This window comes from Triticum urartu, chromosome 4A, assembly GCF_056163025.1.
Source record: "Triticum urartu cultivar PI428250 chromosome 4A, HENAU_Tu73, whole genome shotgun sequence".
Taxonomy (NCBI): domain Eukaryota; kingdom Viridiplantae; phylum Streptophyta; class Magnoliopsida; order Poales; family Poaceae; genus Triticum; species Triticum urartu.
Window position 1 is genome coordinate 230,482,089 of NC_141876.1, and position 72,089 is coordinate 230,554,177.

Genomic DNA, 72,089 nt, shown 5'->3' on the forward strand with positions numbered 1-72,089 from the left:
TCAACGACGGGCCTCCCCAGGCGAGTGTTGGCTGCGCCCAAGGCTAAAGAAGAGATTCGAAGGCGGCGCCTCCCCCTGCTTTAACCCTGCAACATTTACCGTGCCTCATGGAGGCGTGAGAACTTCTTCTTTAAATTTGAGAGACAATATGTTTTGTAATAATTTGCTTGGGTTCCATGATTTCCTTTCCGTTTGCTTTAATGTTCTGCGTCAGCAGGGCCCGGCCCCGCGCATACCTCAACCGCCATTGGGTCATCCGGATCACCAGGACGAGACCAAGGGGTGAGGATCTACGTGACCAATGAGACTCCTGAGTCACGATTCTCAAGAGTCCCCCTTGACGTACGAACAGCCCTCGGGAAGGAGATGCGGGTGTAGGTTTTAGCGTTTTGCGTCGGCAGGGCCTGGCCCCGCGCATACCTCAGCCATCATTGGGGCATCTGGATCACCAGGATGAGACCAAGGGGTGAGGGGCTACGTGACCAGTTAGGCTCCTGGGTCGCGATGCCTAGGAGTCCCCCTTGACGGATGAACAACCCTCCATACCTTTCCTCGACGAGCTCTCGCTCGGGAGGAGCGCGCGAAGACCAGGTCCAAGGGACTTGGCGAGGTAGCGTATGCCAGGCATGACCTAAGAGTAGCCCCCGTGCCTAGCCCCCTCGCGCGACTCTCTCGAGGGGAAAGCGGTGCGCTGAGGCTAAGCAGCGAGCCTAGTGGTTCTCCTGAGGTTAATGCAGCCGTTAGGCTGCCCTCAGTTGTTTATTCACCAGCGCGGAGCATGGTGCTACCGCTCTTGCACGGGCGTAGCCGCTCCTCGACAGTGTCGTCCACCAGCGTGGAGCATGGAGCTTCCACTGGTACGTGGGTGGGAGCTCCCTCTGAGGGGAGACTCTAGGGCATGTAAAGCCTAGTCCTGACACGTGGCTTGCATGACAGGACTAGAGGAGGTGTGTATGGGCACCCATTAGCCAGCGTGAGACTCATGAGGCCCTACCTCAAGGCGGGTTGCGCCTGAATTTGATTCAGAACACTTGTGATGGTCCTGCGAGATGGTTATGTAGCCTACGCCGAGTGAATCTCCTGAGGTTATCGCATGAGAAGGCCAAACACCAACAACCCCAGGATGTGACGTGAACGGGGCCGGCCCACCAGACAGAGCTCACCCATTGGGTTTGTCTACATTGTAGGGACGGAGACGAGCACAGACGCCGTGCCTAGTCTTCTCATGCGGAGATCCTGAAGAAATACAACCGGCGCGGCACCCGCGGCGGCGAGGCACCGGGTCGCGCACCCTAACTCACCCACCCCCGATTAGCTCATGCGAGAACAAGGCACCAAGGACCATGGGAGGTGACGTGCATGGGAGCTGGCCCGTGAGCCAGAGCTCGGCCACTTGGGTTTAGCGACGCTACAGGGACGGACCCGAGCACAGACGCCATGCCAGTCCTTAATCATGACTTCATGAGGCGGTCGTGGGCGGGTTTGCAAGGGTGTACGACATTCATGGCGATGAAGCGTCGGACAAGCAGGTGATAATCATAAAGCAACTCATGGAAAGGGTAAAACTAGTTCTGATAGATGCAAAGAACGATAAATGCTGTAGGGACAGACCCACATGTCCTGGCGATAATGCAGCCCGAGGGGTGCCCCCAACTAAACAAACCAAAAAGTGTCACCTGCATCGTTGCTGAAGAGGTGTTGGAGTACTTGAAGACGTGTGTTGCAGAAGTTGCTCCGCACGAGTCACCCAGGTCCCGAACCTCGCGAGGCTCTGGAGGCCCAGGGGGCTCGCGGGGATCCATCGCCATCTCCGATAGGACCGCCTGGTGCCTGGCCTCGTGAGCCGCTAGGATGCCCCGCATGTGGCGCTGCTGCGTGGAAGCCCTGCTCAGCAAACAGAAAGGCATGTGAACGTAGTTGTGACGGGGGCCCTCGCACCGGCCAACGTGGGATGGCCAGAAAAGCTCCTAAGACGCGGCTCTTTTGAGCCCTGGGATGTTGACGTAGGCGCACATCTAGCTGCCCTCACCAGGGGAGGGATCCACGTCGGGTGGTGCGGGACAACGCTCGCACCGCATAGCTCTGGCCTATAGAAGTTCCTTGGTAGCCTTGGTGATGAACTACTGAGCGCTTGGCGCCTCCCGCCATGCGCTCTCCTCATGGAAGTGCATGTTGAAGCACGCCTCCACATGGTGCCCGAACACCTCCCTCGTGACGCTGGCCAAGTCAGGGGCCCTCAAGAAGAGAGCCCCTGAGCCCAGCCTGAGAGGGGTGCCGGGCGCGCCTTCCTATGGGAGAAAGGAAGGCGCCCAATCAGTGGGCGCTGGGCCTGAAGCATGGCCGTCGGGTGCCCATCCTCCTGAGGTCGTAGGCGCGGTAGCTGCTTCTTTTTCTTGGGGACGGCCTCAGGAGGGTAGGCAGCGCCCAGGTCATTTGAGTTCTCGACTGCCGCAGCCTGGTAGGCACGCTCGAGGGAGCACACCACGTCCTTCTCATCGCAGGCGACCGTGATGATGCCACAGCTTCCTGGCATCTTGAGGACATTGTAGCCATGATGAGTTGCCACCATGAACTTGGCCAGGGACGGATACCCAAGGATGGCGTTGTACGGGAGGTGAATGTGGGCGACATCGAAGTCGATGAGCTCAGTGCGGTAGTTGTCGCGCTTGCCGAAGGTGACAGGGAGGCGGATCTGCCCTATCGGGTGGTGGAGCCATCGGTCACTCCTGAGAAAGGTCTAGTAGGATGAAGTTGGTCGTACGGCACCTGGAGCCTGTCATATGTCTCGACGACCGCCATCAATGAGTGTCTTGGTGATGAGAACGTTGCTGATAGTAGGCAAGCAGAGCATTGGGAGGGCGCCGGCAGTGGTCGCACACATGAGCTGGTCAGTAGAGTCGAAGGTGATGACGTACTTGGACCACCAGTACGGACGCATCGCCTCGATCTTGGGGAGGGCCGCGTTCACCTCGCGAGGGAACTGCTTGAAGATGCGATGGATGAGGACGAGAGGGAGAGGAGGGGTGATCGAGCGGAAGGGAAGACGAGGTGGGAGGCGGCGCTGGATGAGGACGAGAGGGAGAGGGAGTCGGCTCCCTGGTGTCTAGGGTTGGGTTAGGTTAGGTGGGCTTAGGGAATTGATGGGGAAAGACTGGGCCTTGGCCTTGGACCGAATTGGCCGGCCTAGCTACAGGTTGTGGCTGGCGCAGCAGGGGAGGCCCAGCTAGCTCCCTTCTCTCTCCTCTTTCTTTTAAAAAAACAGAGAAGTAGAAGAAAGGGAAAAAAGAGAGAAGAGAAGGTTGGAAGAGGAATTTGGACATGCGGTTAATTTTTCTTGGACTCTCAAAAATAAGTTTGACCCAAGAAAATTAGAAACGGCAAGATTGAAAGATATAAATTCAAACTCATTTGAATTTAATTCAAATGGGTTTGTACTGGGACTTGGTAAAAGGAAGGTCCAAAAATGTTCAAATTTTTGGAGGAGCTCCGATAAAAGGGAAAAGAATTATTGGGCAAGGTTTGAGGACCAAACTTGAAGCGGGAAAAAGGCATGTGATTATTTGCAAGTGTGTGATGGTGAATTTCAAATTAAAGAAATATTTATAATATAGCTCCCTAATAATAGTAGGAGACTTTTATATGTTATAAAGAGAATTTCACCATGTGAATTCCGTCGGTTTAAATGGATCAAAGATCCAAGCCATTTATTTAGTTGAGTTGCCAAAGATTAATGACATGATGGCATGATGACATGATGCAATGCACATGATGCAAAGATGGATGCAACAGACAAAACAAATCACCCGACGAAAACTCGGAAAACATGGAAGGCATGTGAAGCTCCGGTCTTGGGGCGTTGCAGGTGATTTCCTTTGCCAGGTACCCGGCCGCCTGGAGCTCAGTAATGTCCTCCTCCTTGACGGAGGAGACCATCCACTTGCCTTGACCTCCGGATCTGGACATGGTTGAGTGCTTGCACGAGATGGAGAAGATGAGAACTTGGGCGCTAGAGCTCAAGAGTGGAAGGGCAGAGGAAGAGAGAGGGCATGGATGAAGAAAAGGGATTCTTATCTCCTTATAAAGGCAGTAAATATCAAACGCCTCCCCACTCGCCTTAAATTCGCCTACTCCCAAGGGCTATGTAAACGGCATGGTTGGGTTACCCACGCCCGTATTGATGAGAAGCCCACAATAAGGGGACACGATCTCTGCTTTGACAAGACGTGCCAATGGAAATCGCATCTCAAAACACGGGATGGCAGACAAAACGGTTTGATATAGTGACCGGGCAGACGTGATGTCATGTTGTAAAAAAGTTGTCAGCAGATTGGACTCGTGGAATATTATATTCTCCCTACGGTTGTGTGTGTGGTGTGTGTTACAGGTCTGGACATGTTCAATACATCCGAAGACTATTTTGGAGTTCGGAAGGAGGAACCCGCCTTGCAATGCCGAAGACAGATCTATGCGCCGGATATGTTGTCATTGAAGCCAGGTTTAGGGGCTACTGAGGGGGTCCTGGACTAAGGGGTCCTCGGGTGTCTGGCCTATTAGCCATGGACAGACTGATGGGATGTGAAGATACGAAGACCGAAGATTGCACCCGTGTCCGGATGGGACTCTCCATGGCGTGGAAGGCAAGCTTGGCGACCAAATATGTAGATTCCTTTCTTTGTAACCGACCTTGTGTAAACCTAGATCCTCCCGGTGCCTATATAAACTGGAGGATTTAGTCTGGAAGGGAGAGATTGATTATCATAGCCATATAAGCTAGACCTCTAGGGTTTAGCCATTATGATCTCGAGGTAGATCAACTCTTATAATACTCGTATTCATCAATATCAATCAAGCATGACGTAGGGTATTACCTCCATAGAGAGGGCCCGAACCTGGGTAAACATCGTGTTCCCTGTCTCCTGTTACCATCGACTTAGACGCACAGTTCGGGACCCCCTACCTGAGATCCGCTTGTTTTGACACTGACACCCCCAACCCCATCATCTTGGTGGTGGTCTTCATTCTTTCTTGGTGGCGGTGGCAGCGGAGGAAGTCCAGCATTGCCCTAAGGCCGGTCCTCACGAGGCTGATCCCTCCAGGGACCCTCGTGAGGTTGGCCCTGCAATGGTCCTCACAGGGCTGTTCACGCCAGTCCTGGCGGGGGGCGCGGTTGTCCCAGCGTCCTCCGCCTCGGCCTCCTCCACGGCCATAGCCTCGGTCCTTGCGCTCGGGGCGATGACCAAGGCATCTGTCGCGGATGGCCCTGAGCTCTAGGCTGTCATTGGTGTTGTGGCGGTGCACGTTCTAGAAGATGTGGAACGGGCGGCTGCCCTTGGATGACTCTGGGTGGTCGCAGTCGCGCTTCATATCGGGTTCGGCCGCGAGCACAGCTCGTCCCTTGCGCTTCACGTCCTTGGCCTTGGCCTTCTTGTCTTCTGGGTCGGCCTCCAGGAACTCGAGGAGGGAAAGGCATCCTTCCTCAGCTCTTGCGCACTTGGTTGCCACGTTGAACATCTCCAGAGCCAAGCATAGGTCCTCGTATATGGCGAGCTCTTCCTTCATCTTGACATCATGGACGCCGTCAGTAAACGCTGAAATGATGGCTTCGTCCAACACCTTGGGAATCTTGACGTGGACGTTGGTGAAACGTTGGATGTATTTGTGCAAGGTCTCCCCTTGCTGTTGCTTGATGCGCGTAGGTCACCCATGGTGGGTGTGCAGTCTCGGGTACCCTGGAAGTTGCAGATGAAGCGCTCCACATCTCATCCCAGGATGAGATTGATCCCATGGGGAGGTTCAAGAGCCACGAGCGTGCGCCATCCTTGAGGGACATGGGAAACCAATTAGCCATGAACTTCTCATCGCCGTTGGCCGCATCGATGCTCAACTCGTAGAATTGCAGGAACTCGACAGGGTCGGGGGTGCCGTCTTAGCATGGGGGCAGGTCTGGCTTGAACTTCTCTGGCCAGACGACGCGGCGCAGCTCTCCGGGGTGAATGCTCAACAGCCTGCCGCACTCACCGTGGCCCGTCGTGGAGGTGGAGCCCGATCTTGGCGCTCGCGCACCACCGCTTTGCAAGGCACGTGGTCTTCATACGACGGTGCTGGGAGCGCACGCGCCTCTCCTTGGGGCCGCTGCACCGCCTGGCAGCTTTCCTCGTCGCGCGCTGACGCTCTGCGCGGCGGGTCGCACCGTGGAGCCTCACGCCTTGGCTCGGGGGCGACATCTTGCCTGGGGGGTGGAGGAGGCACACCGTGGGCCACGTCGCCCGCAAGAGGCGGGCGGGGAGGCAGCGAGCGGGATGGTGCAGGAGCCTCTCCCGCGGCGCTGACGAGCTCGGCAATGCGGTCCAGCCAATCTTCGTAGAGATCATCGGTCGGGCAATAGCTGATACGTCCATTTTGCATCATGTTTTCTTACTGTTATTATAATGTTTTTATCCATAATAATGCTTTTTGGAGTAATTCTAATGCCTTTTCTCTCATAATATACAAGGTGGCAGCACAAGCACAAGCACTGCTGGACCAGGAGGAGGAGGAAGATATCCTTAAGCCCTACCTTACTCACCTTACTCCTGCTGAGATTGAAGCTTTCGCATCATTGAAATAGTTAGCATACAAAAATATGTATCTCACTCGCGAAAATATTTTGCATCAAGAGCATATCATCCATCTCCGGAGCGCCATCCGACGATTGGAGAATCTCTTGATCCTTAAAGACATGATTTCTTCATCACCATTATCATCTTCTTCACCACCAAAGGAGAATTGAGTATCGGGTATGGGCACTCCCCTTGGCTTCCGCCAAACTTGGGGGAGGTGCCCCGGTACCATATCATCACACTATCTTTTTACCTTTACTTATTTTAGTTCGATCTTTTGCTTCGAAGAATAAAAGTTTAGTTCGATCGTTTCTTCTTTGAGAGTTTGCTTAGTGATCTATCCTTGTAATCGTGTGAAAGTTATATAACAAATTTTAGTTTGAGTTTTTGCTTTCTTTACTTTCAAGTTGCAAATAAAAGAAAGGAAATAAGAAAGAAAAAGAGAAAGGAAATAAATAAAAAAAGGAAATAAATAATGAAAAAGATCATATACTAATCCTATGGTAGGTGATGACACCATATAAGGAAAAGTACAAGTAGAAAATTTCATTAGAGATTGACAAACATAGCATTAGTCAATGATGCAACAAACGAAATAATTAATAAGGGAAGAGAAGATTCACATATAAATATTCTATCCTAGAAATCTTTTGTGATTGTGAGCCCTCATCAAAATATTATTATGCAAAAATTGTTGACGTTGGACAAGGAAGACAACTTAATGGTTTATGTTTGTTTATATTCACATAGAAGTCATATTGTCATAGATCCTTTAACATGTGGTGCTTGCCCCTATCTTTGCTAGCCAAAAATTCTGCACTAAGTAGAGATACTAGTTGTGCATCCAAAAACCCTTAAACCCAAATCTTATTTTCAAGTGTCCACCATACCTACCTAGGGATTGAGCAAGATCCCTCAAGTAAGTTGTCATCGATGCAAAAAGTCCATAAAAATTGCTTCTAAATGTGTGAGATCATTTAGTGTAGGAGAAAATTGAGCGTTGCACGAACTTGTGATGGTGACGAATAAAAGCGATAGACTACATAATAAAGGTCGATATCACAAGGGGCAATTTAATGTGGCATTCTTTTTCACTAAGGGGTTGAGCATATAAACAAATAAGCGCATGGAAACCTCAGCTTCCCTCTGCAAAGGGCCTATCTTTTACTTTTATGTATTTACTTTTATACAAAAGTCAAAGTTTTCCTTCTATTCCTTTTTATTTTTCTCCTTTGGCAAGCATCATGTGGTGAGGAAAGATCTAGGCACATATGTCCAGCTGAATATAGATAGCATGAGTTATTATCATTGACATCACCCTTGAGGTGAGTACATTGGGAGGCAAAACTATAAGCCCCTATCTTCCTATGTGTCCGGTTGAAACGTTTTGCTCATATGTACGCGGTGAGTGTTAGCAATCATAGAAGACTATATGATGGTTGAGTATGTGGACTTGCCTAAAGGCTTCAATACGTGACCCTTCCTCAAAAGATGATGAATTGTAGTTGCAAAGTTGACTAAGAACATAGTTTGTTAGTTTTTAATAGAGTTTTTGTTTATACTTTGATTGTGTGATGAATTATTACTTATTCATGAGAAGTATATGATAAAAGTTCTATGATAAAAGTCTTATGTTCAATTTTGTTGTTGTTATAATAATCAACATGATGCTTCTATGCCCGTATTTTGTTTTTATCAACACCTCTCTCTCAAATCATGTGGACATGTTTTTCGATTTCGGTTTTTGCTTGAGGACAAGTTAGGTCTAAGCTTGGGGGGGTTGATACGTCCATTTTGCATCTTGTTTTCTTACTATTATTTATAATGCTTTTATCCATAATAATGCTTTTTGGAGTAATTCTAATGCATTTTCTCTCATAATATGCAAGGTATACACAAAGAGGGAGAATTCCGGCAGCTGGAAATCTGGACCTAAAAAAGCTATGTCAGGCTACCTATTCTGCACAACTCTAAATAAGCTGAAACTTCACGAGGATTGTTTATGGAATATTTGAGAATTATTGGAGCAAATAACTACCAGAGGGAGCCCACCGGGTGGGCACAACCCACCTGGGCACGCCAGGGAGCCCAGGTGCGCCCTGGTGGGTTGAGCTCACCCAGGCCCACCTCCGGTGCCCATCTTCTGGTATATAGGTCATTTTGACCTATAAAAATAAGGAGAGGACTTTCAGGATGAAGCGTCGCTGCCTCGAGGCGGAACTTGGGCAGGAGCACTTTTGCCCTCCGGCAGAGCGATTCTGCTGGGGCAACTTCCCTCCCGGAGGGGGAAATCATCGTCATCATCATCACCAACAACTCTCCCATCTTGGGGAGGGAAATCTCCACCAACATCTTCAACAACACCATCTCATCTCAAACCCTAGTTCATCTCTTGTGTTCAATCTTGTTACTAGAACCATAGATTGGTGCTTGTGGGTGACTAGTACTGTCGATTACATCTTGTAGTTGATTACTATATGGTTTATTTGGTGGAATTATATGTTCAGATCCAATATGCTATTGAATACTCCTCTGATCATGAGCATGTTTATCAATTGTGAGTAGTTACTTTGTTCTTGAGGTCATGGGAGAAATCATGTTGCAAGTAATCATGTGAACTTGATATGTGTTTGATATTTTGATAGTATGGATGTTGTGATTCCCTTAGTGGTGTCATGTGAACGTCAACTACATGACACTTCACCATATTTGGGCCTAAGGGAATGCATTGTAAAGTAGCACTTAGATGATGGGTTGCGAGAGTGACAGAAGCTTAAACCCCAGTTTATGTGCTATTCCATAAGGGACCGAATGGATCCAAAAGTTTAATGCTATGGTTAGAATTTATTCTTAATACTTTTCTCGTAGTTGCGGATGCTTGCGGGGGGGGTTAATCATAAGTAGGAGGATTGTTCAAGTAAGAACATCACCTAAGCACCGGTCCACCCACATATCAAATTATCAAAGTACCGAACATGAATTAAACCAACATGATGAAAGTGACTAGATGAAATTCCCGTGTACCCTGAAGAACACTTTGCTTATCATAAGAGACCATTTTGGCCTGTCCTTTGCCTCAAAAGGATTAGTATACCTTGCTGCACTTTTGCTACTACTATCGTTACTTGCTCGTTACAAATTATCTTGCTATCAAACTACTCCGCTACTTACAATTTCAGCACTTGCAGTCATTACCTTGCTTGAAAACCACTTGCCATTTCCTTCTGCTCCCCATTGGGTTTGACACTCTTACTTATCAAAAAGAGCTACAATTGGTCCCCTATACTTGTGGGTCATCAAGGCTATTTTTTAGCGTGTTTTCCGGGGATTGAAGCGCGTTTGGTAAGTGGAATTTGGTATTTGGTAAGGAAACATTTATATAGTGTGCTGAAAATTTATTGTCACTTGTTACTATGGAAAACAATCCTTTGACGGGTTTGTTCAGGGTATCTTCACCTCATCCAGATCCACAATTAGTTACACCTCAACCTACTGCACCTACTAAAAATATTGAATATGAAATTCCTTCGAGTATGATAGAACAACTGCTAGCTAATCCTTATGCAGGAGATGCAACCGAACATCCTGGTATGCACTTGATATATGTAGAACAAATTTGTGGATTGTTTAAGCTTGCAGGTTTACCCAGGGATGAAGTTATGAAAAAGGTTTTCCCTTTATCTTTGAAGGGGAAAGCATTGGCATGGTATAGGTTATGCGATGATATTGGATCTTGGAATTGGAATCGTTTGAAATTGGAGTTTCACCAAAAAAAATTCCTATGCATCTAGTTCATCGTGATCGGAATTATATATATAATTTTTGTCCTAGTGAAGGAGAAAGTATTTATCTAGCTTGGGAGAGGCTTAAGTCAATGTTATATTCATGCCACAATCATGAGCTCTCAAGAGAAATTATTATCCAGAATTTTTATGCTCGGCTTTCTCGTAATGATCAAACCATGCTTGATACTTCTTGTGTTGGTTCTTTTATGAAGATGACTATTGAATTCCGGTGGGAGCTTTTGGAAAGAATTAAACGCAACTCTGAAGATTGGAAACTCGACAAAGGTAAAGAGTCAAGTATTAAACTTGAGTTTGATTGTGTTAAATCTTTTATGGGTACCGATGCTTTTCAAAAGTTTAGCACTAAATATGGACTTGAGTCTGAGATAGTAGCCTCCTTTTATGAATCATTTGCTACTCATGTTGAACTCCCTAAAGAGAAGTGGTTCAAATATCACCCACCTAATAAAGAAGAAACTAAAGAAACGGTGCCGATTAAATAAGAAACTATACTTTATAATGTTGATCCAGTTGCTCCTTCTGCTTATATAGAGAAACCACCTTTCCCTGTTAGGATAAAGGAACATGCTAAAGTTTCAATTGTGGTTAACAAAAGCTATATTACAACACCTAAACCTGATGAACAAATTAAAGTAGAACCTAGTATTGCTATGGTTAAAGATCTCTTGGAAGAAGATATGGATGGTCATGTTATTTACTTCTAAGAAGAAGCTGCTAGAATTGCCAAACCTGATTTAAAATATAAACAGACATGTGTCGGATTTCGGGTTCCGGCAGACCCTTAAGGTTCAAACTCTGGGGTGCGCACAGAGATCTTTCCTCTACCGACTCGCGCTTCTATGGCTCGCAAGAAATCTAGGCTGGAAAGAAGAACACTCAAGGGACACGAGGTTTATACTGGTTCGGGCCACCGATGTGGTGTAGTACCCTACTCTAGTGTGTGGTGTGGTGGATTGCCTCAAGGACTGATGATGAACAATACAGGGGAAGAACGGCCTCGCGAGAGGTGTTCTTGAGCTGGTGCGGTGTGTTCTACTCGGTCTGGATCTCCCTCTATCTTTCTCTTCTCTCTTTTTCCCTCTTCTCCTCTTCTCTTTCTGGTACGTCCTATTTATAGAGGCCCTGGCCCTCTTCACAAATAATGAGCGGGAAGGGCGCCAACAATTGGAGATTTTGAAGGAGAACATCTAGTACAAGTTATCCTGACCAAAGGTGGTCTTCGGCTGCCAAAAGCACTGGTGATGACGCCGTCTTGGGCTCCATGGTGACCTCCGTCCTACCGCTCTGCTGGTCTTGGTCTCGTTGCACCGGAATGGTAACCTTTGCCCGATGCCTTGGCCTGCGCTTGCTCCCTTTGCACCGAAGGGGAAACAAGGACACTGCGTAGGCCGGCGCCCGCCCGGCGCCCGCCTAATCTCGATCGTCATGGCTTGCGTCATGGGCTCCTCGCGAGGCACCCCTGCCTTGATATCTCCGCCTCCTCGCGAGCCTGCCTGATGAGGTTGCTCCTGAGGAAGCCTCCTGTCATTCGCCCCGCAAGGCTTGGCCCCTTGCGAGGGTCTTGAGCTTGAGTTGATGAAGCTGGGCCGCACTGGGCCCCCACTCGAGCCACGCCGCAGGCCGCAGGCAGGCAAGTCTGGGGACCCCCATTCCCAGAACGCCGACATTAGCCCCCGGGCCCAAGGCGCGCCCGGGCTTGACTTAGCAGAGAAGTGAAGGGGCAAGCGCAAAGCGCGAAGCGCCGCGAGCCCCAATAGCCTGCGGCCTTCAACGCCGCGTGGTGATTGATTGGACATGGGCGTCTGCGCTTCTCCATGACGCCTCGGCAATCGCTCGACTTGACAAGTCCCTGAATGCAGAGAAATGGGTCATGATTACCTGTGATCGTGGTGGCCGTCGGTTGGCCTTCTCCGGCTATAAGTACGGGGCTGCGTGAACCTTGTTAGCTTATCCCTTCCTGCTACTCCTTTCCTTCTTCTTCCTCGTCCTTGCTTCTCCTGACGCCAATGGCACCAATCCGCCGGTTTTCTGCAGAAGAGAAGGGAAAGGCCCCCCGAGAAGGTCCTGACCCTCTTCCGCCAAAGAAACAGCTAGTCCCTGCCGCCGAGATGAGGGTGCTTGGCAGGAGGCATCGAGGCCCTGGTACGAGCGGCCGCCGCCTGGGTTTCCACTGCCCTTGTACGCCCGAATCAAGGGCCTTGGGGAAGAGGGCGTCGAGCGACACCGACGGTGCCGCCGCCGACGCCGGCGAGTCACGGTGGTGCGCGTCGTTCCTCCTAGAGTCCACGCCGAAGGCTCCTCCTGTGAGCTTGTGCTTCACGCCGCCATGCCCCCATGCTCTTGGATCCGCCTTCCTCCCTCCTTCGCCTTTGAGATGCCGTCGAGCGGGTCTCTGGAGCTCTGGCTGCAGCATGCCAACTACAGCACCCTCGCGACCGAAGCGGAGGTCGCGGTCGTCGCTCCGGGCAAGGTCTACATGACCCGGGGCTAGGGTGAGATCGCCCAGGTCTGCCGGATGGAGGGTGCCCTCGTAATTCATCTAGAATACGACGGCGCCTCACTGATGTTCTTCAAGGTCTTCGATACTGAAGGACGCCGGTTGGAGTGCTGCCCCAAGGGAAGCGGCAGGGGCATCAGACTGGCGAGGACCTGGCCTGCCCATCGGCCCTCCAACAGCTCTTTAGGCGGCAGCGGAGGAGTTGGGGAATCCAGCGGCTGCCCCGAGCTTCTCGTGACTCCGGAGACGAGCGACGACAGCTACGAGCCTCCGAGTTCGCGCCGTGCTCGGAGTAGGGCAACTGCATCGGGCCGCCGACGCCACTGATCTGGGTGGGGTTGGCGCCGGCGCCGGGCAGTCCACTGTTGATGATGGCGTCGCTTGCGGAGGCGCTAGCAATTAGTGTTCCTTAGGATTAGCACCTTTTGTTCCCTGTGAGGAATCGAAACAACACCCCGCGGGGGTATGTAAGGCGCCTGCCATGTCTTTTGCGAACATTATATCCCTAATATGAATCGATACGAGATGCTTGTCCTGTCCCGGCTCGGCTCCCCCTTTCTATCCTCGCGAGGACTTAGCGCTCTACGCTGACAGGTCCCAGTCCCCAGGCAGGCTTCAACCGTCACTGGTATGCCAGGTCACGATGCCGAGGTCAAGACCAGGAGGTGAGCGGCCCGAGGTCCGGTAAGAGCCCCCGAGTCGCGATGCTCGGGAGGTCCCCTTTAGCGCTCGAGCAGCCCTCGCTGGGCGAGAAAGGAAGGCAATGTCGTCATGACAGAGCTGCACTAGGCGAGGGTTTGGTGTTGTGTTGGTCCAGCTCTGTAAGGGCATGACTTATCTTTTCAGTTTGGAGTAGCTCTTCGATGGGGCGCCCGGCCCAAGTGGCGGTAGCTGAGGTGCTGCTGGGTTAGGTCCTCGTGAGCTTCTTCCCACTTCCCCACACTTTCCTTAATGCTCTACGTCCTCAGGTCCCGGCCCTCGAGCGAGCACAGCCGCCGCTGGTATGACAGGTCGCGATGTCGTGGGTCAAGGCCAGGGGGTGAGGGCTGGAGAGCCAGTAGGATCCCATGAGTCGCGATGCTCAGGCACCCCCATTTTAACATGCAAGCGGTCCGTGACGGAGAGAGGGAGAGATAGCCCGCGATGTCCCCAACGTTGCTCCTGGAGTGGGTCCTGCATACCAATCATAAGGAGAGACAAGATCTGTCACTACAGTTGCCAGCCAACCATTGGTCGCTCCGAGGGAGTGATTGGGGCACTGAGGGCCTGGTGAGGTGGCGCCTTGCGAGGCTGTCGCGGCCAGAGCTCGACCACTCAAATTTATCGGCGTTGCAGGGACGGACCCGTATGCAGACGTCGTGCCAAGGCGAGCGGCTCCATGGGTAGATGTCAATCGAGCAGGCGATTAGGTCAGGTATGTTAAGTACGAAGGAGCAAATCCGTTTCAGGTAGATGCGGGACAAGTAGGCGCCGCTGGGCCAGGTCCGAGCAGCTTGGGGATGATGCAGCCCGAGGGGCGCCCCCAGCAAGGTAGGTAAAGAGCGTAAGCAAAATGGATACATGCCGAAGGGACGGACCCACGCGACCTGGGAACGACGCGGCCCTATGGGCTCTCCCACCAAAAAATGGAACTTGAAAGATGTCACCTAATGCCGTTGAAGATGAAGTGATGCCGAAGAAGTGGGCGACGCGCGGTGAAGACGTCGACCCTCACGAGCCCCCAGGCCTAGGAGCCTCGGGAGGCTCCGGGGGCACGGGTAGGTCTCCGAGGGCCATCTCCACCTCCACCAGGACCGCACAATGCCCGACGTCCTGAGCCTCCAGAATGCTCCTCAGCAGGCACTGATGAGCGGCGACCGTGTTCGGCAGGCCGAAAGGCATGCGGATGTAGCTATGAGGTGGACCCTCGCAACGCCCCACGCGTGAAGGCCAAAGGCGCTCCTGAGACGCGGCTCGGTTGAGCCCTGGCACGTCGATGCAGACGCGTAGCCCACCATCCTCGCCTGGATGTGGGGCCACGGCGGGCAAGCGGCGGCTGTCGCGCATGACTCTCGACTCCTGTAGCTCCTGGGTGTTTCCTGCGATGAACTCCTAAGGGTTTGGTCTTCCTTGCCTCGTACCTTCCTGAGGGAAACGTGCCTGGAAGCACCCCTCCAAGTGGTGCCCGAGTGCCTCCCTCGTGACCTTGGCAAAGTCAGTGGTTCTCCAAGAAAGAGCCCCCGAGCCCTGCCTGAGGAGAGCGACGGGCGCGCTTTCCTATGCGACAGAGGGTAGCGCTCCCTGAACGGGCGCAAATCCTGACGCAACGCCTCCGGAGGCGCCTGCCTCCTTATGGCTTGGGCCAGGCGAAGCCTTCTTCTTCTTAAGGGTTGCCTCGGGAAGTCTTTCGCTCCTGTGATCTGGGTCTTCGATTGCTGCGGCTTGGAACGCACGCTCAAGTGAACACACCGCGTCCCTTTCCTCACAGGGTATGGTGATGACTCCACCACTTCCTGGCATCTTGAGGACATTGTAGCCATGGTGAGTCACTGCCATGAACTTGGCTAGGGCTGGGTACCCGAGGATGGCGTTGTATGACAGGCGAATGTGGGCGACGTCGAAGTCGATGAGCTCGATGCGGTACTTGTTACGCTGCCCGAAGGTGACTGGTGGGCGAACTTGCCCTATCGGAACAGTGCAACCATCAGTGACTCCTGAGAAAGGCTTGGTCGGCTGGAGCTGATCATACGGCACTTGGAGATTGTCGAACGTCTCGACGGACAGGACATTGAGTCCTGCTCCGCCATCAACGAGGGTCTTGGTGACCTGCACATTGTTGATGACTGGGGAGCAAAGCATCAGGAGGACTTTGGCCATCTCTGCACACTTGAGCTGATCCGCTGAGCTGAACGTGATGGCGCACGCAGACCACCTGAGAGGGCGCGTGGCCTCAAGCTTGGGGAGGACTGCATTCACCTCGTGAGCAAACTGCTTGAAGATGCGCTGTGATGCTGGGGCCTGGGAGCCACCTAAGATGCAAGCGGTTGCGCGCGGCTCCTGGAAGCCCCCAGCCCCCTCGTCTTGATGTTGGTCTTCGTTCCTTCTTGGTGGTGGCGGTAGAGGAGGGAGGCCTGCGATGCCGTGCAGGTGATCCTCACGAGGATGATCCCTCCAACCTCCCTCGCGAGGCTGGTCCTACCAGCGATCCTCGCGAGGTCGGTCACGCCACCTTGGCGAGGGCCACGGTCTTCCCATCGTCCTCCACCTCTTCTTCCTCCTCGGCCATAGCCCCTGTCGTTGCGCTCGGGGCGTCGGCCGATATGCCCATCTCGCACGGCCCTGAGCTCTTGGCATTCGTTGGTGTTGTGGGTGTGGAGGTCGTGGTACACGCAGTATCGGCTGCCCTTGGATGACTCAGGCTGATCCCTGCCTCGCTTGGTGTCTGGTTCCGCTGCGAGCATGGCAGCTCCCTTACGCTTCATGTCCTTGGCCTTGGGCTTTTTCTCTTCTGGGTCGGCAGCCAGGAGTTCGAGGAGGGAGAGGCATCCTTCCTCAGCCATGGCGCACTTGGTCGCCAAGTAGAACAGCTCCAGGGATGTGCACAGGTCTTAATGGATTGCCAGCTCCTCCTTCATCTTGATGTCACGCACGCCATTGGAGAAGGCTGAGATAATGGCTTCCTCAGTCACCCTGGGGATCTTGAGGCGAGCGTTGTTGAAGCACTGGATGTATTTCTGCAGGGTTTCCCATGGCTGTTGCTTGATGCGGCGCAGGTCACTTATGGTCGGGGGTCGGTCGCGAGTGCCCTGGAAGTTGGTGATGAAGCAAGTGCGCATCTCGTCCCAGGAGGAGATCGTGCTGGGAGCCAGGTTCAGGAGCCAGGTGCGGGCGCCATCCTTGAGTGCCATGGGAAACCAGTTTGCCATGACATTTTCGTCTCCGTTGGCGGCTTCGATGCCCAGCTCATAGAGCTGTAGGAATTCCGCGGGGTCCGTCGTGCCATCGTAGCGAGGGGCAGATCAGGCTTGAACTTGCCTGGCCATGTGACGCCGCCTAGCTCGAGGGTGAAGGCACGGCAGCCTGCTGTGGCCACCGGCGCCCTTTGCTGGTGCTAGGCCTGCTCCTGGTGATTACCACGCGCCGCCGCTTGGAGAAGCGCGGGGTCTCGGCATGGAGGCGCAGGGACGCGATCTTGGCGCGCCGCTGCTGGAAGCGTGCGAGCACCTTCTTGGGGACGAGGGATCTCTTGGCAGCTCCCTTCTTGCCGCGCAGGCGCCGGACGTGGAGGGTCTCGCCCTTGGGCTGCGCGTCTTGGATCCAGGGCGCCTTCCTGGGGAGGAGGTGGCGGAGGCGCCTCCTGATCCTCGCCCCCTGCGTGGAATGGAGGGCGAGGCAGCAAGAAGGATGGCAAAGGAGAGCCCCCTGCGGCACTGACAAGCTCGGTGATGCGGGCGAGCCAGTCCTAGTACTGGTCGTCGACGGGGCGGTAGTGCAGGAGCTCTCTTGCCAGGAGCAGCGCGGCGTGCGCGTCCATGGGGGCGCGACGGGCGTGGGACGACGAACCGCCTGGAGTCAGTGACGGGGTTGCGGTGCGGTCCTCCCGCCGCACCGAAGGATGCTAGGACGAGGCCTGCTGCTCGTTCCCTGTCGGGCCGGTGGCGACGTTGGCGGCAGGCGACGGGGAACGATGAGGCGTCCGCCGACGGGCGCCGTCTGGGCGACGCGGGTGGCGAGAGCAGCCCGGCGCTCGGCGCGAGCCCAACGAGCGTCAGCCATGGACACGACAGAAGATCACACGCGAACAGTAGAAGAAGGATTCTGGCGCACCCCTACCTAGCACGCTAAATTTCGGATTTCGGGTTCCGGCAGACCCTTAAGGTTCAAACTCTGGGGTGCACACGGAGATCTTTCCCCTACCGACTCGCGCTTCTATGGCTGGCAAGAAATCTAGGCTGGAAAGAAGAACACTCAAGGGACACGAGGTTTATACTGGTTCGGGCCACCGATGTGGTGTAATACCCTACTCTAGTGTGTGGTGTGGTGGATTGCCTCAGGGGCTGATGATGAACAATACAGGGGAAGAACGGCCTCGCGAGAGGTGTTCTTGAGCTGGTGCGGTGTGTTCTACTCGGTCTGGATCTCCCTCTCTCTTTTTCCCTCTTCTCCTCTTCTCTTTCTGGTGGTTAGTCCTATTTATAGAGGCCCTGGCCCTCTACCCAAATAATGAGCGGGAAGGGCGCCAACAATTGGCCATTTTGAAGGGGAACATCTAGTACAAGTTATCCTGACCAAAGGTGGTCTTCGGCTGCCAAAAGCACTGGTGATGACGCCGTCTTGGGCTCCATGGTGACCTTCGTCCTGCCGCTCTGCTAGTCTTGGTCTCGCTGCACCAGAATGGTAACCTTTGCCCGGTGCCTTGGCTTGCGCTTGCTCCCTTTGCACCGAAGGGGAAACAAGGACACTGTGCAGGCCGGCGCCCACCTAATCTCAATCGTCATGGCTTGCGTCACGGGCTCCTCGCGAGGCACCCCTACCTTGATCTCTCCGCCTCCTCGCGAGCCTGCCTGATGAGGCTGCTCCTGGGGAAGCCTCCTGTCATCCGCCCCGCAAGGCTTGGCCCCTTGCGAGGGTCTTGAGCTTGAGCTGATGAAGCTGGGCCGCACTGGGCCCCCACTCGAGCCACGCCACAAGCCACAGGCAGGCAAGTCTGGGACCCCCGTTCCCAGAACGCCGAGAACATGTTGTCGGCATGCCTGTCATCTTAGTTAAAATAGGAGATCACTATTATCTTGGTTTATGTGACATAGGTGCTAGTGTGAGTGCTATTCCCTACACCTTATATCAGGAAATTATGACTGACATAAAACCCGCAGAAATAGAAGACATAGATGTTACTATTAAACTTGCTAATAGAGACACAATATCACTGATTGGGATTGTTAGAGATGTTGAAGTCTTGTGTGGGAAAATTAAATACCCTACTGATTTTCTTGTTCTTGGTTCCCCACAAGATGACTTTTGTCCCATTATCTTTGGTGGACCTTTCTTGAACACCGTTAATGCTAGAATAGATTGTGAGAAGCAAACTGTGTCGGTATTAGTTTTGGTGATGAGTCTCATGAATTTAATTTTTCCAAGTTTAGTAGAAAGCTTCATGAAAAAGAATTGCCTAGTAAGGATGAATTAATTAGTCTTGCTTCTATTGTTGTACCACCTACTGATCCTTTACAACAATATTTGCTAGACCATGAAAATGATTTACATATGCATGAAAGAAATGAAATAGATAAAAAAAATCTTTGAACAACGTCCTCTTTTTAAACACAATTTTCCTACTGAAACTCTAGGAGGTCCTCCTCCACCTAAAGGTGATCCTGTGTTTGAATTAAAACAATTGCCAGACACTTTGAAATATGCTTATCTTGATGAAAAGAAGATATATCCTGTTATTATTAGTGCTAACCTTTTAGAACATGAAGAAGAAAGATTATTAAAAGTTCTAAGGAAGCATCAAGCTGCTATTGGATATACTCTTGATGATTTAAAGGGCATTAGTCCCACTCTATGTCAGCACAAAATTAATATGGAACTTGATGCTAAACCCGTTGTTGATCACCAACATCGGTTAAACCCGAAGATGAAAGAAGTGGTAAGAACGGAAATATTAGAACTTCTGGAAGTAGGTATAATCTATCCTATAGTTGATAGTTGATGGGTAAGTCCTGTTCATTGTGTCCCTAAGAAAGGAGGTATTATTGTTGTTCCTAATGATAAGAATGAACTTATTCCACAAAGAATTGTTACATGCTATAGAATGGTAATTGATTTTAGAAAATTAAACAAAGCAACTAGAAAAGATCATTACCCTCTGCCTTTTATTGATCAAATGCTTGAAAGATTATCTAAGCACACACATTTTTGCTTCCTTGATGGATATTTTGGTTTTTCACAAATACCTGTTTCTCAACCTGATCAAGAAAAGACCACTTTTACTTGTCCCTTTGGAACTTATGCCTATAGACATATGCCTTTTGCTTTATGTAATGCACCTGCTACCTTTCAAAGATGTATGACTGCTATATTCTCTGACTTTTGTGAAAATATTGTTGAGGTTTTCATGGATGACTTTTCTGTTTATGGGAAGTCTTTTGATGATTGTTTAAGCAATCTTCATCGAGTTTTGTAGAGATGTGAACAAACAAATCTTGTCTTGAATTGGGAGAAGTGCCACTTTATGGTTAATGAGGGCATTGTCTTGGGTCATAAAATTTCTGAAAGAGGTATTGAAGTGGACAAAGCTAAGGTTGATGCAATTAAGAAAATGCCATGTCCAAAAAATATAAAAGTTATTCATAGTTTCTTAGGTCATGCTGGTTTCTATAGGAGATTTATCAAAGACTTTTCAAAAATTTCTAGGCATCTTACTAGTCTATTGCAAAAGGATATTCCTTTTGTCTTTTGTGATGATTGTCTAGATGCCTTTGAAACACTCAAGAAAGCCTTAATTTCTACACCTATTGTTCAACCACCTGATTGGAACTTGCCTTTTGAAATTATGTGTGATGCTAGTGATTATGTTGTTGGTGCTGTTCCAGGACAGAGATTTGATAAGAAACTTAATGTAATTCATTATGCTAGTAAAACTCTAGACAGTGCTCAAATAAATTATGTTACTACTAAAAAAGAATTCTTAGCAGTTGTGTTTGCTTGTGATAAATTTAGACCTTATATTGTTGATTCCAAAGTAACTGTTCACAAAGACCATGCGGCTATTAAATATCTTATGGAAAAGAAAGATGCTAAACCTAGACTTATTCAATAGGTTCTCTTGTTACAAGAATTTGATTTACATATCATTGATAGAAAAGGAGCTAAGAACCCAGTAGCTGATAATTTATCTAGGATTCAAAATTTTCTTGATGACCCACTACCTATTGATGATAGTTTTCCTGATGAGCAGTTATCTGCAATAAATGTTGCTCATAGTACTCCTTGGTATGCTGATTATGCTAATTACATTGTTGCTAAATATTTATGACCTAGCTTTACATACCAACAAAAGAAAAAATTCTTCTATGATTTAAGACATTACTTTTGGGGTGACCACCTGATTGGGACTTGACTTTTGAAATTATGTGTGATGCTAATGATTATGATGTTGGTGCTGTTCTCGGACAAAGAGTTGATAAGAAACTGAATGTTATTCATTATGCTAGTAAAACTCTAGACAGTGCTGAACGAAACTATGCTACTAATGAAAAAGAATTCTTAGCAGTGGTATTTTCTTGTGATAAATTTAGATCTTATATTGTTGATTCAAAAGTAATTGTTCACACCGATCATGCTGCTATTAAATATCTTATGGAAAAGGAAGATGCTAAACCTAGACTTATTCGACGGGTTCTCTTCCTACAAGAATTTGATTTACATATCACTGATAGAAAAGGAGTTGAGAACCCCATAGCTGATAACTTGTCTAGGCTTGAAAATGTGCTTGATGACCCACTAGCTATTGATGATAGTTTTCCTGATGAGCAGTTAGCTGCAATCAATGTTGCTCATAACACTCCTGTATGGTGGCTATGCTAATTACATTGTTGCTAAATATCTACCACCTAGATTTACAAACCAATAAAAGAAAAAATTCTTTTATGATTTAAGACATTACTTTTGGGATGACCCACATCTTTATCAAGGAGTAGATGGTATTATTAGACGTTGTGTGCCTGAGCATGAACAGGGATAAATCCTACAGAAATGTCACTCCAAAGCTTATGGAGGGCATCATGCTGGAGATAGAACTTCTCACAAGGTATTGCAATCTGGATTTTATTGGCCTACTCTCTTCAAGGATGCCCATAAGTTCGTCTTATCTTGTGATGAATGTCAAAGGATAGGTAATATCGGTAAGCGTCAAGAAATGCCTATGCATTATTCATTCACTATTGAACCATTTGATGTTTGGGGATTTCATTACATGGGACCTTTTCTTTACTCTAACGGGTATACACATATTTTGGTTGTTGTTGATTATGTTACTAAATGGGTAGAAGCTATTCCAACCAGTAGTGCTGATCACAACACCTCTATTAAAATGCTTAAGGAAGTTATTTTCCCAAGGTTTGGAGTCCCTCGATATTTAATGACTGATGGTGGTTCACACTTTATTCATGGTGCTTTTCATAAAATGCTTGCCAAGTATGATGTTAACCATATAATTGCATCACCTTATCATGCTCAGTCTAGTGGTCAAGTTGAACTTAGCAATAGATAAATAAAATTTGTTTTGCAAAAGATTTTCAATAGGTCCAGGAAGAATTGGTCTAAGAAATTAGATGATGCACTTTGGGCTTATAGAACAGCATATAAAAATCCAATGGGTATGTCTCCTTATGAAATGGTTTATGGCACAGCTTGTCATTTGCCTCTTGAGTTAGAACATAAAGCATATTGGGCAATCAAAGAATTCAGTTATGATTTCAAAATTCTCGGTGAAAAGAGGTTATTTGATATTAGCTCATTAGATGAATGCAGAACACAAGCTTATGAAAATGCAAAAATATTCAAAGAAAAGGTTAAAAGATGGCTGACAAAAGAATCCAAAAGCGTGAGTTTAAAGTCGGAGAATATGTTCTTTTGTACAACTCTCGTTTCAGATTCTTTGCAGGAAAACTCCTCTCAAAATGGGAAGGCCCATATGTCATTGAGGAGGTTTATCGGTCTGGAGCCATCAAAATAAATAATTCTAAAGGTACTAACCCGAAGGTTGTCAATGGGCAACGAATAAAACATTATATCTCAAGTAGGCCCATTAATGTTGAAAGTAATATTATTCGAACTTTGACACTGGAAGAACACATAAAAGAGTCCTTCCGGAACACTCTAGAATCGTGAAAATGAGGTGGTAGATGATACGGTAAGTAAACGGACTCCGAAAAATCCGCAAAAATATTTTTTATCAGTTTTGGAATATTTAAAAATTTAGGAAATAAAGAAACTTCCAGGAAGCGTACCCTGGTGGGCTGAAAACATATCTCTTGTTGGACTAACATTTCTATCTAGCATGTTTCAGATAAGTTCAACAATGGAGTGGCATGGACTAAAGGTTGTGGGAACTCCTTCAAGATGCTAAGGACAAAGGATTGGCTAAAGCTTAAAGCTCAAGACTCTTCATTTTACATTTTAGTGATCCAAGATCACATTGAGTCCATAGGAAAAGCCAATACTATCAAGGAGGGATGAGGTGTTGCTTAATGAGCCTCTTGCTTCATGTGCTTAATGATATGCTCCAAAAATCCTCAGCTACTTTCCCACTTCCACATATGACATAAACCCTAAGCCAAACTCGGTCCTACCGATTCTTCCTATCCGGCGCCACCGAGTTTCACTTGTCATAAGCCACTGCCAAACCCTAATCAGTTCGGTCTCACCGATGGGATCTCGATCTCACCGAGATGGGCTTGCAAACTCTCTGTTACCCATTGCAATATTCTCGGTTCCACCGAGATATGCAATCGGTCCCAACGAGTTTGCTTGGCCAAATCTCAGTTTCACTTATTACCCAAATCGGTCCCACCGAGTTTAAGTAATCGGTCAAACCGAGTTTTGGATTTACCCTAACACTAGAACATCGGTCCCACCGAGTTGATACAGTCGGTCCCACCGAAATCTCTAACAGTCACTAGGTTTACATTTTCGATCCGGCCGAGTTTGTTGATTCGGTCCCACCGAGATTGGAAAACTGTGTGTAACGGTTGGATTTTGTGTGGAGGCTATATATACCCCTCCACCTCCTCTTCATTAGAAGAGAGAGCCATCAGAACTGTAAGTGCATCTAGTGCCACCCCTAGTTGGTTTTGGAGTATTGACGACAAACCTAGTTGAGGGACTAATGTGTTTGTGAGAATTGCAGGAAAACACAGGTAGAAGTCCCTCATTGATTCGGTTTTACTACCAGAGATGACCCCTAAAAATGTATGAAGATATTGAAGACAAAGGTGGTATATGAAGATATTCACATTGAAGACTATGACAAAAGAAGACACGTTCTGAAGCCTATGGAGCTCGAAGACTTAGATCTTTCGTAGTTCTTTTTCTTTTGTGTTGAGTCATAGGAACCACCGTACTGTTAAGTGGGGTCCAGGAGAACCAGTCAGAATGACTGAAGTGATGCCTAAATCAAAAACCTATGTCTTCGAGCGAAGACAATGAGAGCGAATCTTGTCCAGAGCTAGACAAGTCAGCTTTGCTTGTAGCCCAAGTAAAGTTGCCATGAGAGTTTGAAATCTGACTGTTGAGACACGTGTCAGTTCCTTAGTGACCCAGGGTCATTTCGGACCAAGTGGCTATAAATAGCCCACCCCCACAACCATAAACGGTTGGCTGCTCAGATTTCAGTGCACGGCTTTTGTTGTTTGAGAGCAACCCACCTCGAAGCCATTGAGAGAAAATTCCGAGTGACGAGAAAAGACCTAACCACCCAGAGCCAGAGTAAATTGGGCATCACTTAAGTCTTCTTGTCTGTGTGATCTGAAGACTTATTACACTTGAGGACTGTGAATCCTCCAGACGGTTAGGCGTCGCGTTCAGAGCATCCAAGAGACATTGTGGATTGCCAGTGAACGAAGTTTGTGAAGGTTTGGGAGTCTACCTTGAAGACTTACCAGAGTGATTGGGCGAGGACTAAGTAACCTTAGCTCAAGGAGAATACGGTGAGGACTTGGTGTCCTGAACTGTGTGTTCAGGACTGGGTGTCCGGGACTGTGTGTCCTATGGTTTAAATACCTAGCCGCTCCAACCAGACGTACAGTTGTCACAGCAACTGGAACTGGTCCAACATATCATTGTCTTCAACGTGTCACTGGTTTCATCTTCACTTCCTTTTCTTACTGTTACACATTGTGAAGCCATTGCATGCTTGCTATATCTTTTGTCTTCACAACGTGAATGTATGATTTGTTTGGCTTCACAACTTCTTCCTACCTGATCCTTATTACACTACAACTGTTTGTCTTCGTGCTTTCACTCTATTGAATACTTGACCATGGCTTGCCTAGTGTAATATAACTTCCACTGCATAGTAATAGGCATAATCTTTGCTGTTTGTGTTCATAACTCCCACGTTTTGAAGACTTTCATAAAAATCGCCTATTCACCCCCCTCTAGTCGATATAACGCACTTTCAATTGGTATCAGAGCAAGGTGCTCCCTTGTTCTGTGTGATTCGGTTTAACCACCTGGAGTTTTAGCTATGTCGACTGCAGGGATAATCAAAGTCTCTGCTGCTTGCCCCGTCTTTGATGGAACTGAATATCCCTACTGGAAGAATAAGATGTGCAAGCATCTTGAAGCCATTGACGTCGACCTATGGTATGTCGTCGAGAACGGCGTTCCCAAGGCTGGAGAAGGTGTCACTGCTGCTGATGTCAAGAAGTTCACTCAACTGGACTCTACTGCCAAAAATATCATCTGTGGCCATCTGACAAAAGGACAGTATGGCCGTGTGAGTGCCTTGAAGACATCCAAGCTGGTCTGGGACTGGCTCTCCAAGGTCAATGAAGGCGTCTCAACCCAAAGAGATCAAAGAATCAGTGTTCTTCACAACCTCTTCAACCGCTTCAAGCGAAATGAAAATGAGAATGTCCAGCACACATTTGATCGGCTCACTGACATCACAAATGAGCTTCAAGCCCTCGGCGCCACTGAGATCACCAAACATGAAATCGTCAAGACGCTGCTGAGATCACTTTATAGTTCGTTTGACAACCTAGCCCTGATGATTCAAGAACGTCCTGATTTCAAGACACTCGATCCGTCTGACATACTTGAGAGGCTCAACACACATGAGTTTCAGCTTTCTGAGAAAAGAGATATCTACGGTCCAAACTATGGGCGAACTCGTGCCTTGAAGGCAAAAGTTGTTTCCTCATCTGAAGAAGAATCTGACAGCTGTTCTGATGATCCTGAAGACATTGGAAGAGAACTTGCAATGCTAGTGAAGAAGTTCCAAACATTCACCAAGAAGAAAGGCTTTAGAAAATCTTCACGATCAAGCGCAAGGAATGATGAAGCTTCTGCTCATGACTACAAGAAGAAAACATGTCACAAGTGCAAGAAAACTGGACACTTCACCTCTGAGTGTCCACAATGGGACAATGAGAACAAAAGGAAGAAGAAGAGCAAGGAATATGATTCTGACGACAAGAAGAAGAAGAAATACTCAAAGTCTTCTTCCAAGTCTTCCTCAAAGTCTTCATCACACAAGAAGAGCTCATCTGGCAAGGCACGTGCGTTTGTTGGCAAGGAAATGGATTCAGAGGAGGAGTCTACTTCTGAGGAGGCAGAGGTGGAGTCTGAGGAGGAGTCTGATTCTGGCATTGCGAGTCTGGCAACAGCATACGTCGCCAAGTCCATCTTCAACACTGAAGACAATGACTGCATCATCGACACCGACGCAAATGACAAGAATGACTCCACTCCTACCTACTGCTTCATGGCACGCGGTGCCAAGGTAAACACACGCACTACTCGCTATCAAACATCTAGTGACAATGACTCTGACTGTGATTCAAAACCCAGCTACAAAACACTTGCTAAAATTGCAACTGAACAACAGAAAGCTATGGAACATATTCAAAAACTGTTAGACAGAAGCGATGATCTGTTGGGTGCTGAAATGACTCGATCTGAATCCTTAATTGAAGACATAAAAAATCTTCACGTTAAGTATCAGGAACTTGAAGATCGTCTTGATACTCTCTCAACAACTCATGAAAAGCTTTCCTATGATTATCTTCAAAGGAAGCAAGAACTTGAGAAATTGAGAGCGGCTCATGAAGATCTTCAAAAGGAAAACGAGTCACTTCGCGCCGAACAGATCAGTCCCGCTCAGGAAGGATTTGAACCACCATGTCTTAAATGCATTGAGCATGATAATGCTACTTCTGTTGCTGAATGTTCCACTGCTACTTCTGTTGCAATATCTTCAACTGTTGATGTGGTAACTAACCCCTCTGCTGAGGATACCACTGCTATTGCTGATGAGAATGCTAGGTTGAAGACATTGCTTGAAACAGGGATGTACATAAGTCTTAAAGGACATCAGACATTATGTGATGTCCTCAAGAAGCAGATTCTGAACCGAAACCCTAGGAAAGAGGGTGTTGGGTTCGTGAGGAAAATAAATGCAGACGACTCTTACTGGAAACCTGAGCAGTACCCCAAAACCACATGGGTTGCTGCAAAGGAACTTTCAGCAGATCCATCCAATTTATCTGGCTTCACTTGTGCTAACCCCATTATCATTGATGAATCCTTTGATGCAAACTATAAACTGTTTAAGAATCAGAATGGTGAAGTGTTTGCCAGGTACATTGGTGCTAACTGCAGGAGTGGACCGCCTATGTGTGGAGGCTATATATACCCCTCCACCTCCTCTTCATTCGAAGAGAGAGCCATCAGAACACATACACCATTCCAACTCACATGTTCTGAGAGAGAACCACCTACTCATGTGTTGAGACCAAGATATTCCATTCCTACCATATGAATCTTGATCTCTAGCCTTTCCAAGTTGCTTTCAACTCAAATATTCTTTCCACAAAATCCAAATCCTATGAGAGAGAGTTGAGTGTTGGGGAGACTATCATTTGAAGCACAAGAGCAAGGAGTTCATTACCTAAACACCATTTGTTACTTCTTGGAGAGTGGTGTCTCCTAGATTGGCTAGGTGTCACTTGGGAGCCTCCGACAAGATTGCGGAGTTGAACCAAGGAGTTTGTAAGGGCAAGGAGATCACCTACTTCGTGAAGATCTACCGCTAGTGAGGCAAGTCCTGTGTGGGCGATGGCCATGGTGGGATAGACAAGGTTGCTTCTTCGTGGACCCTTTGTGGGTGGTTTCTTCTTCGTGGACCCTTCGTGGGTGGAGCCCTGTGTGGACTCGCGCAACCGTTACCCTTTGTGGGTGGAGCCCTGTGTGGACTCGCGCAACCGTTACCCTTTGTGGGTTGAAGTCTCCATCAACATGGATGTAGGATAGCACCACCTATCCGAACCACGGGAAAAACATTCCTGTCTCCAATTGCGTTTGAATTCTCCAAACCCTTCCCTTTACATTCTTGCAAGTTGCATGCTTTACATTCCGCTGCTCATATACTCTTTGCATGCTTGCTTGATATGTAGTGTGTATGTTGAAATTGTGCCTAAACTCCACTTAAACCGAAAAAGCTTAAAAAATTGCAACTTAAGCATGAAGTGTCTAATCACCCCCCTCTAGACACATCTACTTCTAGATCCTACAAGTGGTATCAGAGCTTTGGTCTCCATTGCCTTGGTTTAATCACCATTGGAGGAAGATGGATGTGTCTACATTACGGAGTCTTAGACATAGAGTGCCTATTCTTGATGGAGAGTATTTTCATGAGTGGAAAAATGAGATGCTTGTAATCTTCAATCAATATCATTTGAACAAGTATATTGCTAGCCCTTGTGCACCTCATATTGATCCTTTGCATCCTACCCTAGATGAAGATATTGACATGATTCGCAATCTTAGAACTATTGAGCTCATCATTAGAGGATTGCCCAAAAATTTGATTGCTAGTTTGCCTACTCTAAATTGTGCCTATACTATATGGAAATTTCTTGAGGAACGATTTCCCGATCATTCCTTGAAAACTTTGGATGAAATTCTCCATAAATCTATTACCTTGAGTAAGATGAACTCTAGTGATCCTAGTTTTGGTAATTGTCTATTTGAACTTACCAATCTTAAGCATGCTAAAGGAGATGTTGGAATCATTAATGATATCATATTCAAAGCTATAAGAATTCATAAAAGTGACCACTTTGATGATCATGTATCTAATGAATTACCCTCTCTAGGAAATGATGAGTCACAAGATCATGATGAACATGGATGCTATGATGATGATGATAGTGACTTCGATCTTGATGATGCAATGAGACATTTTGGTCTTATGGAAAATCTTCGGGGATATGAATCAGGAGGAAAGGAATGGGTTCTTGATAGTGGATGTACTGATCATATGACCGGAGATGAAGAGATGTTTCATGAGCTTGCTGAAAATGACGGCCCTCAAAAATATGTCACCTTTGGTGATAATTCAAAGGGTAAAGTGGTTGGCCTTGGTAAGGTGGCCATCTCACATGATAGTCCCATTCAAAATGTCATGCTCGTTGAATCTCTCGGCTACAACTTACTTTCAGTATCTAGACTTGCTGATTTCGGTTTGAATGTCCTATTTACTGAAGTAGATTGCCAAGTATTTCGTCGAGACAATCATAAAATGGTATTTACCGGTATGCGTAGAGGTGATCTTTACATTGTCGATTTCTCTAAAAAGGCACAACCTAAAACTTGCTTTGTTGCTAAATCCTCAAAAGGTTGGTTGTGGTATAGACGACTAGGTCACGTTGGCATGAGAAACCTTGACAAGATTATTAAAGGAAATCATATCCTTGGAGTTAACGATGTCATATTTGATAAGGATAGACTTTGCAGTGCTTGTCAAGCAGGTAAACAGGTTGGAGGAAGACATCCCGTGAAGAACATCATGACCACAAGGAGGCCACTCGAGCTACTTCACATGGATCTTTTTGGTCCCAACGCCTACAAGAGTCTCCCTGGAAATTCTTTTGGTCTAGTTATAGTTGATGATTTTTCAAGATTTACGTGGGTGTTCTTTCTTAATGACAAGTCGCAGGTCCAGAAGATCTTCAGAAACTTCGCTAGGAAGGCCCAAAATCAGTTTGATGTGAAGATCAAGAAGGTTCGAAGTGACAACGGAACGGAGTTCAAGAACGCAAATGTGGACACCTTTCTTGATGAATAAGGGATTTCACACGAGTTCTCGGCTACGTACACACCTCAACAAAATGGAGTTGTTGAGAGGAAGAACCGGACGCTCATCGAAATGGCAAGAACGATGCTTGATGAATACAAGACGCCAAAGCACTTTTGGGCAGAAGCGGTTGAGACAGCTTGTCACGCAACAAATCGCTCATATCTTCACAAGCTACTCGGCAAGACGGCATACGAGCTTCTCACCGGTAACAAACCCCAAGTTGGATACTTTCGAGTATTCGGCTCAAAGTGCTACATTCTTGATAAGCATCATCGTTCAAAGTTTTCTCCTAAATCTCATGAAGGTTTTCTACTTGGTTATGGCTCAAACTCTCACACTTACCGTGTCTACAACAATTTCACCCGAAAGGTTGAAGAGACGGTAGATGTGAAGTTTGATGAATCTAATGGCTCGCAAGTAGAGCAATTGCCAATTGATGTAGGAGACAAAGACCCTTCAGAAGCAATTCAAGACTTGTCCATTGGCAAAATTCGTCCAACGGAGGTGAAGGAGAGTACTTCATCCGTCCAAGTGGAAGCTTCTACTTCACGACAAGGTTAACCAAGAATCGACACGGAAGCATCCACAAGTGGGACACACCAAGATGAAGAAAACGAGGAAATACATCAAGACGAACATCAACAACCTCCTTCTCCACCACGACAAGAGAATGACGACGTCAACAATGAAGAAGGCTAAGAAGAAGAACAAGATGAAGAAGATGTTCAACGAAGACCCAAGCAAAAGCTCTCACGAGTTCGAGCAAGAATTCCCAAAGATCATCCCGTCGAGCAAATCCTCAATGATATACAAACCGGGAGAATCACTCGCTCAAAAACTCGTTTAGCTAACTTTTGTGAAAACTATTCATTCATCTCTTGCATTGAACCTATGAAGGTTGAAGAAGCATTGGAAGATCCGGATTGGATAAACGCTATGCATGAAGAGCTACATAATTTTGAGAGAAACCAAGTTTGGACATTGGTTGAGAAGCCCGACAACAACCACAACATCATTGGTACCAAATGGGTGTTTCGCAACAAGCAAGATGAAGATGGACAAGTGGTTCGCAACAAAGCACGTCTCGTCGCCCAAGGGTACACACAAGTCGAAGGAATGGACTATGGTGAGACGTATGCTCCCGTTGCTAGACTTGAGTCCATTCGTATCTTACTTGCCTATGCTAATCACCATAATATCACCTTGTACCAAATGGACATTAAAAGTGCTTTTCTAAATGGTGAAATAGAGGAGGAATTTTATGTCAAACAACCTCCCGGCTTTATCAATCCTAAGAAACCAAATCATGTTTACAAACTTCACAAAGCTCTTTATGGTCTTAAACAAGCTCCTAGAGCATGATATAAATGCTTGACCAAGTTCCTTACTACAAGTGGTTTTGAAATTGGTAAAATTGATTCTACTCTTTTTACTAAAAGGGTTAATGGAGAACTATTTGTACGCCAAATTTATGTCGATGATATCATATTTCGTTCAACTAACCCTCTCTTTAGTGAAAAGTTTGGAAAGCTAATGTCAGAGAAGTTTGAGATGTCTATGATGAGTGAACTCAAATTCTTTCTTGGTTTGCAAATCAAGCAAACTAAGGAAGGTACATTTGTCTATCAAACAAAGTACACCAAGGACTTATTCAAGAAGTTCAATATGCAAGAATGCAAAGGTATGTCTACACCCATGCCTACTAGTGGACATAATGATTTGACCAAAGATGGTGAACCAGTTGATCAAAAGGTTTATCACTCTATGATTGGTTCATTGTTATACCTATGTGCTTCACGTCCCGATATTATGCTAAGTGTGTGCATCTGTGCACGATATCAAGCTGCTCCTAAAGATTGTAATCTTAAGGCTGTGAAAAGGATAGTGAGATATTTAATCCTTACACCAAATTTTGGCATTTGGTATCCTAAGAGGTCTTCTTTTGATCTTGTTGGCTATTCCGACTCAGATTATGCCGGAGACAAGGTTGATAGAAAGTCCACTTCGGGTACTTGTCAATTTCTTGGTAGATCTCTTGTGTCTTGGTCTTCCAAGAAACAAAACTCGGTATCCTTATCCACCGCCGAAGCGGAATACATTGCCGCTGGTTCATGTTGTGCTCAATTACTTTGGATGACCCAAACTCTTAAAGATTATGGGATTTATGTGAAACATGTTCCACTGCTTTGTGACAATGAAAGTGCTATCAAAATTGGTCATAATCCTGTACAACATTCTCGAACTAAGCATATTGAAGTTCGTCATCATTTCATTCGAGATCATGTTGCTAAGGGTGACATCAATCTTAAGCATGTTCGCACCGATAAGCAATTAGCGGATATATTCACTAAACCACTTGATGAGAAAGTGTTTTGCAAGTTGAGAGGAGAATTGAACATCATTGATGCTTCGAACTTGGAGTAGAAACTCCATTGGATACATGCAAGACATGAGCTTATGACTAATCCATGATATATCTCTTATGATAACTATCTTATGTCTTGGATATATTTGCACCTTGCATGTTGTCTAACCCATGTAGGTGCTTGGTTGAATCTAATTCCATGAGATTGCGACTCACTCACATCTTGAGCAATCTCTACATCACCAAGACTCTACGCAATAGTGGTTGAAGACAAGGAAGCACAAAACCATTCAAACATATCCTTTGACAAATTCTATGTTAAGCTTCATGATTGTCATTTTTGGATACACAAGTGCTCTTCCTTGCAAGAACTAACCCATGTAGGTAGATGAACTCAAACTCCAAGTGGTGCTCCCAACTCTTGATGAGCTACATCAACCTTGAGCACCCACATAAGTTCAACTACATGAGCAAGAACCACACCACCACCCAAGGTATGTTATTCCATCTTAGAGAAGCTTTACTCCAAGACATGAGTCAAAGCAACTCAACAAGATGTGAATACATCAAGATGCTTAAATGAAAAATGGTAACCCCATTTTGAGCTTAAACGATGAGTATGACCTATGATCAAGTGTTCTCACTTGACTCCTAAGTCAATATACTCTAACATAGGTGACTATGTCACCGCCCAACTCTAGATGAAGCTCTCTTGTGTTATTTCTTTGTGTTATTGCATTTGTCTCATGCATGTTTATTTTCTCTCTCCTTTTTCAAAAATAAAAAAAAACTTCATCTAGATCCTTCAGTTTCTTCTCTTTTCTCTTTGTTATTGTTCTGCATTTTCTGCACTTAATTCCTTGCAAATCCTTCAGGAAATTCATTGCAAATCTTTGTGAGATCCTACATGTCTAGTGAGCTGAGGTGACAAGTGTTTTTCTCTGTGTAAACTGGGTTTCACCGACTTGCAATTTTTGGTCCAACCGAATCTTTTCGGTACCACCGAAATGTGCCACTCGGTGCCACCGACTTTGCAATCAGAAAAACAGTTTGCCACTTGTTCTACATTTCTTCTGATCCAGCTCCACTCAATGAATCTTGTACTCTACAAGCATCACAATTTTATCCCCTGCTTTGTGCTGAATCTCAAGGACCAAACCTATTCGACGGATTCCAGGAAAAACCTTCTTGGAAATTGATGTCAAAGGGGGAGAAAGAGATCACATCAAAGCTCAAGGGGGAGAGAAAGTCTCAAGGATCCCAGATGTTGCTAAGGGGGAGAGAGAGATTTCCCAGATGTTATTAAGGGGGAGAGAGAGATTTCCAGGGAGGGAAAATACTCAAGGATCCCAGATGCTTGATGTTTAAGAGGAGAGATGTCACATTGAAAGTGCAACTATCCCTAGGTGGTTTTGGTAATTCATAACAACATATAGCTCATTGAGCTAATGCTATTCCAAGATGATTATTTCAGGAAAGCTCAATGATTGGCATGGCATGGATGTGAAAGTGGAACCCTCAAAATGCTAAGGACAAAGGATTGGCTCAAGCTCAAAAGCTCAAGACTCTTCATTTTATATTTTAGTGATCCAAGATCACATTGAGTCTTTAGGAAAAGCCAATACTATCAAGGAGGGATGAGGTGTTGCTTAATGAGCCTCTTGCTTCATGTGCTTAGTGATATGCTCCAAAACCCTCAACTACTTTCCCATAGCCACATATGACCTAAACCCTAAGCCAAACTCGGTCCTACCGATTCTTCCTATCCGGCGCCACCGAGTTTCACTTGTCATAAGCCACTGCCAAACCCTAGCAATTCGGTTCTACCGATAGGGATCTCGGTCTCACCGAGATGGGATTGCAAACTCTCTGTTTCCCTTTCGTAACTTTCCGGTCTCACCGAAAGAGCGAATCGGTCCCACCGAGATTGCAATGTAAACTCAGTGTTTCCCCTTTGTAACTTTTCGGTCTCACCGAAAGAGCAAATCGGTCCCACCGAGTTTGCCTGACCAACTCTCTGGTTAGCTAATTACCAAATTCGGTCTCACCGAGTTTGTGTAATCGGTCTCACCAAGATTACGTTATGCCCAAACCCTAACCATATCGGTCCTACCGAGTTGCATGTCAGTCCCACCGAAAATCTCTAACGGTCACTAGGTTTACATTTTCGGTCCGACTGAGTTTGTTGATTCGGTCCCACCGAGATTGGAAAACTGTGTGTAACGGTTGGATTTTGTGTGGAGGCTATATATACCCCTCCACCTCCTCTTCATTCGAAGAGAGAGCCATGAGAACACATACACCATTCCAACTCATATGTTCTGAGAGAGAACCACCTACTCATGTGTTGAGACCAAGATATTCCATTCCTACCATATGAATCTTGATCTCTAGCCTCTCCAAGTTGCTTTCCACTCAAATCTTCTTTCTACAAAATCCAAATCCTATGAGAGAGAGTTGAGTGTTGGGGAGACTATCATTTGAAGCACAAGAGCAAGGAGTTCATTACCTACACACCATTTGTTACTTCTTGGAGAGTGGTGTCTCCTAGATTGGCTAGGTGTCACTTGGGAGCCTCCGACAAGATTGTGGAGTTGAACCAAGGAGTTTGTAAGGGCAAGGAGATCGCCTACTTCGTGAAGATCTACCGCTAGTGAGGCAAGTCCTGTGTGGGAGATGGCCATGGTGGGATAGACAAGGTTGCTTCTTCGTGGACCCTTTGTGGGTGGTTGCTTCTTCGTGGACCCTTCGTGGGTGGAGCCCTGTGTGGACTCGCGCAACCGTTACCCTTCGTGGGTGGAGCCCTGTGTGGACTCACGCAACCGTTACCCATTGTGGGTTGAAGTCTCCATCAACGTGGATGTAGGATAGCACCACCTATCTGAACCACGGGAAAAACATCCGTGTCTCCAATTGCGTTTGAATTCTCCAAACCCTTCTCTTTACATTCTTGCAAGTTGCATGCTTTACTTTCCGCTGCCAATATACTCTTTGCATGCTTGCTTGAATTGTGTGATGATTGCTTGACTTGTCCTAATGTAGCTAAAATCTGCCAAGAACTAAAATTGGGAAAAGGTTAAGTTTTCATTTGGTCAAGTAGTCTAATCACCCCCTCTAGACATACTTTCGATCCTACAAGTGGTATCAGAGCTTTGGTCTCCATTTGCTTTGATCTCTATAGCTTTTGGTGGTCATAGCCTTGGTTTCACAACCTAGGAGAGTATGGCGTCTAGCGAGGGAAATTATCACCGTAGAGGTCCCTACTTTGATGGTACTAATTTTGCTAGTTGGAAGCATAAAATGAAAATGCATATTCTTCGATATAACCCCGCCGTTTGGGCTATTGTGTGTGTTGGTTTGCAAGGTGACTTCTTTGATGGGAGAGAACCAAACCGTGAAGCTACCGCGGATGAGTTGAAGATGTTGCAATACAATGCTCAAGCTTGTGATATTCTCTTCAACGGATTGTGCCCCGAAGAATTCAACAAAATCAGCCGTCTTGAGAATGCGAAGGAAATTTGGGACACTTTGATTGATATGCACGAAGGTACCGACTCCGTCAAGGAATCCAAGTTGGATGTGCTTCAAAGCCAACTTGACAAGTTCAAGATGAAGGATGGTGAAGGTGTCGCTGAAATGTACTCTAGGCTTGCTCTCATCACAAATGAGATTGCCGGCTTAGGAAGTGAAGAGATGACCGATAGATTCATCATCAAGAAGATTCTAAGAGCCTTGGATGAAAAATATGATACCGTGTGCACATTGATCCAAATGATGCCCAATTACAAAGATCTCAAGCCAACGGAGGTGATTGGAAGAATTGTTGCTCATGAGATGTCACTTAAGGATAAAGAGGAACTTCACAACAAATCAAGTGGTGCCTATAAAGCCTCATGTGAAGCCCCTACATAATCAAGTGAGAAACAAGACTTCAATGAAAAATTGAGCTTAATGGTGAAGAACTTCAACAAGTTCTACAAGAGTAGAAGCAAAGATAGAAGCTTCAAGTCAAGGTCCTACAATGACAAAAGATCTTCTAGTCGAGAGCGAAACTGCTACAGTTGTGGAAGACCCGGACACTATTCCAATGAGTGTACGGCTCCCTACAAGAGAAGAGAAGATTCTCCAAAAAGAAGAAGCAAAGAATCACCACCAAGAGAGAGAAGGAGTAGAGATGATCGTTATGAACGAAGATACTCATGGAGAAGCAAGGATTCGGAAAGGAAGGAAAAATCATCAAGGAGCTACACAAGACGAAGACATCAAGCTCATGTTGGTGAATGGGTATCCGGCTCCGACTCCGACAGCCACTCCGAGAGAAGTTATCACTCCGACTCCGAAGATACTCAAAATGAAGGTGTTGCCGGTCTAGCACTTGTGTCAACCAACTCCTATGACATATTTGACTCACCAAATGAAGGAATTGGAAGATGCTTCATTGCCAAAGGTCCTAAGGTAACACACCCCGAGTATGTTGATTTCAATAGTGATGAAGATGACTTGTTAGGTGATGATTTGCTTGTTGAAAACTCTAGTGATGAATACTATGATGAAATGTCAATTAATCATGCTAATCAAGATAAAACGAATGACAATGATAAAGAAAAGATTGAGGCTCTAACTAAAGAACTAAACACTCTTAAGATAGCTCATGAAACTATCTTCGAAGATCATCGAGAACTTTTAAGAGCTCATGAGAAATTACGCTTTGAAAAGCTCAACCTTGAGCAAGAGCATGAGTTCTTAAAAGCAATCAATGATGATCTCCGCAAGAAAAGTTCTTCTTACATTGCCAAGCGTTTACTCTTATCCAATTACATGCCTCAAGTCAAGTCTAGTAACAAGAACAAGAAAGATTCTTCCTCTAGCAGTAACAATGATCATGCTAAATCCAATATTGTTGCTTCTAGTAGTTCTCTTGATTCCACTAATGACTCTCTTAGCCAAGTTACACTTGAGCAAGAAAATAGCTTATTGAAGGGAATTATAGAGAAAGGCGTGTACAAAAGCCTTGCCAGGAGCAAGCAATTCGAGGAAATGTGTGCAAGCAAGGAATGCACCGGAAGAATCAAGGCGTTGGTTTTGAACAAAAGTTCAATGCCAATGGAGTTGAGTGAGAAGAAGATCAATACCCCAAGACAAAGTTTGTTCCTCAACAAGAGAAGTATGATACTTCTTTCAAGGGGACACAAGCTCAAGATGATCTTCCACCACAAGACTACAAGCAAAAAGGCAAGGACAAGCTTCAAGAGGAAATTGACGCATTTGAAGAAGCTCCTAAGACCTTAGTCAAGTGGATTCCCAAGACTACTTCAAGTTCCACTTCATCAAGTACGACTACAACTCCAAGGATTCCCATCAAGATGGTGTGGATCCAAAAGAAGAAGAATTAGAGAGTTCTTGAGGGTGACTCCGCCAACATACTTCACTCTTATCATTTTGGCAAGAACAAGTGCAATCAACTTCCACATCTTTCACTAGTTCAAGGAGTCACAAACCCTCTTGTTGGTAAGACAAGGGACAAGGTAACCTAAAAGTTTTCATGGACATCATCTTGTGTGTGCATCACTCTATGTCTATGGATATCCTTGTTTGTTCCTTGTGGGACTAACCCATGTAGGTATTGAAAGTGCAATTCACTCAAATGGATAGCTCCAAGTGATCTACATCAACATCGAGCATCCACATCTTCAACATCTACATGAAGTCATCATCGACGAAACCCAAGGTTAGTTCATCCCTCCAAGGGGGGATATCACATCTAGGGGGAGCTTTACTCTAAGACTTGAGCTAAAGCAACTCTAAAGATGTGAACACAACAATGCTTTATGTAAAAGTGGTAACCCCACCTGAGCTTAAACGATGAGTATGACCTATGATCAAGTGTTCTCACTTGACTCCTAAGTCAATATACTCATATATAGATGACCTTGTCATCGCAAATTGCTTGATAGATGCTAGAATTGGTTGTGCATGCCTTGCCACATATTTCATTTGCCATCTTATTATGTGAGCATGCTGGTTGCATATTTTACTCATTCGAGGACATCCACTTGTTGTTTTGATCGTTTGGGTTTATTTCCTTTGCCAAGTGGATGGACAAGAATGCCTAAGAACCTCCTCTAGCTATCTATGCTTTTCTCGTCTCAAACTCTATTCATGCTGCATCACAAAATTTGATCAAGTCAGATTCGAACCACTCTGTGTGAGGAGCGCTCGGAGTCCCCGATTCGTCATAGACTTAAACTTCCAAAACCTCTTTATGATTCTCGGTCTGACCGATACCCCACTTTCGGTCCTACCGAGATCATTAAGTTGATCTAGGTTTTCAATCTCGGTGCAACCGATTTGAACATTTCGGTCACACCGAGTTTCAGTAACTGCATGCAGTTATGAATCTCGGTGCCACCGAGTTGTTCCACTCGGTCACACCGACAGGGTCGGGCTATATATAGTCACGGGCAAATTTTGGAAATTTCTCCGAACCCCTTCGCCCGCGCGATAGCCTGCTCTGCCAACGTGGTCTCCGGATCGTCTTCTCGCCGCCAGCCGCCTCCAGTCACTGGTCTCCGTCACCGTCAACGGGAATTCTGCCCCGCCGTTGCCGCCGTAGCGAGTCTCCGCCGAGCTAGGGTATGGACTCGATCTTTGTGCTATTCTCCAATCTAATTCTCAGCACATTGTGATCATCATGATTCTTGCCACGATTGAAACACTCCTATCCAGTCAATACGTCCGTAGATTAGCTTTGATTCGAAAATTTTAGGGTTAGGTTTCTGCTGAAACCATCTCGGACCCACCGAGTTGAAAAACTCAGTCCCACCGATTTGGCTTATGCCATTGCACAAGTGAGACTCGGTCTGACCGAGAATTACTTATCGGTGTGACCGATTTTGGAACTCTGTGAAACCCTAGCAGTCTCGGTGCCACCGAACTATGACTCAGTCTGACCGAGTTCACTAGTTTAGGTGCCAAAACTACTTCGGTATCACCGAGTTTAAAAATCGGTAGATCCGAGATGTTTTCAGTGGGAAACTAAAACTAAGTTTTTGGATCATTCTTTTGCAAAAATCTCTGCATTTTGTGATGCTCATCTATTCTACCTCATCTATAAACTGTTCACAGGGTCCGCAGTCAGCTTGTTCAACATGTCAGATCAGAGTGACAGCCAGAACTTGTCAGAGCAGCAAGTGCAGATGAGTGAGGGCACTAGTCCCTCCAGCTCTTCAGATGATGGCAGCAGAAGTACCCCAAGCAATCTGCCAAAAGCTGCCACCAGACAGAGGAAGAAGAGAACTTCAGACTCCGAAGATGAAGATTATGTGGCAGAGGAAGAGGCCACATCAAAGAGAGTTGAGCCAGCTCAAGGCACAAAGCCAGGTCTAAAGATCAAAAGGCCAGCAGGCAGGCAGCCTATGTCAAAGGCTAGAGCCTCAACTGAGAAGCCCACTCCCAAAGAGCCAGTTGCTGCAGAAGGCAAGAAGAGGAAGGAAAGGGTCAAGAAGACCGTAGCCAGAGTGCTAGGAAAGGCTTCCATCGTGGAAGAGGAAGAGGAAGAAGAGGTAGCTGCACCAGCACCTAAGGAACCCAAGCTGATGGGTGATGCCATAAGATCAGGGGCTACTGCATCTAAGCCCAAAGCTGCCTCCAAGCCAAAACCAAAGAGGAATACAAGGAGCATTCCTGCAGCTGAGAAGAACAAGGCCCAAGTGCCTGAGACTGTTGCTGAAGAAGAGGATGAAGAGCAAGTTCTTAGAAAGCTCAAGCCCAAGATCCCAGACCACAACGATGCTCATCCTGTGGCTGAGGACATGAAGCTCAGGAGATATTCAGGGCTGAGGAAGTGGAGAGAAGCAGATCCATATGCTTCAAGGAGAAGGACTGGTGTGGATTACAGATTTCACACCAAGGAACAGTAGGACTTCTATGAGACAGTGCTACTAGATAAGAAGCCCATTGTTTGTGACATGAGATGGGTCGACTGAACCTACATGAAGGAAAATGAGGAACACTACCCTGGAGTGTATGACAGCTTTAGTGCTTGTGGAGTTGCTGACTTTGTTGGGCAGAAGCTCACAAAGTGGAACGAGGAGCTTATCATGCAATTCTACTCCACGGCACACTTTTATCCAGATGGGAGGATAACTTGGATGTCTGAGGGTACGAGGTACCAATCTACTGTTGCTGTGTGGGCACAGCTCATAAATGCCCCAGAGGAGCATGAGGATGACTTGGATATCTATGCCAAGAAGAAGATGGATCATAACTCAATGTCAAACATGTACAAGGAGATTCCAAATGAAGCACTTGACAATTTCAAATTTGGCTCAGTGCATTATCTTCTGTCAGGGCTGCCAACCATCAATTGGATATTGAGGCACACCTTGTTGCCCAAGTCAGGTGATCACAAGATGATCAGAGGCCACGCGATTAATTTGCTTCATGTGTTTGATGTGCCTCAGAAGTTCAAGGTGATGAGCCTTATAGTAGAGACTATTAAGAGGACAGCAGCTGATCAGAAGAGGAGCTGTGGATATGCCCCTCAGATTCAGGAGCTCATCAACTCCAAGATGAGCACGGGCATATATTTATTGGACAAGGAACACCTGCCCATCTGTCCAGATTTTGAGGACAATCAAGTTGTCATGACTGAGAATGATCCATCATCTGCCCAAGCACAAGCAAAGAAGGAGAAGGCAAGGAAGGAGAAAGCTGCCAAGATGCCAACTCAAGAGGAGGCATCTGAGTATTTCTTGAAGACCAAACAAGAGCAGCTTGGTTACCTGATTGCATCCACCCTGCGGATTGAGAAAGGACTAGCCACCCTAACTCAGAACCAGGCAAGCTTAGAGAGGATCATGGAACAAAAGTTATATGACTTGGATGTCAAGGTGACAGAGATTCAGACTGCAGTGGAGCAGCTCCAGGATGACATGCAGGAGAGGAGAGGCAGGACTACCACTCATGCCTTTGCCAGAGTGCCACGAGGTCCGAGGTCGTCTGCCGTGCCAGTTGCTGACACAAGAGCCACCACCTCAGCACCAGCTACAGCCTCAGCTCCACCAGCTCCAGCATCTACTTCAGCTCCAACTCCAGCGTCTACTTCAGCATCTACAGAAGCCTTCGTCCTTGGAGTGATCCGGAATCCACCACCACCTGAAGATCAAGCCTGAGCGTCGATCTAGCACTATGCATTTTCTAGGAACTTTTTGGTAACTTGTTGCCAAAGGGGGAGAAGATGTATCGATCATAGGCTTCGAGAGAGAGAGTGTTGCTTTTCTCTCTTGCTTTATTTGGTGTTTTTTCGAACCTGTTTGCTTTTGAGTGCTTGAGATACTATGTCATTGCTTGTGAGACATTGATGATCATGTGTTTGATCATAAGCTACACTTAATGCTTGCTTAATGCTATTACCTTATCTATCTTATGTGATCATTCACTATTCTTGGTGATGAGTGCATGTATTTCATTATTATCATTTTAAGCGCTCCACCAAGATGTATGTGACATGGAAGAGTAACCCATGACTCTAACTCCTTGTGCATTTGCAGTCCAAAGCAAATTTTAAATATGCACAAACTTAGGGGGAGCTCTTACTTATCACATACTTCTCAAAGCGACGATATATTTCATGCTTATTATCATTTGTCGAAGCTTTGATCTATATGTTGTCATCAATTACCAAAAAGGGGAGATTGAAAGTGCAACTATCCCTAGGTGGTTTTGGTAATTCATAACAACATATAGCTCATTGAGCTAATGCTATTCCAAGATGATTATTTCAGGAAAGCTCAATGATTGGCATGGCATGGATGTGAAAGTGGAACCCTCAAAATGCTAAGGACAAAGGATTGGCTCAAGCTCAAAAGCTCAAGACTCTTCATTTTATATTTTAGTGATCCAAGATCACATTGAGTCTTTAGGAAAAGCCAATACTATCAAGGAGGGATGAGGTGTTGCTTAATGAGCCTCTTGCTTCATGTGCTTAGTGATATGCTCCAAAACCCTCAACTACTTTCCCATATCCACATATGACCTAAACCCTAAGCCAAACTCGGTCCTACCGATTCTTCCTATCCGGCGCCACCGAGTTTCACTTGTCATAAGCCACTGCCAAACCCTAGCAATTCGGTTCTACCGATAGGGATCTCGGTCTCACCGAGATGGGATTGCAAACTCTCTGTTTCCCTTTCGTAACTTTTCGGTCTCACCGAAAGAGCGAATCGGTCCCACCGAGATTGCAATGTAAACTCAGTGTTTCCCCTTTGTAACTTTTCGGTCTCACCGAAAGAGCAAATCGGTCCCACCGAGTTTGCCTGACCAACTCTCTGGTTAGCTAATTACCAAATTCGGTCTCACCGAGTTTGTGTAATCGGTCTCACTGAGATTACGTTATTCCCAAACCCTAACCATATCGGTCCTACCGAGTTGCATGTCAGTCCCACCGAAAATCTCTAACGGTCACTAGGTTTACATTTTCGGTCCGACCGAGTTTGTTGATTCGGTCCCACCGAGATTGGAAAACTGTGTGTAACGGTTGGATTTTGTGTGGAGGCTATATATACCCCTCCACCTCCTCTTCATTCGAAGAGAGAGCCATCAGAACACATACACCATTCCAACTCATATGTTTTGAGAGAGAACCACCTACTCATGTGTTGAGACCAAGATATTCCATTCCTACCATATGAATCTTGATCTCTAGCCTCTCCAAGTTGCTTTCCACTCAAATCTTCTTTCCACAAAATCCAAATCCGATGAGAGAGAGTTGAGTGTTGGGGAGACTATCATTTGAAGCACAATAGCAAGGAGTTCATTACCTACACACCATTTGTTACTTCTTGGAGAGTGGTGTCTCCTAGATTGGCTAGGTGTCACTTGGGAGCCTCCGACAAGATTGTGGAGTTGAACCAAGGAGTTTGTAAGGGCAAGGAGATTTCCTACTTCGTGAAGATCTACCGCTAGTGAGGCAAGTCCTGTGTGGGCGATGGCCATGGTGGGATAGACAAGGTTGCTTCTTCGTGGACCCTTTGTGGGTGGTTGCTTCTTCGTGGACCCTTCGTGGGTGGAGCCCTGTGTGGACTCGCGCAACCGTTACCCTTCGTGGGTGGAGCCCTGTGTGGACTCGCGCAACCGTTACCCTTTGTGGGTTGAAGTCTCCATCAACGTGGATGTAGGATAGCACCACCTATCCGAACCACGGGAAAAACATCCGTGTCTCCAATTGCGTTTGAATTCTCCAAACCCTTCCCTTTACATTCTTGCAAGTTGCATGCTTTACTTTCCGCTGCCAATATACTCTTTGCATGCTTGCTTGAATTGTGTGATGATTGCTTGACTTGTCCTAAAGTAGCTAAAATCTGCCAAGAACTAAAATTGGGAAAAGGTTAAGTTTTTATTTGGTCAAGTAGTCTAATCACCCCCCTCTAGACATACTTTCGATCCTACACACGTCTTTTTGGGGGAAAGACATGTATTTGCATTAAGTTCTATCCATTTGTATATTTCAGCTCTGATTTTCTGTTCCCTATCTTCTCCCAATATCCCATGTAAGATTCAGGGGGAGCAAGACACCTAAGGGAAAGAAATCAGTCAAATTCATTGCATATCTTTATTCTTGGGGACATGTTGAATTCAATGTGGTACCTTGTACTCACTCTCTACATGTCATCCCAGTCTTGGTATTCTTGTGGTTTCTTTTGTTTGCTCTGGCTAGTGGATGTACCTGTGTTATCTAACCTTGTTTGCACAGGTTCATTCCATCCTAAGCCAACTCAAGACCACAAGGTAAGTATATGCATCAAAATCATGAGTATGAGGAGTTCTTGCTTATGTACATACTGTTTGCAAGAAGGACTCATGAGCATGAAGGTATTTTCCTTGATAATCTTTTGCTCTGATGCATATGGCCAAGATGCATGTAACACATTGCCTACTCTGTCATGATTATGCTCTCACATGCCTCTATATTTCATATTTACATGAGTGCATACATGTAGGGGGAGCCTATGCTTGTTACATGTCCTTCCAAAGCTTTACTTGGTGTTCTTTATATCTTTATCTAAAGCTTTGATGTATGTTGTCATCAATTACCAAAAAGGGGGAGATTGAAAGCACAAGTGCTCCCTAGGTGGTTTTGATAATTGATGACAACATATCTCTTGTTGGACTAACATTTCTATCTAGCATGTTTCAGATAAGTTCAACAATGGAGTGGCATGGACTAAAGGTTGTGGGAACTCCTTCAAGATGCTAAGGACAAAGGATTGGCTAAAGCTTAAAGCTCAAGGCTCTTCATTTTACATTTTAGTGATCCAAGATCACATTGAGTCCATAGGAAAAGCCAATACTATCAAGGAGGGATGAGGTGTTGCTTAATGAGCCTCTTGCTTCATGTGCTTAATGATATGCTCCAAAAATCCTCAGCTACTTTCCCACTTCCACATATGACCTAAACCCTAAGCCAAACTCGGTCCTACCGATTCTTCCTATCCGGCGCCACCGAGTTTCACTTGTCATAAGCCACTGCCAAACCCTAATCAGTTCGGTCTCACCGATGGGATCTCGGTCTCACCGAGATGGGCTTGCAAACTCTCTGTTACCCATTGCAATATTCTCGGTTCCACCGAGATATGCAATCGGTCCCACCGAGTTTGCTTGGCCAAATCTCAGTTTCACTTATTACCCAAATCGGTACCACCGAGTTTAAGTAATCGGTCAAACCGAGTTTTGGATTTACCCTAACCCTAGAACATCGGTCCCACCGAGTTGATACAGTCGGTCCCACCGAAATCTCTAATGGTCACTAGGTTTACATTTTCGGTCCGACCGAGTTTGTTGATTCGGTCCCACCGAGATTGGAAAACTGTGTGTAATGGTTGGATTTTGTGTGGAGGCTATATATACCCCTCCACCTCCCCTTCATTCGAAGAGAGAGCCATTAGAACTGTAAGTGCATCTAGTGCCACCCCTAGTTGGTTTTGGAGTATCGACGACAAACCTAGTTGAGGGACTAATGTGTTTGTGAGAATTGCAGGAAAACACAAGTAGAAGTCCCTCATTGATTCGGTTTTACTACCAGAGATGACCCCTAAAAATGTATGAAGATATTGAAGACAAAGGTGGTATATGAAGATATTCACATTGAAGACTATGACAAAAGAAGAAACATTATGAAGCCTATGGAGCTCGAAGACTTAGATCTTTCGTAGTTCTTTTTCTTTTGTGTTGAGTCATAGGAACCACCGTACTGTTAAGTGGGGTCCAGGAGAACTAGTTAGAATGACTGAAGTGATGCCTAAATCAAAAACCTATGTCTTCGAGCGAAGACAATGAGAGCGAATCTTGTCCAGAGCTAGACAAGTCAGCTTTGCTTGTAGCCCAAGTAAAGTTGCCATGAGAGTTTGAAATCTGACCGTTGAGACACGTGTCAGTTCCTTAGTGACCCAGGGTCATTTCGGACCAAGTGGCTATAAATAGCCCACCCCCACAACCATAAACGGTTGGCTGCTCAGATTTCAGTGCACGGCTTTTGTCGTTTGAGAGCAACCCACCTCGAAGCCATTGAGAGAAAATTCCGAGTGAAGAGAAAAGACCTAACCACCCAGAGCCAGAGTAAATTGGGCATCACTTAAGTCTTCTTGTCTGTGTGATCTGAAGACTTATTACACTTGAGGACTATGAATCCTCCAGACGGTTAGGCGTCGCGTTCAGAGCATCCAAGAGACATTGTGGATTGCCAGTGAATGAAGTTTGTGAAGGTTTGGGAGTCTACCTTGAAGACTTACCAGAGTGATTGGGCGAGGACTAAGTGACCTTAGCTCAAGGAGAATACGGTGAGGACTTGGTGTCCTGAACTGTGTGTTCAGGACTGGGTGTCCGGGACTGTGTGTCCTATGGTTTAAATACCTAGCCGCTCCAACCAGACGTACAGTTGTCACAGCAACTGGAACTGGTCCAACATATCATTGTCTTCAACGTGTCACTGGTTTCATCTTCACTTCCTTTTCTTACGTTACACATTGTGAAGCCATTGCATGCTTGCTATATCTTTTGTCTTCACAACGTGAATGTATGATTTGTTTGGCTTCACAACTTCTTCCTACCTGATCCTTATTACACTGCAGCTGTTTGTCTTCGTGCTTTCACTCTATTGAATACTTGACCATGGCTTGCCTAGTGTAATCTAACTTCCGCTGCATAGTAATAGGCATAATCTTTGCTGTTTGTCTTCATAACTCCCACGTTTTGAAGGCTTTCATAAAAATCGCCTATTCACCCCCCTCTAGTCGATATAACGCACTTTCAATTGGTATCAGAGCAAGGTGCTCCCTTGTTCTGTGTGATTCGGTTTAACCACCTGGAGTTTTAGCTATGTCGACTGCAGGGATAATCAAAGTCTCCGCTGCTTGCCCCGTCTTTGATGGAACTGAATATCCCTACTGGAAGACTAAGATGCGCATGCATCTTGAAGCCATTGACGTCGACCTATGGTATGTCATCGAGAACGGTGTTCCCAAGGCTGGAGAAGGTGTCACTGCTGCTGATGTCAAGAAGTTCACTCCATTGGACTCTACTGCCAAAAATACCATCTGTGGCCATCTGACAAAAGGACAGTATGGCCGTGTGAGTGCCTTGAAGACATACAAGCTGGTTTGGGACTGGCTCTCCAAGGTCAATGAAGGCGTCTCAACCCAGAGAGATCAAAGAATTAGTGTTCTTCGCAACCTCTTCAACCGCTTCAAGCGAAATGACAATGAGAATGTCCAGCACACATTTGATCGGCTCACTGACATCACAAATGAGCTTCAAGCCCTCGGCGCCACTGAGATCACCAAACATGAAATCGTCAAGACGCTGCTGAGATCACTTGATAGTTCATTTGACAACCTAGCCCTGATGATTCAAGAACGTCCTGATTTCAAGACACTCGATCCGTCTGACATACTTGAGAGGCTCAACACACATGAGTTTCAGCTTTCTGAGAAAAGAGATATCTACGGTCCAAACTATGGGTGAACTCGTGCCTTGAAGGCAAAAGCTGTTTCCTCATCTGAAGAAGAATCTGACAGATGTTCTGATGATCCTAAAGACATTGGAAGAGAACTTGCAATGCTAGTGAAGAAGTTCCAAAAATTCACCAAGAAGAAAGGCTTCAGAAAATCTTCACGATCAAGCTCAAGGAATGATGAAGCTTCTGCTCATGACTACAAGAAGAAAACATGTCACAAGTGCAAGAAAACTGGACACTTCATCTCTGAGTGTCCACAATGGGACAATGAGAACAGAAGGAAGAAGAAGAGCAAGGAATATGATTCTGACGACAAGAAGAAGAAGAAATACTCAAAGTCTTCTTCCAAGTCTTCCTCAAAGTCTTCATCACACAAGAAGAGCTCATCTGGCAAGGCACGTGCGTTTGTTGGCAAGTAAATGGATTCAGAGGAGGAGTCTGCTTCTGAGGAGGCAGAGGTGGAGTCTGAGGAGGAGTCTGATTCTGGCATTGCGAGTCTGGCAACAGCATACGTCGCCAAGTCCATCTTCAACACTGAAGACAATGACTGCATCACCGACACCAACGCAAATGACAAGAACGACTCCACTCCTACCTACTGCTTCATGGCACGCGGTGCCAAGGTAAACACACGCACTACTCGCTATCAAACATCTAGTGACGATGACTCTGACTGTGATTCAAAACCCAGCTACAAAACACTTGCTAAAATTGCAACTGAACAACAGAAAGCTATGGAACATATTCAAAAACTGTTAGACAGAAGCGATGATCTGTTGGGTGCTGAAATGACTCGATCTGAATCCTTAATTGAAGACATAAAAAATCTTCACGTTAAGTATCAGGAACTTGAAGATCGTCTTGATACTCTCTCAACAACTCATGAAAAGCTTTCCTATGATTATCTTCAAAGGAAGCAAGAACTTGAGAAATTGAGAGCGGCTCATGAAGATCTTCAAAAGGAAAACGAGTCACTTCGCGCCGAACAAATTAGTCCCGCTCAGGAAGGATTTGAACCACCATGTCTTAAATGCATTGATCGTGATAATGCTACTTCTGTTGCTGAATGTTCCACTGCTACTGCTGTTGCAATATCTTCAACTGTTGATGTGGTAACTAACCCCTCTGCTGAGGATACCACTGCTATTGCTGATGAGAATGCTAGGTTGAAGACATTGCTTGAAACAGGGATGTACAAAAGTCTTAAAGGACATCAGACATTATGTGATGTCCTCAAGAAGTAGATTCTGAAACGAAACCCTAGGAAAGAGGGTGTTGGGTTCGTGAGGAAAATAAATGCAGACGGCTCTTACTGGAAACCTGAGCAGTACCCCAAAACCACATGGGTTGCTGCAAAGGAACTTTCAGCAGATCCATCCAATTTATCTGGCTTCACTTGTGCTAACCCCATTATCATTGATGAATCCTTTGATGCAAACTATAAATTGTTTAAGAATCAGAATGGTGAAGTGTTTGCCAGGTACATTGCTGCTAACTGTAGGAATGGACCGCCTATGAAGAAGATCTGGGTTCCGAAAAAGTGTCTGGAAAATCTTCCTGTGAATGTCTTCATGACACCTCACTTGAAGAAGACAAACCTCAGACCAAAGGCTTCATATGGTCCAAAGGCTTCATACAAACAGAGGACTCACCTGAGTCACACTAACGCAAATGTTTTGCAGGGAAACCATACTCAGGCATATGAATATGAGAGCGGTTCTTCGAATCGTCATGTTCATATGACCAAAAATTATTCTGCCTATTCCTATGAGTATTATTGTCCACCTGCTAGACTGTTAGCTAAGGCTTCAAAGCCAAAATTCTCAGATGTTGCACTTAGACTTATTGCTTCTAAGCCACCCTTGAAGATGTGGGTGGTTAAGAAAGCTTAACTCTCTTTTGCAGGGAAAGGTCTCCAGCAGAAAAAAAAAATCTTCTGATGCTATTGCTGGGGACCTTAAAAATCTTGTGGGGCGCAAGATAAAATGCCCAAATGGCATCGTTATGTACCTCGTTCCTGAATCGCATGCTACTTTCCCTATTAGTTCTAATCTGTATCTAAGTTTTCATAACCCACTGGTTCGTCAAATGTTTATGCTTCACAATTCTCTTCGTGAAGCCTATCCCCCTAACTGCACTGTAGGGTACGACACCAGCGACTTCAAAGTCTTCAGAATGGATTATTGACAGTGGGTGTACAAATCACATGACTGGCAAAAGAAGCCTTCTTATGGACTCAACCTTACGTCCATCCGACAAGAGCCACATCACATTTGCTGACACTGGTAAAAGTAAGGTATTGGGTCTCGGTAGAGTTGCAATCTCAAAGGATCAACACATGGATAAAGTCATGCTTTTTGAATCCCTTGGCTTCAACTTAATGTCTGTCTCAATGCTTTGCGATTTGAACATGATCGTAATGTTTGGAAAATATCGTTGCCTAGTACTAATGGAATCTGACAAGTCTCTAGTGTTTGAAGGGTACCGAAAGGATGATTTGTATGTGGTAGACTTCTCGGCAGGGCCACAACTTGCAGTATGTCTTCTTGCAAAAGCTTCAGAATGCTGGCTTTGGCATCGAAGGCTTGGGCATGCTGGCATGAGGAACCTCCACACCCTTGCGAAGAAGAAGCATGTCATAGGCATAGAGGGCGTCAAGTTCAAGAAAGATCACTTATGCGGTGCCTGTGAAGCAGGGAAGACGACAAGGGCAAAGCATCCTTCGAAGACAGTCATGACTACTACTCAACCCTTCGAACTGCTCCACATGGATCTTTTCGGTCCCACTCACTACTCAACTCTTACTACTTCTGCTTGCCTCTATGGCTTTGTCATTGTTGATGATTACTCTAGATATACTTGGGTGCACATAATCTTTTACAAGACTGAAGTGCAGGATGTCTTCAGACGCTTCGCCAATCGAGCTATGAACAATTTTGGCGCCAAGATAAAGCACATCAGAAGTGACAATGGCACTGAATTCAAGAACACTGGCCTTGATACATATCTTGATACCTTGGGCATCACACATGAATTCTCAGCTCCGTACATGCCACAGCAGAATGGCGTCGTCGAACGCAAGAACAGAACACTCATTGAGATGGCCAAAACAATGCTAGATGAATACAAGACTCCAAGAAAATTCTGGACTGAAGCCATTGACACTGCATGTCATACAATCAATCGTGTTTATCTTCACAAGCTTCTAAACAAGACATCTTATGAACTCCTAACTGGCAAGAAGCCAAATGTCAGTTACTTCAGAGTATTTGGAGCAAGGTGCTGGATCAAGGACCCACACCACACCTCAAAGTTTGCACCAAAAGCACATGAGGGCTTTATGCTTGGATATGGAAAGGATTCGCACTCCTACAGAGTCTTCAATCTCTTCCATTACAAAGTGGTTGAAACAGTGGATGTGCGGTTCGATGAGACAAATGGTTCACAAAGAGAGCAACTGCCAAATGTGCTAGATGAGATTCCAGCTAGTGAATCAATCAAGCTAATGGGGACTGGAGAGATTATACCTTCTGAAGCTCATCCTGAAGAAGAACTTATGATCTCAGCACCTGATCAACATGAAGACAATGCTCAGCCTGAAGACATTCCTCCCAAAAACAACACAGATCAGCAAGAGCAAAGTCTTCGCCCCGTACATCCTCGTGTTGCCAATGAAGTGCAGATTGACAGAATAATTGACAGCATCAATGCACCTGGTCCACTCACTCGTTCAAGGGCAACTCAGCTAGCAAATTTCTGTGGGCACTTCGCATTCGTATCAATATCAGAACCCAAGAAAGTTGAAGAAGCCTTCATGGAACCTGAATGGATTCAAGCTATGCAAGAAGAGCTTCAACAGTTTGAGCCGAATAATGTATGGGAACTGGTTAAGCGCCCTGATCCACGAAAGCACAACATTATAGGCACTAAATGGATATACCGCAACAAACAAGATGAGCATGGTCAAGTTGTCAGAAACAAAGCTCGTCTCGTTGCTCAAGGATATACTCAAGTGGAGGGAATTGACTTCGATGAAACATTTGCTCCTGTGGCTAGGCTTGAAGCCATACGCATTCTGCTGACCTATGCAAATCATAATAACATACTTCTATATCAAATGGATGTGAAAAGTGCCTTTCTCAATGGCAAGATTGAAGAAGAAGTGTATGTTGCACAACCGCCTGGCTTTGAAAATCCAAAACATCCTGACATGGTATACAAGCTCAACAAGGCACTGTATGGCCTCAAACAAGCCCCTAGGGCCTGGTATGACACACTCAAATACTTCCTGAAGAGCAAAGGCTTCATACCTGGTTCCCTGGATCCCACTCTTTTCACGAAGACATATGATGGTGAACTGTTTGTGTGCCAAATATATGTGGATGACATTATCTTCTGCTGCACCAATCAGAAGTACAGTGAAGAGTTTGGATATATGATGCAAGAGCAATATCAGATGTCCATGATGGGGGAGCTGAAGTTCTTCCTTGGTCTTCAAATACGACAACAACGCAATGGCATCTTCATATCTCAAGAGAAGTATCTCAAAGATTGCCTGAAGAAGTTCGGTATGCAAGACTGCAAAGGCTTCACAACACCAATGCCAGCCAAACATCATTTAGGTCCTGATGACAATGGTAAAGAGTTCGATCAAAAGGTATACCGCTCCATGATTGGGTCTTTGCTTTATTTATGTGCATCTAGCCAGATATTATGCTTAGTGTTTGCATGTGTTCTCGATTTCAAGCGGCACCAAAGGAGTCGCATCACTTAGCTGTGAAGCGAATTCTTCGATATTTGGCTCACACCCCAACTCTAGGATTATGGTATCCAAAGGGCTCAGAGTTTGATTTGGTTGGATTTTCGGATGCTGATTATGCTGGTGACAAGGTTGATCGCAAGTCTACATCAGGCACATGTCACTTTCTGGGACGATCACTTGTATGTTGGTCTTCAAAGAAGCAGAACTGTGTATCTCACTCCACTGCTGAATCTGAATACATTGCTGCTAGATCTTGCTGCGCTCAGCTTCTGTGGATGAAGCAAACACTCAAGGACTATGGAATTCATCTGAAGCAAGTGCCACTTTACTGCGATAACGAAAGCGCCATCAAGATTGCCAACAACCCAGTTCAGCACTCGAGGACAAAGCACATTGAAATTCGTCATCACTTTCTCAGAGATCATGTTGTGAAGGAAGACATTGACATCATACACGTCAACACTGAAGAACAATTGGCAGATATCTTCACCAAGCCCTTGGATGAGAAGAGGTTTTGCAAGTTACGGTGTGAGCTAAATATCCTGGAATCCTCAAATGTCCTGTGATCAGGCACACATCCTAACACTTATGCATATGATGACTTAGATGTGCAACACACAAAGTAAAGTATATCTTCAATCAATGAAGACATACATTCTTAGTGTGAATACATTAATGTGGAATTTGACTTTGGAGCGCCACAATAATTGTGCGCCGTGTCTGGGTCTAATACTTCCTATACGGTGGGTAACGCCACCACCAAACGTTCAATTTTGAAATGTTTCACTCATGGCATTACCTTGAAATATCTTCACATTTGGTTTGGCTTCGAACTCAACATGTCTTCATGATTATCTTCACTATGTTGATTATATAGATATATACATACTTGTGTTCTGTCCTCTACAGCATTCACTTATAGCTATGTCTTCCTGGTTGAATCTTCTGAACTAAGTGAATGTGATCGGACCCTAATCTCTCTATGCTTTCTATCTCAAATTCTATCTCTCCAAGTCATATGCATTCTATTGAAACTGTCGAATGTCTTCACTGTGTCCTTGTCAGCTGAAGATATAGAGACAACCATAAAGTCCGTTTTTAATGCTCATTCCTCCACATAAAATCTGGAGAAGCAGGCACGACCGCCTGACAATTTAGGCGCGCATGGGACATGGAACAAACCCCAAATCTTCCGCAAACTGGCCACGCGTTCCTCAGATGCGAATCGCCAGGGGCACCTGTGTAATAGCACAGTGCCGCCCTTGAGCCTATAAATTCACACTTACCGCAGTCATTATCTCCTTCTTCCACCCTCGCAGGAACCCTAGCGCCACCGCTAGCACTCGACGACGCCGGAGACGAAGCGCTTCGCTGCCGCAACCTCTCCAACGCCGTCCTCACGCCGACCGCGGACATCGTCCTCTCCGCCATCGCCGTAGCTGTCTTCCGTCGCCAAGTTAGGGCACGGAGGACTGAACTTCTCGGCATCAACTCCCACTTCCGTCCAGCAGTTCTAAGTGTGGTAAATAAAACTTCTTTTTACAGCCCCTTTTGATCTCATGGTTCTGTCACTTTCTACCATAAGAAGTTTATCTTCACACAAGTTAGATCTCTCAATCTGCATCTCATAACATGCCTAGTATATTCACTTGTGCTTCATAGAGCAGTTAGATTCCTCACTTGTACTGATCTGTGGGTTCGTACAAATCTGGAACCAACTGCTTATCTATGAGTGAATGTCTTCGCACGATGAGGTCAATGTCTTCTAAACTGATTAATCTTCAAAACCTTCTGAGAATGCATATGACCTCTTCCCCTTCCCTCGCACCTTAATGCTGTCACAGGTACATGTCCGTGGGAGAATCCTTCGGTTCTCATAGTTTACATTCATTTGCAGAATTCCTACAGCATCACATAAACTCTACTGAAGCCAGTTCCTGTTGGTCCAGAAAAGGAAAGCCTTTGAAGCATTTGAAAACTTTGAAGCCTTTCAAGTTAAAGTTTATGGCTTCAGAAGCAGCAGCAAGGAAAGGGGGCAGACAGAGACGTGAGGGAACTTCCAAAGATCTGCCTGAAGACTTGGCAGAAATGTACAAAACAGATCCAGAAGAGAGCTATGGGCAGCGCAAGACCCGAATCCAATGGATTCGACGCTATTGGGCAGAACAGTGGTTCAAATACCGCTTCGTCACCTAGGAGTATGCTGAAAAGAGTGCTATCAAGAGGCCATGGGGGGATATATTATACAAGAACCTTGTACCCAGGACCAGAGATGAAGCCATTGCTCAAGGCTTCTACCCATGCATGGTCCGAGGACCACAGCCTGATGATGCACATCCGTCGTCACTTCTCTGGTGTCGTGACGACAATCTATTCAAGCGCAACTACCAGTTTGCCCAACAGTCAGCAAAGCAGGACAAGAAGAAATATGGATTAGACTTCAACCCTGGCCCCTCCGCACCAAGGGCAGATGGAACACGCGACGCAGAACCCAATATCATCAGTCCGTTTGCCAATCTTGAGGGCCTGATCACCCACATCTTAGTCCAAGGGACTGCCGTAAATGACCCTCCAGCTGACTCTGAGTCTGATGAAGCTCCTGCTGTGCCGAAGCCAAAGAAGACAAAGAAACCAAAAGCTTCGAAGCCGTCCCCTGCCTCAAAAATCTCAAGGGCAAAGCCATTAAAAACTGTACCTCCTGAAGTCAGTGTGCAGTCTGAAGACGTATCCCGCGTCTCCAAGCCCCAGAAGGAAAAGGAGCCCCAGCAACACACCGGCAAAGAGCTCACTGCTGCTGCCATTCTGCGCAGCGAAGCCATTGATCTATCAAGCGATGAAGATCTTGGAGATGACGCTCTTGAGCAGCTCATCAGAAGCAAGGAAGAAGCAGAAATCTTCAACAACCTACCTCTCTTTGATGTTGCCATCATCCACAACTTCATCGATGAATGGTTTGCCTCACCGGACATAAGCTTCGAAGATCTGCAGCTGCCCGTTGGCCTCAGCGTCGCCTTCCAAGGCGCAATTGCTTCAGAACTAGCCATTGCTCAGCGCATTGTTGAGCTGAAGCAGAAAATTGATCATGAAAAGGCTCAGTTCAAGAAGCACATGGCCAGGCTCAGCGTGCAGGAAGTGAAGAGCTTCAAAACCATGCTGCATGAGCTAAAGGAAAATTTTCTGAAGAAGCGTGCAGAAGCTCAAGGTTCACGTGAGCGGATGAAGTCTTTGGCTGAACGCTCCGTGCAAGCCTACAATGAGGCCGAAAAGCGCAAGGCACTTGGGCGTCCTGGCATCGACCCCAAGATGGCCGCGAAGAAGAAGAAGCAGCCTACTGTGAATGAACCAGAGGCACCAAGGCAAGAAGCTGTTCCGATTGTCTTCCCCACCGCCACGACTGGCTCGAAGCCAAAGAGTCGGTCAACCGCTTCTGAGCTCAAGAAGACACGGAATGCAGAGGCTGAAGCTAGAAAGTGTTGGAAATATGCCCTAGAGGCAATAATAAATTGGTTATTATTATATTTCCTTGTTCATGATAATCGTTTATTATCCATGCTATAATTGTATTGATAGGAAACTCAGATACATGTGTGGATACATAGACAACACCATGTCCCTAGTAAGCCTCTAGTTGACTAGCTCGTTGATCAATAGATGGTTACGGTTTCCTAACCATGGACATTGGATGTCGTTGATAACGGGATCACATCATTAGGAGAATGATGTGATGGACAAGACCCAATCCTAAGCCTAGCACAAAGATCGTGTAGTTCGTATGCTAAAGCTTTTCTAATGTCAAGTATCATTTCCTTAGACCATGAGATTGTGCAACTCCCAGATACCGTAGGAATGCTTTGGGTGTATCAAACGTCACAACGTAACTGGGTGACTATAAAGGTGCACTACAGGTATCTCCGAAAGTGTCCGTTGGGTTGGCACGAATCGAGACTGGGATTTGTCACTCCGTGTAAGCGGAGAGGTATCTCTGGGCCCACTCGGTAGGACATCATCATATGCGCAATGTGACCAAAGTGTTGATCACGGGATGATGTGTTACGGAACGAGTAAAAGAGACTTGCCGGTAACGAGATTGAACTAGGTATTGGATACCGACGATCGAATCTCGGGCAAGTACAATACCGCTAGACAAAGGGAATTGTATACGGGATTGATTAAGTCCTTGACATCGTGGTTCATCCGATGAGATCATCGTGGAACATGTGGGAGCCAACATGGGTATCCAGATCCCGCTGTTGGTTATTGACCGGAGAACGTCTCGGTCATGTCTGCATGTCTCCCGAACCCGTAGGGTCTACACACTTAAGGTTCGGTGACGCTAGGGTTGTAGAGATATTAGTATGCGGTAACCCGAATGTTGTTCGGAGTCCCGGATGAGATCCCGGACATCACGAGGAGTTCCGGAATGGTCCGGAGGTAAAGAATTATATATAGGAAGTGCTATTTCGGCCATCGGGACAAGTTTCGGGGTCACCGGTATTGTACCGGGACCACCGGAAGGGTCCCGGGGGTCCACCGGGTGGGGCCACCTGCCCCGGCGGGTCACATGGGCTGTAGGGGGTGTGCCTTGGCCTATATGGGCCAAGGGCACCAGCCCCAAGAGGCCCATGCGCCAAGATATGGGAAAAAGGGGAGAGTCCTAAAAGGGGAAGGCACCTCCGAGGTGCCTTGGGGAGGATGGACTCCTCCCCACCCTTGGCCGCACCCTTCCTTGGAGGAATGGGCAAGGGCTGCGCCTTCCCCCTCTCCCTTGGCCCTATATATAGTGGGGAAAAGGAGGAGCAAACCAATCTAAGGCCTGGCGCCTCCCTCTCCCTCCCGTGACACATCTTCCTCCTCCCGCAGCGCTTAGCGAAGCCTGTTGGAATCCCGCTACTTCCACCACGCCGTCGTGCTGCTGGATCTCCATCAACCTCTCCCTCCTCCTTGCTGGATCAAGGCATGGGAGACGTCTCCGTTCTGTACGTGTGTTGAACGCGGAGGTGCTGTCCGTTCGGCACTAGGATCATCGGTGATTTGAATCACGACGAGTACGACTCCATCAACCCCGTTCTCTTGAACGCTTCCGCGCGCGATCTACAAGGGTATGTAGATCTACTACTCCCTCGTTGCTAGATGACTCCATAGATAGATCTTGGTGACACGTAGGAAAATTTTGAATTTATGCTACGTTCCCCAACAATGGCATCATGAGCTAGGTCTATGCGTAGATTCTATGCACGAGTAGAACACAAAGTAGTTGTGGGCGTTGATTTTGTTCAATATGCTTGCCGTTACTAGTCTTATCTTGATTCGGCGGCATCGTGGGATGAAGCGGCCGGGACCGACCTTACACGTATTCTTACGTGAGACAGGTTCCACCGACTGACATGCACTAGTTGCATAAGGTGGCTAGCGGGTGTCTGTCTCTCCCACTTTAGTCGGATCGGATTCGATGAAAAGGGTCCTTATGAAGGGTAAATAGCAATTGGCATATCACGTTGTGGTTTTGCATAGGTAAGAAACGTTCTTTCTAGAAACCCATAGCAGCCACGTAAAACATGCAAACAACAATTAGAGGACGTCTAACTTGTTTTTGCAGGGTATGCTATGTGATGTGATATGGCCAAAAGGATGTGATGAATGATATATGTGATGTATGAGATTGATCATGTTCTTGTAATAGATGATCATGGAGCCCCAAGATGGAGATCAAAGGAGCTATATGATATTGGCCATATCATGTCACTATTATTTGATTACATGTGATGTTTATCATGTTTATACATCTTATTTGCTTAGAACGACGGTAGTAAATAAGATGATCCCTCATTAAAATTTCAAGAAGTGTTCTCCCCTAACTGTGCACCGTTGCTACAGTTCGTCGTTTCGAAGCACGCCGTGATGATCGGGTGTGATAGATCCTTACGTTCACATACAACGGGTGTAAGACAGTTTTACACATGCAAAAACACTTAGGGTTAACTTGACGAGCCTAGCATGTACAGACATGGACTCGGAACACAGAAGACCGAAAGGTCGAGCATGAGTCGTATAGAAGATACGATCAACATGAAGATGTTCACCGATGTTGACTAGTCCGTCTCACGTGATGATCGGACACGGCCTAGTTGACTCGGATCATGTAATCGCTTAGATGACTAGAGGGATGTCTATCTGAGTGGGAGTTCATAAGATGAACTTAATTATTCTGAACATAGTCAAAAGGATTTTGCAAATTATGTCGTAGCTCACGCTATAGTTCTACTGTTTAGATATGTTCCTAGAGAAAAATTAGTTGAAAGTTGATAGTAGCAGTTATGCGGACTAGGTCCGTAAACTGAGGATTGTCCTCATTGCTTCATAGAAGGCTTATGTCCTTAATGCACTGCTCAGTGTGCTGAACCTCGAACGTCCTCTGTGGATGTTGCGAACATCTGACATACACGTTTTGATAACTACGTGATAGTTCAATTAAACGGTTTAGAGTTGAGGCACCGAAGACGTTTTGAAACGTCGCGAAACATATGAGATGTTTCGAGGGCTGAAATTGGGATTTCAAGCTCGTGCCCACGTCAAGCGGTATGAGACCTCCGACGATTTTCTTAGCCTGCAAACTAAGGGAGAAAAGCTCAATCGTTGAGCATGTGCTCAGATTGTCTGAGTACTACAATCGCTTGAATCGAGTGGGAGTTAATCTTCCAGATGAGACAGTGATGGTTCTCCATAGTCACTGCCACCAAGCTATTAGAGCTTCGTGATGAACTATAACATATCAGGGATAGACATGATGATCCTTGAGCAACTCGCGATGTTTGACACCGTGAAAGTAGAAATCAAGTTGGAGCATCAATTGTTGATGGTTAGTAAAACCACTAGTTTCAAGAAGGGCAAGGGCAAGAAGGGATACTTCATGAAACGGCAAATCAGTTGCTGCTCTAGTGAAGAAACCCAAGGTTGAACCCAAACCCGAGACTAAGTGCTTCTGTAATGAGGGGAACGGTCACTGAAGCAGAACTACCCTAGATACTTGGTAGATGAGAAGGCGGGCAAGGTCGACAGAAGTATATTGGGTATACATTATATTAATGTGTACTTTACTAGTACTCCTAGTAGCACCAGGTTATTATATACCGGTTCGGTTGCTAAGTGTTGGTAACTTGAAATAAAAGCTACGGAATAAACGGAGACTAGCTAAAGGTGAGCTGACGATATGTGTTGGAAGTGTTTCCAGGGTTGATATGATCAAGCATCGCACACTCCCTCTACCATCGAGATTGGTATTAAAACCTAAATAATTGTTATTTGGTGTTTGCATTGAGCATAGACATGATTGGATTATGTCTATCACAATAAGGTTATTCATTTAAAGAGAATAATGGTTACTCTGTTTATTTGAATAATACCTTCAAATGGTCTTACACCTGAAATGAATGGTTTATTGAATCTCGATCGTAGTGATACACATGTTCATGCCAAAAGATATAAGATAGTAATGATAGTACCACCTACTTGTTGCACTGCCACTTAAGTCATATCGGTATAAAACGCATGAAGAAGCTCCATGTTGATGGATCTTTGGACTCACTCGTTTTTGAAAAGTTTGAGACATGCGAACCATGTCTATTGGTGTATATGCATGAAGAAACTCCATGCAAATGGACCGTTTGGACTCACTTGATTTTGAATCACTTGAGACATGCAAATCATACCACATGGGCAAGATGACTGAAAGCCTCGTTTTTCAGTAAAATGGAACTAGAAAGCAACTTGTTGGAAGTAATATATTTTGATGTGTGCAGTCCAATGAGTGCTGAGGCGTGTAGTGGACATCGTTATGTTCTTACTTCACAGATGGTTTGAGTAGATGTTGAGTACATTTACTTGATGAATCACGAGTCTGAATTATTGAAAGGTTCAAGTAATTTCAGGGTGAAGTTAAAAGATCGTCGTGATAAGAGGATAAAAATATCTATGATATGATCATAGAGATGAATATCTGAATTGCGAGTTTGGCACAGAATTAAGACATTGTGGAAATTGTTTCACAACTAATACAGCCTGGAACACCATAGTGTGATGGTGTGTCCGAACATCATAACTGCACCCTATTGGATATGATGCATACCATGATGTCTCTTATCAAATTACCATGATAGTTTATGGGTTAGACATTAGAGACAACCGCATTCACTTTAAATAGGGCACCACGTAATTCTGATGAGATGACACCGTATGAACTATGGTTTAGAGAAACCTAAGCTGGCGTTTCTTAAAAGTTTGGGGCTGCTTATGTGAAAAAGTTTCAGGCTGATAAGCTCGAACCCAAAGCGGATAAATGCATCTTCATAGGACACCCAAAATAGTTGGGTATACCTCCTGTCTCAGATTCGAAAGCAATAAGGGATTGTTTCTAGAATCGGGTTCTTTCTCGAGGAAAAGTTTCTCTCGAAAGAATTGAGTGGGAGGATGGTGGAGACTTGATGAGGTTATTGAACCGTCTCTTCAACTAGTGTGTGACAGGGCACAGGGAGTTGTTCCTGTGGCACCTACACCAATTGAAGTTGAAGCTTATGATAGTGATCATGAAACTTCAGATCAAGTCACTACCAAACCTCGTGGGATGACAAGGATGCGTACTACTTCAGAGTGGTGAGTAATCCTGTCTTGGAAGTCATGTTGCTAGACAACAATGAACCTACGAGCTATGGAGAAGCGATGGTGGGCCCGGATTCCGATAAATGGCTCGAGGCCATAAAATCCGAGAGAGGATCCATGTATGAAAACAAAGTGTAGACTTTGGAAGAACTACTTGATGGTCGTAAGGCTGTTGGGTACATATGGATTTTAAAAGGAAGACAGACAATGATGGTAAGTGTCACCATTAAGAAAGCTCGACTTGTCGTTAAGAAGTTTCCCGACAAGTTCAAGGAGTTGACTACGGTGAGACTTTCTCACTCGTAGCGATGCTAAGAGTCTGTTGGAATTATATTAGCGATTACTGCTTTATTTATAAAATCTTGCAGATAGGATGTCAAAACATTGTTTCCTCGACGATTTTCTTGAGGAAAGGTTGTATGTGATACAACCGGAAGGTTTTTTCAATCCTAAAAGATGCTAATAAGTATGCAAAGCTCCAGCAATCCTTCTGAGGACTGGAGTAAGCATCTCGGAGTTGGAATGTATGCTTTGATGAGATGATCAAAGATTTTGGGTTTATACAAAGTTTATGAGAAACTGGTATTTCCAAAGAAGTGAGTGGGAGCACTATAGAATTTCTGATGAGTATATGTTGTTGACACATTGTTGATCAGAAATGATGTAGAATTTCTGGAAAGCATATGGGGTTATTGGGAAAGTGTTTTTCAATGGAAAGCCTGGATTAAGCTACTTGAACATTGAGCATCAAGATCTATAAGGATAGATCAAAACGCATAATGGTACTTTCAAATGAGCACATACCTTGACATGATCTTGAAGGTGTTCAAGATGGATCAGTCAAAGAAGGAGTTCTTGCCTGAGTTATAAGGTATGAAGTTAAGACTTAAAGCTCGACCACGGCAGAATAGAGAGAATAGACGAAGGTCGTCCCCTATGCTTAAGACGTAGGCTCTACAGTATGCTATGCTGTGTACCGCACCTAAAGTGTGCCTTGCCATGAGTCAGTCAAGGGGTAAAAGAGTGATCCATGAATGGATCACAGGACAGCGGTCAAAGTTATCCTTAGTAACTAGTGGACTAAGGAAGTTTCTCGGTTATGGAGGTGGTAAAAAGAGTTCGTCGTAAAGGGTTACGTCGATGCAAGCTTAACACCTATCCGGATAGCTCTGAGTAGAGATACCGGATGCATATAATGGAGCAACAATTTAGAATAGCTCCAAGTAGAACAGTTATTTGGAATAGCTCCAAATAGAGCGTGGTAGCTACATCTAGGAGATGACATAGAGATTTGTAAAGCACACACGGATCTGAAAGGTTCGGACCCGTTGACTAAAACCTCTCTCACAAGCAACATGATCAAACCTAAAACTCATTAAGTGTTAATCACATAGTGATGTGAACTAGACTACTGACTCTAGTAAACTCTTGGGTGTTAGTCACATGGCGATGTGACCTGTGAGTGTTAATCACATGGCGATGTGAACTAGATTATTGACTCTAGTGCAAGTGGGAGACTGTTGGAAATATGCCCTAGAGGCAATAATAAATTGGTTATTATTATATTTCCTTGTTCATGATAATCGTTTATTATCCATGCTATAATTGTATTGATAGGAAACTCAGATACATGTGTGGATACATAGACAACACCATGTCCCTAGTAAGCCTCTAGTTGACTAGCTCGTTGATCAATAGATGGTTACGGTTTCCTAACCATGGACATTGGATGTCGTTGATAACGGGATCACATCATTAGGAGAATGATGTGATGGACAAGACCCAATCCTAAGCCTAGCACAAAGATCGTGTAGTTCGTATGCCAAAGCTTTTCTAATGTCAAGTATCATTTCCTTAGACCATGAGATTGTGCAACTCCCGGATACCGTAGGAATGCTTTGGGTGTATCAAACGTCACAATGTAACTGGGTGACTATAAAGGTGCACTACAGGTATCTCCGAAAGTGTCTGTTGGGTTGGCACGAATCGAGACTGGGATTTGTCACTCCGTGTAAGCAGAGAGGTATCTCTGGGCCCACTCGGTAGGACATCATCATATGCGCAATGTGACCAAAGAGTTGATCACGGGATGATGTGTTACGGAACAAGTAAAAGAGACTTGCCGGTAACGAGATTGAACTAGGTATTGGATACCGATGATCGAATCTCGGGCAAGTACAATACCGCTAGACAAAGGGAATTGTATACGGGATTGATTAAGTCCTTGACATCGTGGTTCATCCGATGAGATCATCATGGAACATGTGGGAGCCAACATGGGTATCCAGATCCCGCTGTTGGTTATTGACCGGAGAACGTCTCGGTCATGTCTGCATGTCTCCCGAACCCGTAGGGTCTACACACTTAAGGTTCGGTGACGCTAGGGTTGTAGAGATATTAGTATGCGGTAACCCGAATGTTGTTCGGAGTCCCGGATGAGATCCCGGACATCACGAGGAGTTCCAGAATGGTCCGGAGGTAAAGAATTATATATAGGAAGTGCTATTTCGGCCATCGGGACAAGTTTCGGGGTCACCGGTATTGTACCGGGACCACCGGAAGGGTCCCGGGGGTCCACCGGGTGGGGCCACCTTCCCCGGGGGGCCACATGGGATGTAGGGGGTGTGCCTTGGCCTATATGGGCCAAGGGCACCAGCCCCAAGAGGCCCATGCACCAAGAGATGGGAAAAAGGGGAGAGTCCTAAAAGGGGAAGGCACCTCCGAGGTGCCTTGGGGAGGATGGACTCCTCCCCACCCTTGGCCGCACCCTTCCTTGGAGGAAGGGGCAAGGGCTGCGCCTTCCCCCTATCCCTTGGCCCTATATATAGTGGGGAAAAGGAGGAGCAAACCAATCTAAGGCCTGGCGCCTCCCTCTCCCTCCCGTGACACATCTTCCTCCTCCCGCAGCGCTTAGCGAAGCCCTGTTGGAATCCCGCTACTTCCACCACGCCGTCGTGCTGCTGGATCTCCATCAACCTCTCCCTCCTCCTTGCTGGATCAAGGCATGGGAGACGTCTCCGTTCCGTACGTGTGTTGAACGCGGAGGTGCCGTCCGTTCGGCACTAGGATCATCGGTGATTTGAATCACGACGAGTACGACTCCATCAACCCCGTTCTCTTGAACGCTTTCGCGCGCGATCTACAAGGGTATGTAGATCTACTCCTCCCTCGTTGCTAGATGACACCATAGATAGATCTTGGTGACACGTAGGAAAATTTTGAATTTATGCTACGTTCCCCAACAGAAAGAGGAAACACTCTGCAGCCTCTCCTTCTGACCCAACCAAAAGGAAGCGCAAGATCAAGAAATCTCGGGCTGCTCCCACAGAGCCCTTGATGGTTGAACCCCTCTCTGTCATTCATCCCAATGCAGAAAGACGACTGACAGTTCATGAGCCTGCTCCCACAGAGGCTCCTGAAGCTGAAGATATTCCAGCAGCCGACCCCATAGCTGCTGAAGACATTGGTCACCAAGACAATGTACAAGATGATGCAGCCCTTCCTCAGCTTGAAACGAGCGAACTCATAAGTATTGGTCGTCCTCTGACGCCAATGGCACAAGATGAGTCATGGGCGGATCGCCCTCAGGAGGAAGAAGACTTTGAGGCTCAGCCCACTCCGACCCCACAAGCGTCGTCTGCGTTCCGTAGGCTTCGCAAAGGTCCACGGCCTCAAGTCCATACTGAAGAAATTCCGGCTGCATCAGCCAAAGACAATGTAGAAGAACCACCAGAACCCACTCCCTCACTCCATCAAGATGCAGTTCTCCAGGAGAATGTGCCTGAGGTTGTCCCTCCAACTACACAAGCGGAGGAAGAAAATGTTGCGGCTGCCACCACAAACACTGAAGCCAATGTGGAGCCCGCCCCACCAAATGCTTCAGCGGACAGCGAAGCTACTGAGCCAGACACTTCTGTTCCTGAGTCTGCTGCAGGTCCACAGTTTGATTATCATATTGAGCACAGGCCTCATGTCCAGAAGCCAGTCCCAAGGCTTCCAAGGTTCCCAGGTCCTGCATCAGCACCTGGCTCCTTTGATATTAACAGCTTCAAGGCAGACAATACATTTTTCAATAGCTCCAAGAACCCCTATTCAAGGGAAAGGATTGTATCAGACAGGTTCTGGAGCTATTCTCAGCGCAGCTATTATTCATGCATCTTATACAACCAAGGTCGCATCTTTCCGCACAAGCGCCTTGAGGTTGAAGCCATTGCTAGTCTGCCATGTCTTGAGGAAGCTTTGGATTGCTTCAAGGAAGTGGGTCTGCTGCCGTTTGTGACTGATGAAGAGCACTGGAATGAAGAGCTTCTGCTTCAGTTCTATGCCACTCTCCATATAAAAGGATACAACAGAGATCCGAAGACTTGGGTCCTGGAGTGGATGACCGGCAATGTCCATCATGAAGCCAATGCATTTGATATCATTGAGCTCACCGGCCTGCCCACTCCTGGCGAATTCTTCGAGGAAGGTTGTCAACTACATTCTGAAGCTATTGAGAGCATATTCCAGAGGCCTGAACCAAATATGAGTCAGATGCTCTCAATGATGAAGCCATTGCCTCGGGATGCACCTTATCCAACTGAGTTCTTCGTTGAAGACCTAGAGTACCTGCCCAGGACCATATATCACATCATCCGGCGGACTCTCTGGCCCATTAAGGGACACTCACCACATGCCAAGATCGAGGGTGCAATGAAGACTCTCATATTCTATATCCTGCATGGCAAATGCTTCAACGCACAGGATCTCTTCATACGCCAACTTGAAGCGTCAGGCTCAGAATTATTTGGTTTGAAGTTCTATGCTCCTTGGGTGATGAGGTTGATCAAACTGCACTCCGCGATCTTGTATCAGCCCTCTTCCCGAAACCATCGGATCTTCTTGCCAGATGTGGATACCTCTGCTGAAGCAATATATCCTGAGCCTGACAAGCAACCGATAAGTCTTCAGAATGCAGAACACCAGAGCTTCACGCAGAATGTTGAAGGTGTTGAAGCCATATCCAGGGTATATCCGTTGGCTGGCACTACACATGCACCAGCATCTACTGAAGCCACAGATAGCACAAATGCTCCAAGACCCAAGAAGCGTGCTCGTGTCCTCACTGACCGAGAGCTTCTTGTGGCCCTTCACCAAAAGCAAGATAGGCATCACGACTGGCTGAAGCGTCAGATGAAGAGCCTCTTGGTGGATGTCAATCGTCTTCGAAACCTTGTCACCAAGAATGCCTTCGTTACACATGAGACTTGTCGTCGTACGTGGAAAGGGCTCTCAATGATATGCACTGAAGCTGAACTTGAAGAGGATGGCTTCACGGAGCGCTTCAAGTTTGACACCACACCTCCTAGAAGGGCTGTGATGCGCAACACACCATCACTTGAAGACTCTGAGTTTTCTTCATCTGCTGCCACAGTTACTGCAAGGATCATTGATGAAGACGACGATGCTACTTCACCACCACCTGCAAGTTCTGCACCGCCAAACAACTCCACCGACCCTGCTGCGCCTGGGAACACGTAGAAAACTCTATGTCTTCAAACCTTTTTGGTCATTACTGACAAAAGGGGGAGAAGCATATGATGTTTATAGTCTTCAAGCGGGTCAATTTGGGCGGGTGCCTTATGTTTTGTTATATTTTGCTTCGTGTTTACAACTCTTGCTTTTGCTTCATTTGGTTCTTTGAGTTGTAAACACTAAAACTCGATGGTCGTCTGCTACTCGTTTGCCACTCTGTTTGCGAAGATAAATTCCGCATGTGCGACGATAAATTCCGCACTTATCTCATTCTGCAGACGTCCATTTTCCATTATGCATGTCATTATCTTCATATACTTTCACATGCATAGTGGATTGTCATCATAAGCTGAAGTGGATCTCCACAAGTACAACCTGCCATGTGCATTTGCATTCCAAAAGCAAATTAACTTATATGCACATCTTCAGGGGGAGCCCTTGCAACTTATGAAGACAATTCCCTATCCTTTACAAACTTCACACATTATATTCCCCGTTGAAAACTTCAACTAGTTTGTCATCAATCACCAAAAAGGGGGAGATTGTAAGTGCATCTAGTGCCATCCCTAGTTGGTTTTGGAGTATTGATGACAAACCTAGTTGAGGGACTAATGTGTTTGTGAGAATTGCAGGAAAAAACTGGTAGAAGTCCCTCATTGATTTGGTTTTACTACCAGAGATGACCCCTAAAAATGTATGAAGATATTGAAGACAAAGGTGGTATATGAAGATATTCACATTGAAGACTATGACAAAAGAAGACACGTTATGAAGCCTATGGAGCTCGAAGACTTAGATCTTTCGTAGTTCTTTTTCTTTTGTGTTGAGTCATAGGAACCACCGTACTGTTAAGTGGGGTCCAGAAGAACCAGTCAGAATGACTGAAGTGATGCCTAAATCAAAAACCTATGTCTTCGAGCGAAGACAATGAGAGCGAATCTTGTCCAGAGCTGGACAAGTCAGCTTTGCTTGTAGCCCAAGTAAAGTTGCCATGAGAGTTTGAAATCGGACCGTTGAGACACGTGTCAGTTCCTTAGTGACCCAGGGTCATTTCGGACAAATCAGGTCGGGTTGCCAAGTGGCTATAAATAGCCCACCCCCACAACCATAAACGGTTGGCTGCTCAGATTTCAGTGCACGGCTTTTGTCGTTTGAGAGCAACCCACCTCGAAGCCATTGAGATAAAATTCCGAGTGAGGAGAAAAGACCTAACCACCCAGAGCCAGAGTAAATTGGGCATCACTTAAGTCTTCTTGTCTGTGTGATCTGAAGACTTATTACACTTGAGGACTGTGAATCCTCCTGACGGTTAGGCGTCGCATTCAGAGCATCCAAGAGACATTGTGGATTTCCAGTGAATGAAGTTTGTGAAGGTTTGGGAGTCTACCTTGAAGACTTACCAGAGTGATTGGGTGAGGACTAAGTGACCTTAGCTCAAGGAGAATACGGTGAGGACTTGGTGTCCTGAACTGTGTGTTCAGGACTGGGTGTCCGGGACTGTGTGTCCTATGGTTTAAATACCTAGCCGCTCCAACCAGACGTACAGTTGTCACAGCAACTGGAACTGGTCCAACATATCATTGTCTTCAACGTGTCACTGGTTTCATCTTCACTTCCTTTTCTTACTGTTACACATTGTGAAGCCATTGCATGCTTGCTATATCTTTTATCTTCACAACATGAATGTATGATTTGTTTGGCTTCACAACTTCTTCCTACCTGATCCTTATTACACTGCAGCTGTTTGTCTTCGTGCTTTCACTCTATTGAATACTTGACCATGGCTTGCCTAGTGTAATCTAACTTCCGCTGCATAGTAATAGGCATAATCTTTGCTGTTTGTCTTCATAACTCCCACGTTTTGAAGACTTTCATAAAAATTGCCTATTCACCCCCCTCTAGTCGATATAATGCACTTTCAAGAACACATACACCATTCCAACTCACATGTTCTGAGAGAGAACCACCTAGTCATGTGTTGAGACCAAGATATTCCATTCGTACCATATGAATCTTGATCTCTAGCCTTTCCAAGTTGCTTTCCACTCAAATCTTCTTTCCACAAAATCCAAATCCTATGAGAGAGAGTTGAGTGTTGGGGAGACTATCATTTGAAGCACAAGAGCAAGGAGTTCATTACCTACACACCATTTGTTACTTCTTGGAGAGTGGTGTCTCCTAGATTGGCTAGGTGTCACTTGGGAGCCTCCGTCAAGATTGTGGAGTTGAACCAAGGAGTTTGTAAGGGCAAGGAGATCGCCTACTTCGTGAAGATCTACCGCTAGTGAGGCAAGTCCTGTGTGGGCGATGGCCATGGTGGGATAGACAAGGTTGCTTCTTCGTGGACCCTTTGTGGGTGGTTGCTTCTTCGTGGACCCTTCGTGGGTGGAGCCCTGTGTGGACTCGCGCAACCGTTACCCTTTGTGGGTGGAGCCCTGTGTGGACTCGCGCAACCGTTACCCTTTGTGGGTTGAAGTCTCCATCAACGTGGATGTAGGATAGCACCACCTATCCGAACCATGGGAAAAACATCTGTGTCTCCAATTGCGTTTGAATTCTCCAAACCCTTCCCTTTACATTCTTGCAAGTTGCATGCTTTACATTCCGCTGCTCATATACTCTTTGCATGCTTGCTTGATATGTAGTTTGTATGTTGAAATTGTGCCTAAACTCCACTTAAACCGAAAAAGCTTAAAAAATTACAAATTAAGCATGAAGTGTCTAATCACCCCCCTCTAGACACATCTACTTCTAGATCCTACCAGGAAGCGTACCCTGGTGGGCACAAGACACCAGGGTGCGCCAGGCTTGCCTGGCGCGCCCAGGTGTGTTGTGCCCACCTGGGACACTTTCCGGACTCCGTTTTTCTACTGTATGCTTGTCCTCCAAGATAAAAAAATCTATATATACTTCCCGAACCTGTTGATTGCCGTATCGCGGAGAAATTCTCTGTTCTCTTTTCTTGTTGTTTTCGGTCAGATTTATCAAGCCAGGCATCATGTCTTCTTGGTCCTCCAACACTACAAAAAAATGCACTTCCGTGATGATACGTGTGTATCACATTAGGTCACGTTTTCTGTCATGCATGTACATCCATGACGATTTTATGACAGAATCAAGATAGTCATACATGTGCTGTCGTAGAAGTGTTCCATGACATTACCAAAATTATCATGACGGAAGAGTGCACTTCCATGATGATAAATCACGCGTCATATAAGTGCTCTTGTCAAGGGTGACCGACACATGGCATCCACCATAACGGGTCGTTGTTAAGCTATCGGGTTCCGATTTGGATGCGATAACCCATTAACAGCCCGGACCAATGGCAATTTTCCATGTGTAAAATTCTCATTGGCCGGAGGAACCATGTGTCGGCTCATCGTTGGGACATATGTCATCCACTCATTGGACAGGAGGCGCCTATGTTAAATCGACATGTGGCACGGCCCAATAGTGGCCCATTCTGGTGAAAAAGGCCGACCCAGTAAGAATTAGCAGGCCGGCCCATATAAGGCCTACTTGTGTCAGGTCAATTTAAGCCCACGGCCCATACGAGATGTGCCTATCCTGCCCGTCAACGGCCCGTTAAAGATTTGACACCATTGCAGCCCATCGTCAGTTCGAGCCCGTTAATAGCCCGCTATATATTTGTGCTCAATATCGGCCCGATGTGGTTTCGGCCTGTTTACGGCCCATTCAAGGGATGGGCCAATTTTCAGGATGTACATCTTCCGGCCTTTTAGCGACCCATTTAAGTGTTGGGCTAATATCCGGCCCGGTGTGTCTTTCAGCCTATTGACGGCCCATAAGTGAGTTGGGTCATTTGCAGTCGGACCTAAGTTTTGGCCTTTTAACGGCCCATGCTCTTCATGGTCCAATACCAGCCCGATTTCTCTTTCAGCATGCTAAAGGCCCACAACACAGTTGGGCCATTTACAGTATGTAGCGACCAGACCTCAAACAGTCTGATCTCTGTGCTCCAGTGTCATCCCTGGATCAGTAATGCTGACACCACACAGTACTCGGAGGATTTATAGCAGAGTAGCAATCACACACTTATTACATCGAGTGTCTCATAAGAGAACTTATTACGATAAATATGGCTTAAGGCCATCTAACAACGATAACAGCGGAAGGCTTGGAAGATAAGTGAGTCCATCAACTCCAACGGCATCACTGAGTATAGAACCACGACCTAAAAACTCCTTAATCATCGTCTGAAAAGTCTGCAACATTAACGTTGCAGCCCGAAACGGGTCAGCACATGGAATATGCTGGCAAGGTAACACATAGAGAGTAATGGAATGAAACAGCTATACTATATGCATATTTGGCTGGTGGAAAGCTCTATGGTTACAGTTTTTGCGTAAAGCCAATTTTTCCCTACTTCAAAGGAATAAGATTAATTACTATCATGGTGGTTGTTAAACATTGAGAATGGTTGACAGCATTCTCAATCCCAATTAAACATCTTCATTAAACATAACCCAAAAAAATTAATTTAGAGTAACATGTTGAGATTCACATGATAATCCAGGTACTAGATACTCAAGATGTCCATAACCGGGGACACGGCTAACCATGATTAGTTTATTACACTCTGCAGAGGTTTGCACACTTTTCCCCACAAGACTCGATCGCCTCTGTTTGGTTTCTCGCACTACAAGGTGTTTGAGAAGACGGATGACTGAGACATAGTCTTTCAGAAGCGCTAGCACCTTACGATCGGGTAGACCGTACCACCTACATCCCCTACATCTACTAGTCTACCACTGTAAGAGTTCGCACGACATAGTCAACTATGCTAGAGCCCATAATAGCTTGTGGCTGCACACGGAAGTTTCTAGTATGAATAGTCTCATGATCCCTTTGAGCCTGGGTGGCGGTCCAAAAGAAAACAGGCAAGTCCTGGATTACCCAGGTGCCTCAATCCACCCAGATGTGTGTTTAAGTTACCACCTTCGATAAACCATTAATTAACAAACTCACGTATGACATGGATATCACCCACCCAATCCACGTCTACTAGCATAGCATGGCATAATAAGCAAACGTAGAAGTAACTCCCAAAGGTTTGATAATAAACAGGTAATAGGTACTACCTCAACTACTTCCCATCCCACAATTTAATTAGATCCTAATCATGCAATGTGTGAGGATTGATCTAATGCAATCAAACTGGGTAGTAGGAGGTATGATCAAAGTGTTACTTGCCTTGCTAATGATCCGCGAAACCTAGAGATTCGAAGTAACAGGCGGCGCCCTCCGAGTATTCTATCGCAGACAAACAAACAAGCATACAATAAGTACTCATCTAATGCACGGGTAAACGCAAATAAGAGATCTAACCAGAAGGTTCAACTTAAGAACTCCGGTTGGCAAAAAGAATCAAATCGAACGAAGCAACGAAAGTCAAACGGCGAAAGAAAACAACTTCGTTCTACTAATATGGATCTAGGGCAAGTTTTATAGTAGCAAAATCTTGTTTAAGTTGGTTAAACGGATAGAGGGTTTCGAGACGAAACTCCAGGCGCTTGAATCGCCTGATTCCAATAAACGAGCGAAAAGTTAAACTAAAACGAAAATTGGATCAGGAATCACGATCAGAAAAATCGCAGATTTAATTTGAGAAAAAGAAAAACGACGAACGTTCGCCAGAAGAACGAACGGACGAACGCTCACTATTTAAATAAACCGGAAAAACCGATCTATTTAAAAAACCGACGGAAAAACCGAACGGTTTTTCAAAAAAAAACGGCGCGGATTTCGAAGCGGCGGCGAACCTCGGGCGGCGTGCGGCGGCGGCGGCGTCCGACGGTGGCGCGGCGGCGGCGGCGGCGGGCGGGCGGGCGGCGGTGGCGGCGCGGGTGGCGGCGGGGCACGGGGCTCGAGGCGGGGCGGGCGGCTAGGGTTTGCCCCGGGCCAGAGTCCCAGGCGGACACGGCCCGGTTAGAACGGTGCGCGTTTTTTTTATTACGCGCAGAATAAAAAAATAAAAAGAAATACAAAACGGACTCCAAAAATTCCGAAATAAA